The sequence below is a fragment of the Eschrichtius robustus genome, chromosome 3 (assembly GCF_028021215.1).
Source record: "Eschrichtius robustus isolate mEscRob2 chromosome 3, mEscRob2.pri, whole genome shotgun sequence".
In the NCBI taxonomy this organism is placed as follows: domain Eukaryota; kingdom Metazoa; phylum Chordata; class Mammalia; order Artiodactyla; family Eschrichtiidae; genus Eschrichtius; species Eschrichtius robustus.
Window position 1 is genome coordinate 69,975,563 of NC_090826.1, and position 72,089 is coordinate 70,047,651.

The window sequence follows — 72,089 nt, forward strand, 5'->3', positions numbered from 1 at the left end:
AAATTTTTTAAAAAACCTAGAAACAAATGACAATGAAAACACGATGACCCAAAACCTATGGGATGCAGCAAAAGCAGTTTTAAGAGGGAAGTTTATAGCAATACAATCCTACCTCAAGAAACAAGAAACATCTCCAATAAACCACCTAACCTTACACCTAAAGCAATTAGAGAAAGAAGAACAAAAATCCCCAAAGTTAGCAGAAGGAAAGAAGTCATAAAGATCAGATCAGAAATAAATGAAAAAGAAACGAAGGAAACAATAGCAAAGATCAGTAAAACTGATTCTTTGAGAAGATAAACAAAATTGATAAACCATTAGCCAGACTCATCAAGAAAAAAAGGGAGAAGTCTCAAATCAGTAGAATTAGAAATGAAAAAGGAGAAGTAACAACTGACACTGAAGAAATACAAAGGATCATGAGAGATTACTACAAGAAACTATATGCCAATAAATTGGACAACCTGGAGAAAATGGAAAAAATTCTTAGAAAAGCACAACTTTCTGAGACTGAACCAGGAAGCAATGGAAAAAATAACAGACCAATCACAAGCACTGAAATTGAGACTGTGATTAAAACTCTTCCAACAAATAAAAGCCCAGGACCAGATGGCTTCACAGGGGAATTCTATCAAACATTTAGAGAAAAGCTAACACCTATCCTTCTCAAACTCTTCCAAAATATAGCAGAGGGAAGAATGCTCCCAAACTCATTCTACAAGGCCACCATCACACTGATACCAAAAGTAAAACTGTCACTGTTTGCAGATGACATGATACTATACATAGAGAATCCTAAAGATGGTACCAGAAAACTTCTAGAGCTAATCAATGAATTTGGCATAGCAAGATACAAAATTAATGCACAGAAATCTCTTGCATTTCTATACACTTATGATGAAAAATATGAAAGAGAAATTAAGGAAACACTCCCATTTACCACTGCAACAAAAAGAATAAAATACCTAGGAGTAAACCTACGTAAGGAGACAAAAGACTTGTATGCAGAAAATATAAGACACTGATGAAAGAAATTAAAGATGATAGAAACAGATGGAGAGATATACCATGTTCTTGGATTAGAAGAATCAACATTGTGAAAATGACTATACTACCCAAAGCAATCTACAGATTCAATGCAATCACTATCAAGCTACCAATGGCATTTTTCACAGAACTAGAACAAAAAATTTCACAATTTGCATGGAAACACAAAAGACCCCGAATAGTCAAAGCAATCTTGAGATGAAAGACGAAGCTGGACGAATCAGTCTTCTTGACTTCTGACTATCATACAAAGCTACAGCAATCAAGACAGTATGGTAGTGGCACAGAAACAGAAATATAGATCAGTGGAACAGGATAGAAAGCCCAGAGATAAACCCAAAACATACGGTCACCTTATTTTTGGTAAAGGAGGCAAGAATACACAATGGAGAAAAGACAGCCTCTTCAATAAGTAGTGCTGGGTTAACTGTACAGCTACATGTAAAAGAATGAGATTAGAACACTCCCTAACACCATATACAAAAATGAACTTAAAATGGATTAAAGACCTAAATGTAAGGCCAGACACTATAAAGCTCTTAAAGGAAAACATAGGCAGAACACTCTATGACATAAATCACAGCAAGATCCTTTTTGACCCACCTCCTAGAGAAATGGAAATAAAAACAAAAGTAAACAAATGGAACCTGATGAAACTTAAAAGCTTTTGCACAGAAAAGAAAACAATAAACTAGATGAAAAGACAACCCTCAGAATGGGAGAAAATATTTGCAAATGAAGCAACTGACAAAGGATTAATCTCCAGAATATACAAGCAGCTCATGCAGCTCAATATCAAAAAAACAAACAACCCAATTCAAAAATGGGCAGAAGACCTAAATAGACATTTCTCCAAAGAAGATATACAGATTGTCAACAAACACATGAAAGGAGGTTGTACATCATTAATCATTAGAGAAATGTAAATCAAAACTACAATGGGGTATCCCCTCATACCAGTCACAATGGCCATCATCAAAATATCTACAAACAATAAAACCTGGGTGTGGAGAAAAGGGAACCCTTTTGTACTGTTGTGGGAATGTAAATTGATAGAGCCACTATGGAAAACAGTATGGGTGTTCCTCAAAAAACTAAAAATAGAACTACCATAGGATCCAGCAATCCCACTACTGGGCATATGCCTTTAGGAAACCATAAGTCAAAAAGACTCTTGTACCACAATGTTCATTGCAGCTCTGTTTACAATAGCCAGGACATGGAAGCAACCTAAGTGTCCATCGACAGATGAATGGATAAAGAAGATGTGGCACATATATACAATGGAATATTACTCAGCCATAAAAAGAAATGAAATTGAGTTATTTGTAGTGAGGTGGATGGATCTAGAGTCTGTCATACAGAGTGAAGTAAGTCAGAAAGGGAAAAACAGATACCGTATGCTAACACATATATATGGAATCTAAAAAAAAAAAAAAAATGGTGCTGAAGAACCTAAGGGCAGGACAGGAATAAAGGTGCAGATGTAGAGAATGGACTTGAGGACATGGGGAGGGGGAATGATAAGCTGGGAGGAAGTGAGAGAGTGGCATGGACATATATACACTACTAAATGTAAAATAGATAGCTAGTGGGAAGAAGCCACAGAGCACAGGGAGATCAGCTTGGTGCTTTGTGACCACCTAGAGGGGTGGGATAGGGAGGGTGGGAGGGAGACGCAAGAGAGAGGAGATATGGGGATATATGTATGTGTATATCTGACTCACTTTGTTATAAAGCAGAAGCTAACACACCACTGTAAATCAATTATACTCCAATAAAGGTGTTAAAAAAAGTCCTATGATAAACCATAATGGAAAAACATATGAAAAAGAATATATATATAACTGAATCACTTTGCTGTACAGCAGAAATTAACACAACATTGTAAATCAACTATACTTCAATAAAAAAATGCAAAAAAAAAAAAAAGGAAGCATGGTATTTGAAGAGCTTTGAAAGATTGGCTAGGGCTTTTACAGTAAGTGATAGAGATACAAGACATATAGGAAAGTAAGGAACCAAGCAGAGAGGGGAAATTTTACTGAGAATTTTGGAAAAATAAGAAATTCCTAATTTACCTGTATCATAGCTATATATGGGAAAGAAGATAAGTTACATCGAAAATATGCTGGATCATATTGTTGAAGGATTTAATTCTCACTGGAAATACTTACACTTAGTTGGATTTACATTCAACATAAACCTTGAAGATCTTTGAGCAGAGAGTTGTTGTGACTGGAACTTTGTTTTAAGAAATATCATTTGTCATCAATGAGTAAAATACATCAGGGGGACTGAGGTCAGAGGTAAGGAAACCTCCGAGGAAGTTATATTCTTTCTTAGGTAGTCTCGTTTTTGTGTGTAGTTAGATTGTAATATATCTTGGTGATGTACCTTCATGTCTTTGTGTGTACTACAAGACATAGAGTAGTATTTAAATAAATTCTTCTTATTAGATTAAATCAGAGCTCAAGGAGAAAAGCTATTAGGAAAAAAATGGTGGGATGTTACATCCAAAATTGATTAATTTCTTGTGTTTGACAGCAGGGCTTGAACCATTAAGAGTTTATTTTCCTCTTCTTTCTAAAACCCAGCTTCTGCTATTTATAATAAAAAAAATATATATGTGCACTCATTTAAGCATATACTTCATGCATATGGGAAATGCAACATAAGAAATAGAAAAATCCATATACTTAGGCATTTACTGTGGTTCAAGGGAAAGCAACACAAAGGACATATTTACTGAACTGCAAATTGGAATAATTTATAGTGCAATTGCATAGTTTAGTTAAGTAAATGAAGAAATAAGAGAAATATGATTTAATATAAGGAATAATATTGCAAAGAGAAAATAAGAGATTTTAAATTATAAACAGGTGAGTCTATTTATGTATTTATGTATCATCACCATTCAGCCAATAGCATTGATTTGGTTTCTTCATTAACCAGCCATTTGATTCATACACAATCTCTGTCCTCAAGAATCTCACTTGATTCAACTTTAACAGATCCCGTGGCTCAGAAATGTTTCACTTTCCACCCTGACCCAAACACTGCTAAGTCTTGCTGATAAACCATTACATTAACTGTAAAAATAAAACCATATTCTACAGTTTACTAGGCTATCCCTCCCAAAACATAGTCAGAAAGAGTACCTTACCTAGGAAAGAAGTTGCTATTTAAATAAAAGTTACAGTGCTAAAACTTTTAAACACAACCTTAGAATTTGTTTAAAGGAGACTGGATATTACTCATTAAATTGATATTTCGTATGTAAAACTGGATTACATCTAATCTCAATAATATTTGCTAAAAACAAAACAAGACAGTATACGATTTAACAATATTTTAAAAGAAAAAACACCTGAGAAAGGTAACTCTTTGCCTTTAAAAATACAGTCGACCCTTGAACAACTTGGGAGTTAGGGGCACTGACGCCTTGTGCAGAAAATCCAAGTGTAATTTATAGTTGGCCCTCTGCATCCATAGTTCCACGTCCGCAGATTCAACAATCAAGGACTGTATAGTATTGTAGTATTTACTATTTACTATTGAGAAAAATTCAGGTATAAGTGGACCCATGCAGTTCAAACCCATGTTGTTCAAGGGTCAACTGTATACAATTAAATGTAACACTATTACCAATGGTAGTGTGTCTCAGTACACATGGATATTTATAGTAGAAGACTCACACTAGATGTGCAGGTTATTGGAATGTCATTGGAAAACTACACATAACTACTACTTCCTCTACCTTAACTTGAAATTGACAACTCTCCTCTTCTTTTCTCCAGACTAAATCAAACCCCTTTCCTTTTACATCTTATATGCCTCACTCCTGTTTACCTACTGTTCTCTATTTCCTTATCATACAATTACCAAGTTGTTTGTTTTTTTTTTTTTTTTTTTTCTGTACTTCCTCAAGACAATTGATTGGCAAGACATAAATAAATCCATCTTCAAATGAAAACATGTCTTTGGTGCACCTGAAAATTAGCATATAAAGTTTCATGAAAATAAAAACCTGTTTTACCATTTTACAACTTTTATCCTGAATTCACACTATCCCACAGAGTTTGTGTATGAATCAAAATATTCAGGAAGCTAGATGTTCAGATTTTACCCAATGGCTGTCTTTCCTCTGGTTTTCTATTTCTAAAGATGAAAAGGAATCTCACGGGGGAGTAAAGCAAATTTAAAAAATAATAAATAAATAATCATCCTGTTTCTCTCTTTAGACATGGAGACTTCAATTTGAACAATGGGTATACAAAAATTTGAATTATATATAAGACCCATAGGTTACTAATTGACTATCAATTCCTAGTATTTTGGGAAGTTATATACTCTCTCAAATGATAGCATTTTTATCATTCAGGCTCATCTCTTTAACAAGTATACTCAAAACTTGTAGCTTACTGAATATCTTTTGTGCTAATAGTGTAAAATTACTAAGATAGCAGTTCTCTTCAAAATCACTAATTAGAAAGGTAGCAAATATTATGCACACATACACACATGAAAGAAATTACAGAGTACTGGTATTCTTTCGGAGTTTTATTTTCCTTTGGAGGGCTCATGCAAGCCACAAATTCATGTCTATTAGAGATTTAAGAGGAAAAAGGAAGAAAGTTCTGCATTGTTTCAAGAACAGGCCAGAACATACACTTCTAAACATATAGATAACCATAATCAACAAAGGTGTTGATTTCAAAATTGGAAAATTATATGAATATTTAGAGATAATAAATTCAATCGGGGAGAATTAATATATGTCAGTAAATTGATGATACTTTACGATGATTCTCCAGGCAAATGCTAAAGATCTCATAGTACATAGAGAAATACTGTAATACCAGTGTCATGCCACACACTTAAAGTAGCTCCTGATAGCATTATTAATGATTTCCACGTTCTTAGAGTGCTTCATCTCTTCACACATATTTTTTTATAATGCCAAATGCTCCAAATGCTGTTTCTGTCTTGTGACTAAGCAGATGATCATGGCTATTTTTATTCAGTAAGTCACTTCTTGAATTGTTCGGTGTTGCCATGGGTATAAAAAACATCATGTAAAACACAATTCTATTCGATAAACATTTACTCTTTTTTTTCCTTAAGAAAAACTGATTTGTAGAAAAGGACAGTAAACTAAGGACTCCACTCTTTAAGTGGAGTTATAGTTCCTAAATCACTACTTAGCTCTTGCACATATACCTCTCATATTCTGGTACAAAGCAGTAGTTCAATTAGTGAATTTATTATTGTTCTTGATTAGACTTCTCCTAAAAATGACATAATCACTTCAAGGTACTTTAACTGGTAGTCTCCCCAATTGAATTTATTATCTCTAAATATTCATATAATTTTCCAATTTTGAAATCAACACCTTTGTTGATTATGGTTATCTGTATGTTTAGAAGTGTATGTTATGGCCAAAAGGAAAAGAGGGTGTGCTCCACGAACAATACTCTGTACACTGACTATACAACCAAGTATACTTAGATTAGCATTTAAAGTCACACACCTGGCTTAGAAATGCAGCTTAGGCAAGACCTGGCTTTTTCAGTTACTAGCTGTGTAAACCATCAAACTTAAGACATTAGGTCATTATTACTTTTAAAATCTGGAAATATATTCTCATATCAACTTAGAAGTTAATATTTAGATTCAATTCATTCTGTGTTAACAAATAATTGTTGTGTGCCTATGACATGTCTGAGAATGTGTTAGGCTAAATTAAAAAAGAAAAATAGACCCATCCTCTTCCTTTGTAAAACCTATACACAAATCTATGGATGTATAATTATAGATTGCGCTAGTTCCTATGATTAAAAAATATGCAGTATCAACTGGATATATTGCTGGTAGGAATGTAAAATAGTGCAACAACTTTGCAAAAGAGTTTGGCTGTTTCTTAGAATATGAAAGTTACTTACATGACCCATCAGTCCTAACTTTCCCAAGAGAAATGAAAGCCTATGTCCACACAAAGATTTATGCATGAATATTCCTAGCACCTTTATTAGTAGTACACAAAAATTAGAAACAACATAAATGTTCCTCTATTGGTGCATGAACCCATGAATTGTGGTGTATCAATGAAAGGAATACTTCTCAGCATTATTAAGGAACAGATGGCTGATGCACACAGCAACATAGAGAAATTGCAAAAAATATTAAAGAAGCCAGACACAAAATACGAAATACTTTTATGAACTTCTAGAAGAGAAAATTCTAATCTATAGTAAATTCTAATAATTCTCATCTACCATAAAGCAAACATAATTTCAGTGGCATTCACTGAAAAAAAAAAAAAGACACAAGGAAACTTTCTGGGGTGATGAAATGTTCTATATGTTGATTCATTGGTGATTATACAGATGTATAAATCTGTCAGAATTCATAGAATTGTAGCCTTAAAATGGGTAAACTTTATTGATTTTAAGTTATATCTCAATGTCTGTTTTTAAATGTGCATGGTAGCATGAAAGGGAATAATAGCAGATATAGCTTGCCTTGGGAAGTCGGGGATGTCTTTCTGATGAGGCAGTATTAATGGAAATTGAATCTGGTGAATTAGGTAGTCAAACAGTATTGAGGGGAGGGGAGGAAGGGAGAAGGGCCTGCTATGGGAGAGGAACATGTCGCATGCAATTAGTGGGTAGTATACACTGAAGGAACTGAAAGAAAATTGCAGTTGGAATTCAATGACTGATGGAGAGAGATAGGTGAGAAAATTCTGGAGAAGCAAGGGTGTGCATATAGGGTGCATGTGCCATATTCAGGATTGGGCTACATCTGTAAGAAAGCTTGATTAGAAAACATAGAATAAACTCAGAACCACTCCCTATTGTTGGTTAGCTACCTTATGATAAGTAGTTATCTTCTGTATATTTTTTGCAAAGACCTGATTATCTAAACTTCTTGATTACCTTTGTAACTTTGGTGGTTTGCAGATTTCTGTCCTGTATTTGGTGTATTTTTGTTTTATTTTAAGATGTGTAAGTATAAGCTCCTTGATATTCATCTTGGCAATGACTATTTGGACTTGGCAACAAAAGTAAAGGCAACAAAAAAATAAGTGGGACTACCTCAAACTAAAAAGCTTCTGCACAACAAAGGAAACCTTCAACAATATGAAAAGGCAATCTACAGAATGGGAGAAAATATTTGCAAATCATATATGTAATAAGGGGTTAATACCCAAAGTATATATACAGAACTCATACAACTCAATGGGATAAAAACAAATAACCCAATTAAAAATGGGCTGAGGAGCTGAATAGATATTTTTCCAGAGAAGACATAGACAGACAAATGGCCAAAAGGTATATGAAAAGGTGCTCAACATCACTAATCATCAGGAAAATGCAAGTCAAAATCACAATGAGATATCACTTCACACCTGTTATAATGGCTATCTCAAAAAAAGACAAGAGATGACAAGTCCTAATGAGGATTTGGAGAAAAGGGAATCCTCATACACTGTTGGTGGAAATGTAAATTTGTGTAGCCACTATAGAAAATAGTATTGGAGGTTCCTCAAAAAATTAAAAATAGAACTACCATATGATACAGCAATCCCACTTCTGGTTGTATATTCAAAGGAAATGAAAACAGAATATTTAAGAGATATCTAAACTCTTATGTTCATTGCAGCATTATTCACTATAGCCAAGATAAGGGAATACCCTGTGACCATGTTAGCCAATGGAAGAAAAGATATAGGGTGTATAGGGTGTGTACATGTGTATATAATATTACTCAGCCATGAGAAAGAAGGAAATCTAACCATTTGCAGCAACATGGATGAAATGTGAGGGCATTATGTTAAGTGATATAAGTTAGATAGGGAAAGACATACTGTATGGTGTCACCTCTATATGGAATTTAAAAAATCAAATTCATAGGAACAGAGAGTAGTAAAGAGGTTGACAGGGGCTGGGGGTGGGAGAAATAGGGAGAGGTTGGTGAAAGGGTATAAACTTTCAGCTGCAAGATGAGCTACAAGATGACTAAGATCTGAGGATCCTTATACATGAAGATCGATGTACACTTTAAATAACTTACAATTTTATTCTCAATTATACCTCAAGAAAACTGAAGAAAAATCAATGGCAAGCTGATCTCATAACTATAAGAAGATTTATAAATATAAAGCAGCAATTTGAAAACTACCTTCTACATTTTTACAGAAATTGCTATGTAACAAAAAAGCCTATGCTATGTGCCACATAGATTCCATGTCTGCTTTATGCTTCTGGGGGTTCTCAACTGATATTATTAATTTGAATATAATTTTTTTAACATCTTTATTGGAGTATAATTGCTTTACAATGGTGTGTTAGTTTCTGCTTTATAACAAAGTCAATCAGCTATACATATACATATGTTCCCATATCTCCTCCCTCTTGCGTCTCCCTCCCTCCCACCCTCCCTATCCCACCCCTCTAGGTGGTCACAAAGCACCGAGCTGATCTCCCTGTGCTATGCGGCTGCTTCCCACTAGCTATCTATGTTACATTTGGTAGTGTATATATGTCCATGCCACTCTCTCACTTCGTCCCAGCTTACCCTTCCCCCTCCCCGTGTCCTCAAGTCCATTCTCTACGTCTGCATCTTTATTCCCGTCCTGCCCCTAGGTTCTTCAGAACCATTTTTTTTTTAGATTCCATATATATGTGTTAGCATACGGTATTTGCTTTTCTCTTTCTGACTTACTTCACTCTGTATGACAGACACCAGGTCCATCCACCTCACTACAAATATTGTTTTAAATTAAAAAAATTAAATAAATGAGAAAAAAAGAGAATCTTCTTGCTGTGTTCATTCTGCAACAAACCTTTAATGAGCACATATAGTATGCTGAACACTGTATTAAGAATAGTAACACAATAAGTAATCTTGTAATTAAGATTACTTAATAATAATTAAGTTTAGAACACTGAAATTTTATAACATTGCTTAGACTTTCAATATTAAAGGAAATACAAGACCTATGCATAAGTGGCATCTATGATAACCCTCACCCGAATCCCAACTGTTCTGTAATTGAGCATCTTGGCAATAAGTTATGTATTTTAGCATTCCCTAAAATTGTAATGAAAGTAATGTCCACATGAACTAAATCAAAATCTAAATTGCTTACCAGATCCAGAAAACTTGTGAAGTTATCGAAATATGTCAGGGTGAGGTACTATGGTAGGCAGAATAATGACTCCTGGAAAGATCCCTGGAATCTGTGAATATATTACCATACATGGTGAAAGGTACTCTGCAGATGTGATTAAGGTTAAGGACATTGATATGAGGAGAGTATCCTGGATTGTTTGGGTGCATCCAATGTAAGCACATGATTCCCTAAAAGTGGAAAGAGAGTAAATCAGAGAGATTCAAAATATGAGAGGGACTCGACCTGGACCGTGAGCCAAGGAATGTGAGTGGCCTCTATAAGCTGGAAATAAACCTCAGCCAACAAAAGGGAATTTCAGTCCTGCAACTGATAGAGATAGAGTAGGATAATTAATAGTCAGTTTAGAAATCCCTTTAGGGGATTAAGGAGAGAAAAGGGAATTTTAAAGGAGTTTGGGAGACTGTTGTAAACTAATAACCACTCAAGAAAAGAATCCAGTAACCTAACAACAATCAGCACTACCTTGAAGGAAGACCAGGTGCATCCAAGCACCAGACACATGCAAGCCACAAACTCTGATAGCTAAAACACAAGACAATAGATATGGGGTCAGAATCTTACATGAAATCAGAGAGTTAATAGTCCTTGAAGAGTAACATTTCTGCATGTAGCCAAGACAGAAATATAAGAGAAAGGGGAAAAAAAACTAGGTGAAAGGTGACTTTATACCAAAACCTGAGATGAATTACCACTTTTTAGTATATGTTACCACCCTTTTGCTAATATATGTATGATTTAAATAGTGCCATGACAGTCCCAGTTAAACCATAAAGGGCCAAAGGAGGAACTAATGATGTAAGGCTTGACATCTACCCAAGAATGAGGAAGAAGGTTTTCTCCCCTCCCCACTTTTTCTTTGATTATAAAAATGTAGCCCTCTTTTTTCTCAGGGCTGCTGCGCTCCCTTGCCAACCCGCTTGTATCCCTCACAAGCGTCTTATGCTAATAAACTCACTCTTTGCCTGCTGCTTTCCCTCACGCTGAATTCTTTCTGTGATGAGACAAAAGAACCTGAGCTTCAGTAAATCCTGACACCAGGTGAGCAGTTTTAATCAAAAGACAGTGGGTTCGTTCGAGTCCCCTCCTCATCAGGGATTGTGGGTTCAAGTCCCAATCTGAGTTTTGGCTGGATTTGAGTCCCACCCAAGGAGTGCAGTTTCACAACCACACAGAAGTGAGTTCTGTCAACAACCTAAATGAGCAGGGAAACAGAGTTTCCCTAAGAGTCTCCAGAAAGGAATTCAGCTCTACTGATACTAATTTTATCCTGGTGAGACCCATACTAGACTTCAGACCTATAAAACTGTAAAATAATAAATTTGTAGATTTTTAAACCCATATTTCTTAACTTTGTCACATTATAATATTTCCTAGATTTGATTCTCACAGAAAATAACTAACTTATGAAGACTGTTTTATTCTCCTAGTGTTTTTTGTCTTTTTTTTTCTGCTGTTTTGAGAGTAGAACTATCTGTATATATTAAAGTTAGTATTGGGTTAGCCGAAACATTCTTTTGGGTTTTTCTGTAACATCTTATGGAATACGTTTTAATCTCAATTCAACTGCATGTCATGTATCCCAAAAGTTTTGATAACCTCTTCTTACCAAACAGACTGAGATTTACAGCCTGGAATTCGGAGATGACGGTGTTAGGGCATCAGTCTACTTTTTCATATCATTTCTCATTATTCTATACAGAAAAACTGTGTCTTCCATTTATATCTGAACGTATTCCATAATTTCTTTCATATCTATTTCTAGGAACTGTATACTAGTCCTTGCCTTTCCTAACTTATCTTCTTTCCTATCCCTTCCTACTTTAATTTGTACCTTGAACTATCAGTCAGTTTTAAAGAACCATCCTAAACCATCCTTTCCTGGAATGATTCTGCAATGTATATCAAAGCCCTATTTCATTTTTTAAACATTTCCAGTAATGTTAGAAATTACTTATGGCAACATAATAAAGGTAGCAACACTTGACAGTCAGTATACACACACAATATTTACATTCATTTGGAAACATACAAATGCAGTCATATTCTAGTGCAACTTCAGTTATAAAATTCCACATAAAATATTAACAAATTTAATTCAGTAGTATATTATAAAAATAATATACTACCAGTTAGTGGGATTCAGCCTGGGAGTTCAAGTGTGGTCTAATATTAGGAAATCTATGTACATGATACCCCGTATTAAATGTTAAAGGAGAAAAATGCATGTATTTAGTTCAATTGATTAATGACATTGAAAAACCAAAACATCAATTATTGATTAAAAAGCATAGTGAGCTTTTAATACATGGAATATATTTATGTGTGCGCATATGTACACATACATATACATACACCTATACACAATCAATATATGTATAAAAATAATATGTATATACACACACAGACATACACATAAATAAACAATTATATGTATGTACATTTGAATAGGCCATTATATACTAATGTACTTATATATACATATACACTTAAACATATATAGACACACATATATACATATTTAGACACAGAAAATTATATATACATAGTGTATTGGTACATAATGTTCAATATGCGTGCATGTAGGTATATAAAATATAAATAATATGTTTATATACACACTACATTTACACACATAAAATATATGAATATATTTATGCGCACTCACCAATACATATCTCAGTTGAACAAGAAACCAGTAACAAACTTAATGGTAAAATTTTAAAAAAAATAAAATTTCAATTAAAACTTTATGAAACATATATTTATTGAGTGCCTGCTATATTCTAAGCATTCTTCCTGGCATTTGGGTTACATCACTGAACAAAACAGAGATGTCCATCCTTGTGGAAAATTATTCAACCTCTGGATTATATCTTGATATGAGATGTGACAGAAAATTCAGCCTTATTTTTCCCCTGAATGTCCCCCCAAAATATACATAAATCTTCAACTAAGTAAGAACTAGACCAGATGTTTACTATACCTTCCTACATTTTACAATGTTCTAGAAGTTCTATCCTATACAGATAATGGAAATAAATATTAGAAATCAGTAAGTGAAATTACTGTTTTTTTTTTTGTTTTTTTTTTTTTTTGCTTATATGATTGTATGTCCATAAAACCCAAGAGGAAAAGCTGAAAAACTGTAAGAAACAAAGAGACACTTCAACAAAAATCCTGGGGATTAGGTTGAAAATGTCTCCTCCAAAATTCACCTCTACCTGGAACCTCAGAATATGACCATACTTGGAAATAGGGTCTTTGCAGATGTAATTATTTAAGATGAATCATACTGGATTAGGATGGGCCATAAATCTCATAACTGCTATTTATATAAGACAATCATGTTAAGACCCAGAGAGATGGCCATGTGATAAGGGAGCCAGAGATTGGAGTGATGCAGCTGCAAGCCAAAGAATGCCAAGGATTGCCAGCAAACGCCAGAAGCTAGGAAAGAGGCAAGGAATAGATCTCCCTTAGAGCTTTCAGAAGGAAGCAACCAGGCTGACACCGTGATTTTGAACTTCTGGCCTCCTGAATTGAGAAAGAATACATTTCTATTGTTTTAAGCCACCAGTTTTGGTAATTTGTTACAAATTAATAGGAAAGTAACACATTTCTTTTAACGTGAAATACAAAAATTAATAGTTTTCCTATGTAGATACATAACTACCAAGGAGAAATATAGGTGGGAAAAGATATCATTTATAATAAAATACAAAAGGTAATATTTAATGTAATGAATTAAGAATTAATTAAGAATTAACCCTGCTTTGATATGTCCAATACATATTTGAATAAAATTTTTAAACTCTAATGAGGAAAATATACAACCTTTGAATAATCAGAAAGTTATAATCTGCTTTTGGTTAGAAGGTCATAATTAGACAATAATTCACTGTAAATTAATTTATCCATCTACTGTGATAGTAATAAAAATAGCAAATTAATATTTCAAATGTTTTAGAGAAATGAAAAAATAATACCGAAGCTTATGCAGATAACAAACATAAATGTACACAAGAAAATCTTGGAAAATAAGTTTTATAAATAAGAAAGAATAGCTCTTCTACATATTAAAACGTATTTTGAATCTACTAGATTTCATATCACTAAAAATTAAATTGAGACAGATTAGGGAGTTATAAATAGATCAAAATACATTTAATTTCTGACAAAAAGCATAATTTTAATTAATGGGAAAAATTCAGTAGATTTTTTTTGAAAGACAGACTACCCAACTGGAGAAAAAAAATTAAGCTGAATTTCCTATGTTATGCTTGATATCAACACACTTATTTGTTAATATAATGAATATTTTTCCCCAAGAACAATCACCTTTGTTTTGTTCAGTGATGTATCCCAAGCACCTAGAAGAGTACCTGCCATGTAAGTCAATAATTTTATGTTTCATAAAAATAAAATCTGTAGGAGAAAAAAATAAAATTTATATAACAAAATGTTTGTAGAGGATAACACTTACAAATATTGAAATGAAAAGCACAGGAAAAGCACAACTCACCAAGAATAAAATTGACAGTTAGCTAATTTCTTTAATTTACTATGGATTCATAAAAAGTAATGGGAAAAGTAGACTGTCAGAGCAACAGACAGGATGAATAAAAAATAATTACAAATACTCAGTAAGCATTAGAAAATATTTCCATCTCACTTATAATTTAAGGAATGCAAATAAAAATATTTTCTTTATTTTATTTTTTACCAGTTAAATACAGAAAATGCAAATGTTTGATAATATTCAGAGCTTGTGAAGAAGTGGAGAAATATACGGTTTCAAATACTGTAGATGCCAACTATTTGGAGGAAAATTTGGCAAAATCTATTAAAATTAAAAATGCATATGCCAGCTGACATAGATCACATTGCTAGAAATTTACTCTGCTAGAATTTACACAAATTATATAAATGTATTTACTATCAACAAGTAGTATTTATTAAACTCCTCTCTGAAACAGGAATATTCTTGAGACTGGTGCAAAAGAGGTCAATAAGGAAGATAAGGTCCTTTGACACAATATATGTAACTAGCTGAGGGGTTCACATCTTAGTTACAAGGTAATATGGTATCTGTACAGGATGGTCAACAAATAACAGTTTATAATAACAAAAGAAGCGTAAACCACATAAATTATACATCTATTTAGTACTTATGAATTTTGACATCTCCATGCAACAGAATATTATGTAGCCATTATAAAGCATCTTGTAGACATATATATGCTGGTAGAGAAAGACAGAAATAATATGCACTTAAATGAAAAAAAAAAAAAAAAAACAAGATGTGGAATAGTGCATCTAATATTATTCCTTTTATGTATATACAAAAATTCCAAAAAAATGAACATAGCTGTGTTGGTAACAGTATTACCTTTTTGAACTATATGGGGTAAGGAAGATAGTTGTCTTTTAAAATTTATTTTATTGAAGTATAGCTGATTTACAATGTTAATTTCTGCTGTACAGCGAAGTGGTTTACACACATATACATATATTCCTTTTCATATTTTATTCTTTTTATATCTGTCTGTAATGTCTGGATTTTTAAACCATGTCTAAGCAATGTCAAGAGAGATTTTTGGACAGCAGCTCTGTGTGCCATTTTGATTTCTGCTTTACACACATATAATTGTTTCTAAACATTAATAAATTTTGCAAAATAATTAAAAAACTATAGAGAAAAAATAAATTTGTCTTTTTGAGGCCACAATTAGGAGGAGGGAGAAAAACCCTTTCATTTTTGGTCTGAGGAATCATGCTTTCTCAAATTTATTATAAGTAGAGATTGCTTCATGTTTTCAATTTCCAAAAAAAGCTGACCATAAAAAGTATACTTTATTTGTTTCAGTCTGAGTTGTAATCTGAAATGAATCTTTATAATTCCATTCGTGTAATCAACAGAAGCATGAGTTGTGGAAGTGCTGACACCATGCAAACTCCAGTCTTGTGCTAAGAAAGGTGCTATAATGAGTTGGGCTCATTGTGTCTTTTCCAGGCATAAGCTTTTTGTTTATTTATTTTAAAAGTCTTATCATGTTGATGGCCTACATCATTTGCACTATATAAAACTTCATGATAAGATATTTTATCAGTTATCTGAGAAGAGGAAAAAGAGGATCGTTTTGTTCAATTAGCTTTTAGTTTGCCAAAGGCTTTAAAAAATGTGCAAATTTGTTTCTTACAAATAATTGAAGAAGAAAAAAAAATCTTTCAGGACTCTCCATCAAGGTGCTGGATGTTCATTTCATTTTTTTCCTAATGAGATGTTTTAGATAGATGCTTTCTCTGCTCTGAGGTTCACAGAGTGTAGATGTTATCTGCATTATTCATTATTGAAACGGTGGTATACCTTGGTTAGATTCTAAACTCAAAACAGTTCTTATGACTCACCCTATGTCTCCCATAAAAATTATGAATTATGTAATGTGCAAATCTTTTCACTATAACGTCATTGTTTCTGGCAAGCTAGTCAGTTATTTTTATTAAATGTTGCTCATCTGCCATATGGACTCCCATTTTCAAGGTAATTATGAAACAGAGATGAGGAGATATGAAATGTGTAAAGTATCTTTCCAATTAAAAATATTTTAGGAAACCACACATATAAAATGGTTTCTACACAACTCCACACATCAAGATCAAGCGTTCCTTTCCCTAATTATACTTAAAATGACACAAAATACTAAAATGTTTTATTCAGGTGGAAGTCACAAACTATGGACAATATACCATCACTTCAAACTAAAAAGAAAAAAAGTTGCTGCATTCTGCATTGTACAGATATACAGAGTCCACAGCACTTTTAATTGGCTGTCATCTTTATAATGATCATTTAAATTGTTGTTAAATATTTATAAGCTTGAAAATCTGTCATATTGTTGATTAAGACAGAATTGATGTGAACTACAGTCATTTTAATGAGTGTTAATAACTCATGATTAGTTCTCCTTGAAATCCTAGACATTGTATTTCTTTCTTCATCTCAAAGCTATCTCCTTTAACTGCATACATCCTCTGAACTAAGTGTCTTTATTTTAAATAACCTTTTTTCCAGTTTGTATCTAGAGTGCATTTCCTGAATTAGAACTCTTTTCTGCCTTACGGATTTTGTTTGACAGGAGAATGTTGATCTCTCTAGCCATGTAACCTCATGACAATCACCTTCCCTAAAGTGCCTGACTTTTCTGTTTATGCATAATTACTCAATTACTTATTAGATTGGTGGAGAAGAATACCATGCTATTTTTGCTAAGATAAGGGTAAAATCCTGGATCTGTTTCTTTCTTCCTCAGTTTACAGAAGTGTTAAACAGGGAACAACTTTTATATTTACTCATTTATTCTCCAATCGCTACCCATAAAAAAAGGATGAATTAAGCCAAAAAAAAGGAAAAACTGAAGCAAGGCTTTCTCAGTTCAGTTATGAGTTCTCAAGCTGATAGTTAACTAGAATGGCTACTATTATGATCATGGGTGCTGATTACTTTTCTTTCCAGGAACTGACATATTTATATTTAAGAAGAAGTAAATGGGTATATGTTGAGCACTAATAGGTTCTAATTATGACCAATTATATATTATAATCTTACTAATTCACACAAAAGCCCAAATAACTTCCCCATGTCACACGACAATGATCAATCAAATACATCTGATCCCAAAATCCATGCTGTGTGACCCTTCTAAAATACTTTGTTTCAAAAGCTAGAGCCATAATTATCAATATGATTGCTATTTTATTCTTCTTTCCAGCTTAAAAATCATCTTAAGAACTAGTATGTAATCTGTTATTTATAGGAACTCAGTGAGGCATAAGGGTCAGGGACTATTATCTCCATTTTACAGGCAAGGAAGTTAAAGAGTTAAGAGTTTAAGGAACATGCTGGATTATCACATTATATATGTCAATATAATTCTATTTGCTATAACATAGACCCTCAGATATTTGTTGTTTAACCCACAAAAAATGTATTGCTTAGTCAAGCCAGTCCAACCTTCATTTGTGCTGGTAGTTGAGACTCTGTTCACTGTAGTCCTTCAAGGCCCCAGGCTGACTTAAACTTGGAATTCTTCACCGCGTGGTTTCCAGGGTCATCCTGGACACCAACTCCTGGGAAACAAAAGAGAAAAGGTGTTGGATTACACGGAAATTTTTTTTTCTGGGTCAAGTCAGAGAATAGTTTTTAACATCTTCAATACACATTCCATTGGCCAGAACACAGTCATATAGCTAGAGTTATAACTGAATTATAAAGAAGTTGGGAGTGTAGTTGTTTTGGTTATCTATTCTTGCATAACAAACCACTCCAAATCTTAATGTCTTCAAAGGATTAACTGTTATCTCTCATGGTTCTGACATTTGACCAGGCTCAGATGGTTTTCATGTAGGGTCTCTTGTGATTGCATTTTAATGTTGGCTGGATCAGTAACCATAAGAAGGTGGCTTACTGTCAAGATAGCTCACTCATATGATTGACAATTGATATTGCCTATGGACTGGTAACTCAACTGAGGCTGTAAACCAGAACATCCTCAGGTATCCTTTTCATGTGATGTGGGATTCTTACAGCATGATATCTGAGTTCCTAGAGGAAGCATCGTAAGAGAAAGCATTCCAGAGAGCAGCAAAAGGAAACGCTGTTCAATTCAGAATTACGCTGGAATTGGCACAGTGCTGCCTCTGTCATATTCCTTTGGTCAGATGCCCCACCCTGTTTCAAAAGAGTAGGGAAATAGACATCGCTCCTTAAGCGAAAACGTGGCACAATCACATTGAATGAGAGCATGGGGGGGGGGGGGGGGTGGGAGATATTGTTGCCAACAACCTTACAAAGTACAATCTGCCACAGTAATCTAGCTATGTGCCCAGCAGAAAACAAATTTGGTTAGAAATAGCCAGCCTATTTCTGCCACATTCAGTTAATAAGATGTACACCAAGGACATAAAACCAATTATCTTGAATACCCAAGATAAATACTATATAATCAAGGTGGAATAAACTTTTATGATTATTTTGTTAGCTATTAATCTGTACTAAGGACTGATGAGTAATGAGTAATAACATTGGGCTAATCATCACTTGCAACGGATCAGCTGCTACCTTCTTACTAAATACTGGAACTCGACAGACAAATGGTAGGCAGGTTAATTTAATTTGACCCCTTCCATCATAGAGGGAATTTTTATTCCTCACTAAAAAAAGAAACTTATTCTGGATGTGTATTTGCCTTTTCTTCCTGCAAAGCTTCCGTAAGCACTAACATCTATAGACTTACTTCATCATACAATTTTACAAGAAAAATTCTGCTTCTGCTCAAGGAACTCATTTTAGAGCAAAATAAATAAACCAGTCATCTCACCCCATACGATGTACGGTTCTTAATGTTTACTCCATTACCCAGATGTCACTGGCTCTAGAGCAGGGGGCCCCAACCCCAGGGCAGTGGATCTGTTAGGAACCGGACCACACAGCAGGAGGTGAGTGGCAGGCAAGCGAGCGAAGCTTCATCTACCACTCCCCATCACTCACATTACCGCCTGAACCATCCCTCCCCTCCCCCCGTCCGTGGAAAAATTGTCTTCCACAAAACCGGTCCCTGGTGCCAAAAAGGTTGGGGACCGCTGCTCTGGAGAATATTGAAATAAACTTATTGAAGACTCAGTTACTGTCCTAATTGGGAGAAAAACTGAAAGTTCATAACAACCATCTACCATTATAAACATCTTTGAATGAGTAACCACCATATGGTGATCTTTCTCTTACAGCTAGACTGTATTTGGGAGTCAAAGAATGAAAGTCAGTATAGCTACAGACCATAACTCAGTAATATTTTGCTTACTGTCCCCAAAACTTTGGACTTCTCTGGATTTGAGTTTGTCATAATCATTGTACTTAATTGTAGTCATACAGCAAACGATCTCCAATATGTCAGTGGCTTAACTCTACAAAGGTTTATTTCTTGTTCATGTAAAGTTTAGTGGGGTCTCTCTTCTATCTTATGATGTGGGGAGATGGGTTCCAACCATTTTGTAGTTCTTCATTCTCAATACACAGCTTCCAAAATCTGGCTGATAAGGGAAAAGAGTGATGAAGAAAACATGCCATTTCTAAAGTGCCACAGACCAGCTGTGATACAAATCCACTCACATTTCCATTGGCAGAACTCAACCACATGACCTTAAGTCAACTTCGAGGAAGATAGGGAGTGTGTTAATATTTGTTGGCCCTAAGTTTTTCTGCCACAAAGATCACTGTCGCCAAGAGATGAATGATTCCACTAGAAGACACAACAATGCTTCTACTGAAGTAGAAATTGAAACTGTCACCTTTTAGGCTCCTTATGCCACTGAACCAACAGGCAAAGAAAAAAAAGATTACTGATTGAAGGGATTAATTCTTATTATCAAGGGAAGAAAAGATTGCTATTATACAATGGTAGCAGGAAGAACTCAGACAGGTATCAAAAGACTTCTCTAAGGATACCTCTGTTACCGTTCCCAAATGAAGAACATAAGTAAAGAGAGTTGAAGACTACAGTAGCCAGTGCAATCAAGAAAAACTGTATTAGCTTTTGCGATGTAACAATAAAACCATATCAACAACAACAAAACCTCAGAATTTCAGTGGCTAACAAAACAAACATTGTCACATTTAAATGTTTACTGGCCTATAAATCAGCTAAAGTTAGGCTTATCTAGACTAAACTCAACTGAACAAGCCTGGATCTTGTTTCTGGATTGGTTCAGGTCTTCTCCATGACTTTTCCGAAACTAGGCTGAAGAGATAACATGATCCTTCCCTGGAACATGCTCTTCTTCTGTCAGAACACAGAGAGCAAATCATATCTAAGACTCATGATCACATCACATCTGCTAACATGTTACAGGTCAAAACAAGTCATATGGCCAAGTCCAATATCTAAAGAGCAAGAAAATATACTTTGACTAGTGGGAATTAAAAAGTTACATGGCAAAGGGGGTAAATGCATAATTCTATAGCAGGATGGGAGTGAAGATTTGGAAGTAATATATTTAAATAATTTACTTGCATAATAATGCTACCTTCAATAATGAAAATTTCAATCTGTTACTGCACCAATAATGAGATTTTGGCTAAGGGTAAAAGGGATGCAGAATTGGAAGTAGAAGAGAACAGTAAAGGTTCACTGTCCAAAACATGAAAAGGGTTGATGTCATGGAAACTAGTTACCCTCCAATAATTAAAGCACTCAGTCTTGTTCAACTGAAGTACTTGAACTTCAGCTCCTCCCTTAGTTATATCAGAAAGGGGGCTAGTACTCACCCAATTATGATAAGATATGAGTAATGCCATTCATTCAACAAGTTTCATAACTGCAATCACAATTTCACATCTTCCTGAACCACAGAGGAAGGGTTGGTGTTTCCAATTCTACGTATACTGAGTTAAAAGGATGTGACTACAGCCAAGATTGTGACACATCATACTGCTGTTGTATCCCTGTCCCTGATTCTGCCACTGCTTTCCTAATCAGAAGTCTCTAATAAATTCCCCATAACTCAAGTTTCAGAGCTTGGTGTTTAAAATCTGATGTTTGACCCTGCTTGATTTCTGTATACTATACTTAGAATGTCATAGCAAGAGGGGCCTTGCCTATCTGCTACTGTTTTATCTCTGTGAGTTTTTACCAACAGGCCACTTGTATATGCTGTCTACCACTGGGCTTTGTTTGCTTAACTGCCCTCTACCTCCAATTTTCTGCAGGATTGCTGATATGGTTTAGGTTCTGCTAATATGAAATGTACTTATGAAGACACAAAGATGGGGTAAAAACATTCTTTTTTTTCTAAAAGAGGTGGAAGTTATCTGGACAGATGAGAGTTTTTAGTTTCTGACTAAATTTCTTTCCCTGAAGGTGATGCATGATTGAGCTGTTATGATGTCAGCACAATTTTCTGTAGGTTTCTAACAGTTAGGTGACAACTGCAACCTTCTATTTCCTTGGACCACAGCTGGACCTCCACTCAGAGCCCATCCAGATTTTTAGTTCCCCGGTCCTTCCCAAAATGTTTAAGCACATTATTTCCTGTATTAAGTCCCCTTTCTACTTGTAATAGATAGATTTCTTTTCTCCTGATTAACTCTTGAATGATGCTATATCACTCCCTTAATGTTTTGCACTTAACACCAACTTTTCCCTAAATAGGTGTTCCTGTTTTCATGGGTCAGAGTTAAAGGCTCATCTTCTGTTTTGTTTTGTTTTTTTCTTTTTGTATTTTAGACATATTGATCTCTCCCATGTCTTTTATTTTAAAATTACTTGGGATGCCTAACATAATCCTCTCATAACTCACCTTCTATTATTTAGGGTTGGATGTCAGGTGAGTTCACCCTGGTGTGCACACAATTGTCTGTTAGAGTTTAAGGGTGTGACTTGGCTTCGTTCCCAAAGTGAATCAACCATGTCAATCAACTTAACCAAAATAGTCACAGATTCTACCTGAAAATACAGGTCAGTAAAAACAAACATATAAAGCAAATTCAGAACATATTTGATTACTTAAACCATTCTGTCATCTCTCACTTTGTGTCAAAATGTTGTGTAATTGGAAGATCAAATTGTTTTGTAAATAAGCTGATTGTATGTGGGCATTTTCATAGTTACAAATCTATTTATTCCATTTTTGAGCTCAATGTAACTAGATAATACTTGCATAATCAGTTATTACTTGAAACCAAGGAAATAGATGTCAGATATCCATTAGAGGCAGATAGAAAAGACAGGAAAAGGAGGTACCATGTACACAGGAGAGTAGCAGTAAGAGGAGAATCAGATGTTGTTGAAAAAAAAAAAAAACTAAATTTTGTGAGTGTACAGGTGAATCATGTAGAAGTAGGACTAAGGAAGCAGTATGTTAGAAAGTTTTGAATTATTATGATGAAGAGCTTAAAAGTGTGTCTACATACGAAATTTTTAAAAATATTTCACAAACAAAACATTTTATAGGTGCTTGAAATGGAGAAAGATGGAAATGACATAGAATTCAAATCCTAATTCTGATGTTTTACTCTTACCTATCATAACTTTCTGAAATATCTTAATGACTATTCATGGTTTGCTTTTTTCTTCCTCCTAAATTGAATTCAATAAACATTTGTTAAGTTCTTACATGGAGATCACCATGTTAGTACTATAAGGAATACAAAATTGAGTTATACAATGTGTATTTAGTCCTAAAGAGCTTACAATCTAATGAAGAAGACAAGTACACCTGTTACTTTATTAAAAGCTAGATCTTTAAGTGCTAAGTGGAAGAGAAAAGTCCATTGTACTACTTGTGAATTTTAGTGAGGCAAGGATTCTGATTGTGGATATAGAGAACGGTACATATATGATATGAAATCTTAATTAGGTAGAATTGGGAAGGTAAAAATAATAAAATAATAAATTACTTTGAATAACATTTTAATATCAGGTAATTTATTCCTCATAATTTCATAATAAATGGAAAGTGATTTAAAAGTGATTTAGTAGGGGAAAATATATTCGGTTCACGTAAATGTGAATACGTTATTTTTTTCAAACTACTGTGGCGATCTATTAACGGACTGTGAAATCATTTAGTAGATCTCTATCAACATTAAAAAAATTAAAGAGAAGAGCAAAGAAAAGATCAGAGTGCATTGCCCGTATTTAGCATAAAAACAAGCATGAGCTATTTTTTTCAGTAGTGTGTATGTGTGCACATTTATGTGTCTATATAATGAGTTACTCTGTAAATTCCCCTTACTATTAGTTATGCTCAAAATGTATAATCTATATGTATACCATGTGTACCTACATGTATACTACTATCTGTATACCTACATTATAATCTCTCTATATACTGTAATCAATACATAAATCATAAGTTTTGGATAATACAGACTAATTCCATTAAGATATCTCAGGAGGAGGGGCAAGATGGTGGAAGAGTAAGACACAGAGATCACCTTCTTTCCCACAGATACAGTAGAAATACATCTACACGTGGAACTGCTCCTACAGAACACCCACTGAACGCTGGTAGAAGACGTCAGACCTCCCAAAAGGCAAGAAACTCCCCACGTACTTGGGTAGGGCAAAAGAAAAAAGAAATAACAGAGACAAAAGAATAGGGACGGGACCTGCACCAGTGGGAGGGAGCTGTGAAGGAGGAAAGGTTTCCACACACTAGGAAGCCCCTTCGTGGGCAGAGACTGCGGGTGGCAGAGGGGGGAAGCTTCGGAGCCATGGAGGAGAGCGCAGCCACAGTTGTGTGGAGGGCAAAGCAGAGAGATTCCCGCATGGAGGATCGGTGCTGAGTAGCACTCAGCAGCCCGAGAGGCTTGTCTGCTCCCCCGCCAGGGCAGGCGGGGACTGGGAGCTGAGGCTTGGGCTTCGGTGCTAGCCGGGAGGGAGTCCGGGAAAAAGTCTGCAGCTGCCGAAGAGGCAAGAGGCTTTTTCTTGCCTCTTTGTTTCGTGGCACGCAAGGAGAGGGGATTCAGAGCGCCGCCTAAACGAACTCCAGAGACCGGCGCGAGCTGTGGCTATCAGCGTGGATCCCAGAGGCGGGCACGAGCCGCGGCGATCAGCGCGGACCCCAGAGACGGGCGCGAGCCGCGGTTATCAGCGCGGACCCCAGAGACGGGCAGGAGACGCTAAGGCTGCTGCTGCCGCCACCAAGAAGCCTGTGTGCCAGCACAGGTCACTCTCCACACCGCCCCTCCCGGGAGCCAGTGCAGCTCACCACTGCCAGGGTCCCGTGATCCAGGGACAACTTCCCTGGGAGAATGCACTGCGCGCCTCAGGCTGCTGCAACGTCATGCCGGCCTCTGCCCCGCAGGCTCGCCCCGCCTCCTCTGTACCCCTCCCTCCCCCCGCCTGAGTGAGCCAGAGCCCCTGAAGCAGCTGCTCCTTTAACCCCGGTCTGTCTGGGAGGGGAACAGATGCCCTCAGGCGACCTACACGCAGAGGCGGGTCCAAATCCAAAGCTGAACCCCAGGAGCTGTACGAACAAAGAAGAGAAAGGGAAATCTCTCCCAGCAGCCTCAGAAGCAGTGGATTAAAGCTCCACAAACAACTTGATGTGCCTGCATCTGTTGAATACCTGAATAGACAACGAATCATCCCAAATTCAGGAGGTGGACTTTGGGAGCAGGATATATTAATTTTTAGCCTTTTCCTTTTTTTGTGAGTGTATATGTGTATGCTTCTGGGTGAGATTTTGTCCGTATAGCTTTGCTTTCAACATTAGTCCTAGGGTTAGGTCCCTCCGTGTGGTTTTTGTTTTGTTTTGTTTTGTTTTGTTATTTTTTTACTTAAAAAATTTTTTTTCCTAATAAATGTTTTTTTAAAAATTTTTTCCTTATTTTCTATTTTTAGAAATTAAAAAAATTTTTAATAAGTTTTTTCATATTTTTTATTTTAAAAAATTAAAAATTTTTTCTTAATAAATTTTTCCTTAATATTTTTTTTCTTATTTTTTACTATAAAAAATTAATAAATCTATTTTTAAAAATTAAAAAAAAAATTTTCTGAATACATTTATTCTTAAAAATTGTTTTTCTTATTTTTTATTATAATAGCTTTATTTTATTTTATCCTCTTTTTTTCTTTCTTTCTATTTTTTTCTTCCTTTTATTCTGAGCTGTGTGGATGAAAGGCTCTTGGTGCTCCAGCCAGGCATCAGGACTGTGCCTCTGAGGTGGGAGGGCCAACTTCAGGACACTGGTCCACAACAGACCTCCCAGCTCCACGTAATACCAAACGGCGAAAATCTCTCAGAGATCTCCATCTCAACATCAAGACACAGCTTCACTCAACGACCAGCAAGCTACAGTGCTGGACACCCTATGCCAAACAACTAGCAAGACAGGAACAGAGCCCCATCCATTAGCAGAGAGGCTGCCTAAAAACATAATAAGGCCACAGACACCCCAAAACACACCACCAGATGTGGACGTGCCCACCAGAAATACAAGATCCAACCTCATCCACCAGAACACAGGCACTAGTCCCCTCCACCAGGAAGCCTACACAACCCACTGAACCAACCTTAGCCACTGGGGACAGATACCAAAAACAATGGGAACAACGAACCTGCAGCCTGTGAAAAGGAAACCCCAAACACAGTAAGATAAGCAAAATGAGAAGACCAAAAACCACACAGCAGGTGAAGGAGCAGGGTCAAAACACACCAGACCTAACAAATGAAGAGGAAATAAGCAGTCTACCTGAAAAAGAATTCAGAATAATGATAGTAAAGATGATCCAATATCTTGGAAATAGAATAGACAAAATGCAAGAAACATTTAACAAGGATGTAGAAGAACTAAAGAGGAACGAAGCAATGATGAAAAACACAATAAATGAAATTAAAAATACTCTAGACGGGATCAATAGCAGAATCACCGAGGCAGAAGAAAGGATAAGTGACCTGGAAGACAGAATGGTGGAATTCACTGCTGCAGAACAGAATAAAGAAAAAAGAATGAAAAGAACTGAGGACAGTCTCAGAGACCTCTGGGACAAGATTAAACGCACCAACATTCGAATTATAGGGGTCCCAGAAGAAGAAGAGAAAAAGAAAGGGACTGAGAAAATATTGGAAGAGATTATAGTTGAAAACTTCCCTAATATGGGAAAGGAAATAGTTAATCCAGTCCTGGAAGCACAGAGAGTCCCATACAGGATAAATCCAAGGAGAAACATGCCAAGACACATATTAATCAAACTATCAAAAATTAAATATAAAGAAAACATATTAAAAGCAGCAAGGGAAAAACAACAAATAACACACAAGCGAATCCCCATAAGATTAACAGCTGATCTTTCAGCAGAAACTCTGCAAGCCAGAAGGGAGTGGCAGGATATACTTAAAGTCATGAAGGAGAAAAACCTACAACCAAGGTTACTCTACCCAGCAAGGATCTCATTCAGATTTGATGGAGAAGTTAAAACCTTTACAGACAAGCAAAAGCTGAGAGAGTTCAGCACCACCAAACCAGCTTTACAACAAATGCTAAAGGAACTTCTCTAGGCAAGAAACACAAGAGAAGGAAAACACCTACAATAACAAACCCAAAATATTTAAGAAAATGGGAATAGGAACATACATATCGATAATTACCTTAAATGTAAATGGATTAAATGCTCCCACCAAAAGACACAGACTGGCTGAATGGATACAAAAACAAGACCCATATATATGCTGTCTACAAGAGACCCACTTCAGACCTAGAGACACTTACAGACTGAAAGTGAGGGGATGGAAAAAGATATTCCATGCAAATGGAAATCAAAAGAAAGCTGGAGTAGCAATTCTCATATCAGACAAAATAGACTTTAAAATAAAGACTATTACAAGAGACAAAGAAGGACACTATATAATGATCAAGGGGTCGATCCAAGAGGAAGATATAACAATTGTAAATATTTATGCACCCCACATAGGAGCACCTCAATACATAAGGCAAATACTAACAGCCATAAAAGGGGAAATCAACAGTAACACAATCATAGTAGGGGACTTTAACACCCCACTTTCACCAATGGACAGATCATCCAAAATGAAAATAAATTAAAAAACACAAGCTTTAAATGATACATTAAACAAGATGGACTTAATTGATATTTATAGGACATTCCACCCAAAAACAACAGAATACACATTTTTTTCAAGTGCTTATGGAACATTCTCCAGGATAGATCATATCTTGGGTCACAAATCAAGCCTTGGTAAATTTAAGAAAATTGAAATCGTATCAAGTATCTTTTCCGACCACAACGCTATGAGACTAGATATCAATTACAGGAAAATATCTGTAAAAAATACAAACACATGGAGGCTACACAATACACTACTTAATAACGAAGTGATCACTGAAGAAATCAAAGGGGAAATCAAAAAATACCTAGAAACAAATGACAATGGAGACACGACGACCCGAAACCTAAGGGATGCAGCAAAAGCAGTGCTTAGAGGGAAGTTTATAGCAACACAAGCCTACATCAAGAAACAGGAAACATCTCGAATAAACAACCTAACCTTGCACCTAAAGCAATTAGAGAAAGAAGAGCAAAAAAACCCCAAAGCTAGCAGAAGGAAAGAAATCATAAAGATCAGATCAGAAATAAATGAAAAAGAAATGAAGGAAACAATAGCAAAAATCAATGAAACTAAAAGCTGGTTCTTCGAGAAGATAAACAAAATTAATAAACCATTAGCCAGACTCATCAAGAGAAAAAGGGAGAAGACTGAAATCAATAGAAATAGAAATGAAAAAGGAGAAGTAACCACTGACACTGCAGAAATACAAACGATCATGAGAGATTACCACAAGCAACTCTATGCCAATAAAATGGACAACCTGGAAGAAATGGACAGATTCTTAGAAATGCACAACCTGCCGAGACTGAACCAGGAAGAAATAGAAAATATGAACAGACCAATCACAAGCACTGAAATTGAAACTGTGATTAAAAATCTTCCAACAAACAAAAGCCCAGGACCAGATGGCTTCACAGGCGAATTCTATCAAACATTTAGAGATGAGCTAACACCTATCCTTCTCAAACTCTTCCAAAATATTGCAGAGGGAGGAACATTCTCCAGCTCATTCTACGAGGCCACCATCACCCTGATACCAAAACCAGACAAAGATGTCACAAAGAAAGAAAACTACAGGCCAATATCACTGATGAACATAGATGCAAAAATCCTCAACAAAATACTAGCAAACAGAATCCAACAGCACATTAAAAGGATCATACACCATGATCAAGTGGGGTTTATCCCAGGAATGCAAGGATTCTTCAATATACGCAAATCAATCAACATGATACATCATATTAACAAATTGAAGGAGAAAAACCATATGATCATCTCAATAGATGCACAGAAAGCTTTTGACAAAATTCAACACCCATTTATGATAAAAGCCCTGCAGAAAGTAGGCATAGAGGGAACTTTCCTCAACATAATAAAGGCTATATATGACAAACCCACAGCCAACATTGTCCTCAATGGTGAAAAACTAAAACCATTTCCACTAAGATCAGGAACAAGACAAGGTTGCCCACTCTCACCACTATTATTCAACATAGCTTTGCAAGTGTTAGCCACAGCAATCAGAGAAGAAAAAGAAATAAAAGGAATCCAAATCAGAAAAGAAGAAGTAAAGCTGTCACTGTTTGCAGATGACATGATACTATACATAGAGAATCCTAAAACTGCTACCAGAAAACTACTAGATTTAATCAATGAATTTGGTAAAGTAGCAGGATACAAAATTAATGCACAGAAATCTCTTGCATTTCTATACACTAATGATGAAAAATCTGAAAGTGAAATTAAGAAAACACTCCCATTTACCACTGCAACAAAAAGAATAAAATATCTAGGAATAAACCTACCTAAGGAGACAAAAAACCTGTATGCAGAAAATTATAGGACACTGATGAAAGAAATTAAAGATGATACAAATAGATGGAGAGATATACCATGTTCTTGGATTGGAAGAATCAACATTGTGAAAATGACTCTACTCCTCAAAGCAATCTACAGATTCAATGCAATCCCTATCAAACTACCACTGGCATTTTTCACAGAACTAGAACAAAAAATTTCACAATTTGTATGGAGACACAAAAGACCCCGAATAGCCAAAGCAATCTTGAGAACAAAAAATGGAGCTGGAGCAATCAGGTTCCCTGACTTCAGACTATATTACAAAGCTTCAGTAATCAAGACAGTTTGGTACTGGCACAAAAACAGAAATATAGATCAATGGAACAGGATAGAAAGCCCAGAGATAAACCCACGCACATATGGTCACCTTATCTTTGATAAAGGAGGCAAGCATATACAGTGGAGAAAAGACAGCCTCTTCAATAAGTGGTGCTGGGAAAACTGGACAGGTACATGTAAAAGTATGAAATTAGAACACTCCCTGACACCATACACAAAAATAAACTCAAAATGGATTAAAGACCTAAGTGTAAAGCCAGACACTATCAAACTCTTAGAGGAAAACATAGGCAGAACACTCTACGACATACATCACAGCAAGATCCTTTTTGACCCACCTCCTAGAGAAATGGACATAAAAACACAAATAAACAAATGGGACCTAATGAAACTTAAAAGCTTTTGCACAGCAAAGGAAACCATAAACAAGACCAAAAGACAACCCTCAGAATGGGAGAAAATATTTGCAAATGAAGCAACTGACAAAGGACTAATCTCCAAGATTTACAAGCAGCTCATGCAGCTCAATAACAAAAAAACCAACAACCCAATCCAAAAATGGGCAGAAGACCTAAACAGACATTTCTCCAAAGAAGATATACAGATGGCCAACAGACTCATGAAAGAATGCTCAACATCATTAATCATTAGAGAAATGCAAATCAAAACTACAATGAGGTATCATCTCACACCGGTCAGAATGGCCATCATCAAAAAATCTACAAACAATTAATGCTGGACAGGGTGTGGAGAAAATGGAACACTCTTGCACTGTTGGTGGGAATGTAAATTGATATAGCCACTATGGAGAGCAGTATGGAGGTTCCTTAAAAAACTAAAAATAGAACTACCATACGACCCAGCAATCCCACTACTGGGCACATACCCTGAGAAAAACATAATTCAAAAAGAGTCATGTACCAAAATGTTCATTGCAGCTCTATTTACAATAGCCAGGACATGGAAGCAACCTAAGTGTCCATCATTGGATGAATGGATAAAGAAGATGTGGCACATATATACAATGGAATATTACTCAGCCATAAAAAGAAACGAAATGGAGGTATTTGTAATGAGGTGGATGGAGTTAGAGTCTGTCATACAGAGTGAAGTAAGTCAGAAAGAGAAAAACAAATACAGTATGCTAACACATATATATGGAATCTAAGGGAAAATAAAAAAAGGTCATGAAGAACCTAGTGGCAAGATGGGAATAAAGACACAGACCTACTAAAGAATGGACTTGAGGATATGGGGAGGGGGAGAGTTGAGATGTGACAGGGTGAGAGAGTGTCATGGACATATATACACTACCAAATGTAAAATAGATAGCTAGTGGGAAGCAGCTGCATAGTACAGGGAGATCAGCTCGGTGCTTTGTGACCGCCTGGGGTGGTGGGATGGGGAGGGTGGGAGGGAGGGAGATGCGAGAGGGAGGAGATATGGGGATATATGTATATGTATAGCTGATTCACTTTATTATAAAGCAGAAACTAACACACCATTGTGAAGCAATTATACTTCAATAAAGATGTTTAAAAAAAAAAAAAGATATCTCAATAGTGAAGCTCATTATCTTTGTAGCTTTCTTTTGCTATGCTCCAACACTAGGGGGTAACATTATCTATTATTTTGGAACTTTGCTGTTATTTCAGGGGCTTAATTTGAGCATATGATGAGGTTGCTGAGTGAGTCATTCTATCTTAAGAGCTGTATTTATCTATTTTTCCTTCCTCTTGTTCTGTCTTCTCTAAGTTTTTTTCTGCTGTTTCTGTTGATGTTATTTATTCATCAGTAAGAAGGATGAAACAGAAAACATGAGAAGGAGCAAAGACTGAATACTCCCCAAACTCAGTAAGTGAGGACTGGCATTGATTTTGAAATTTTTGGGCCCTAGGCTGATTTATTTTTCTCTCCTGTTGTCACAATGTACTTGATTCTCTTATTATAACTTCTGTAGTCATCAGAAAACATAAAGCCTCATTAAGAAGACACTATTTTTATTTTTATTGAAGGTCTGAAAAGAAGGGAGAGGTTTCCACTTGCCAAATGTGCCTGGTATCTTCAAAACCTGTACTTTGCATTTGACCTAGCAGTTTTCAAAAGGTCATAACAATTTTGCAATATTTGATTGTGATAACAAAAACCTAAGAATCCAAGTTCTTCTCCCAGAGAACACACACATTTTCATCGGGTTGTCCTTCTTCAGAGTGTTCCCCTATGAATTTTCTAAAGAATCGAGATAAAAGCAGAGAAAGCCTTTGAGAGTTCTGAATTGAAGCTGGATCCTCTATCTCCTAACTCAAATGCAAAGACCTCATTATAGGGGTAGATCTTAGGCCAGAGACGACTACAGCCTAATAGGACAGATTCGAGGCTTGAAGACTGAGCCCATGGCTTGGCCTCCTTCCATAAGCAATTCCATTATATATTCACATGACAGTGTATATTTTAGTTACACTTATTTGTTCTCTAGATAAATCTTTAATTAGCTTTCTTCATACAGATTTTAAATGATGAACAAAAACAACAAAAAATCCATTGAAAAAAGTAGAATAACAAAATGTATAATCTGTAAGATATACTTTTTTGTGAGATGATAATATTCAAATATTTGAATTTACTTAAGAGGAAAACCATACATAATTTCATGTGAAAATGATTTAAATACTATCTATTACTTAGAACTCTGACAGTGACAAGGATTATATTTCAGATCTATTTTTTAATTATTATTATTAATTTTGTTATTATTATTATAGATAGGCAATTACATGAAAATTCTTTTCAACTTCAATGACTCCATGATGGGACCATCAATATATCTGGCAGTAGTTTAGAGTTTGTCTTAAATTCCAGTAAACTAACATTCTGGTTATAGAATGAAAAACAAAAATTTTATAGTGATTGTAGAAATATTACTAAGAAAACTATAAATCTCAAATACAGATTAAATTAATAGGTATGAACTCCTAATTCTTGCTTTATTAGTTAATGATAAAATAGTAGAGAGATTTGTGAATTTGTAGAACTTGCTATTAAGATCTGTCTCAAATAACTTTACCAGACCTGGCCTTACTTTACTCACCCACCCATGTAATTTTTAAAAAATCAAACTTAGTAGTCTTTTATTAAATATGGTTATTTTAATAATATATAAAATGTGTTTGTTACTGAATCATTCAACTTCATTCTTCCCTTTGTATTGAAATCATATCCACTAAAGATGATATGAAAACTCTTGATATTCTTCAGTCTTAATGTAGACACTATAATGAGGTAATGTATTATGTTTATATAATATTTATTTCCACACTTTTTTTAAAAGCAAATATCAAAGGGAAATCCAGATTTTAAGAACTATATAGATTCAGTTTTGGATAGCACATGTTTTTTAAAAATTGTGATAAAATACATATGACATAAAATCACCATCTTAACCATTTACTGTACAATCCAGTAGTATTAAGTATACATATTCACATAATTGTGCAATCAATCTCCAGAAATTTTTCATCTTATAAAACTGAACTTTATACCCATTAAACAACAGTTACCCATTTCTCCCTCCTTTCAACACCAGGCAACCTCCATTCTACTTTCCAGTTCTTTGAATTTGACTATTTTTAAATATCTCACATAAGTGCAATTATATGGTATTTATCTTCTTGTGACTGGCTTATTTCACTTAGAATAATGCCCTCAAGTTTCATCCACACCATAGCATGTGTCAGAATCTCCTTCCCTTTTTAAGGCTGAAAAATATCCCATTGTATGTATATATCATTTTCTTTTAACATTTTTAAAAATGTATTTATGTTTATTTATTTATTTATTTATTTTGGCTGTGTTGGGTCTTCATTTCTGTGCAAGGGCCTTCTCCAGTTGTGGCAAGTGGGGGCCACTCTTCATCACGGTTCGTGGGCCTCTCAGTGTCACGGTCTCTCTTGTTGCGGAGCACAGGCTCCAGACACACAGGCTCAGTATTTGTGACTCACGGGCCCAGTTGCTCTGCAGCATGCGGGATCCTCCCAGACCAGGGCTCGAACCCATGTCCCCCGCATTAGCGGGCAGATTCCCAACTACTGCGCCACCAGGGAAGCCCTATATCATTTTGTTTATCCATGCATCTGTCAATGGACACTTATGTAGCATCTACCTTTCGGCTCTTGTCAATAATGCTGCTATGAACATGTGTGTACAAATAGCTCTTTGAGTTCCTGCTTTCTTTTGAGAATAAACCCAGAAGTGGAATTGTTGGATCATACGTTATATTTTTAATATTTTAGGAATTGCCATACTCTTTTCCACAGTGGCTGTGGACAGCACACTTTTTGAAAATTGAGTTATCCTCTATTTATTCATCCTTTCATCTTCCCAGTTAGATTGTGATATCCATGGTTCAGATAGGGCTTAGTTATGTAACTCTGTAACAATCACAAATATATTGACTTAAATAAGCTTAGGGAACAATTAATAAATACTGATTTTATCACTAATCTATCAGTAAATATTTAGTGAACATTTCCTATGTGTTAGAAATATTTTTAGAGGTTAAGTTTATTTTGAAGTAAGCCAGTCACAAAATCTTCACCTTCCTTTACTGTGGGAGACAAATATTAAACAAATATAAAATATATTGTCAGATAAATTATACAGAAATAAATAAACACAATATGGGAATAGAGAGTGAATGAAGATGGAGTTTTGATGGGATGGACAGGCAAAGTCTCTATGGATAGGTGACATTTGAGTAGACAGCCTATAAAGTTGATTAACTGGAAGGGTCACAAGTCTCTAGAGATGGGATAAGAAATGGATATATGAGTAGCTTATTCTTTCTCAATGATGTGTTTGTTTTTATAAGACTACTTTTTGCTATATATGTGAAGTTCATTCTAAATACTGTGCAAGACTTAGAATTGGATTAGCAACATAAACCCTACAAAATTTGGATTTTATGTTTTATTTTCATTTTCTGTTACGTTGAACATGTAGCTACTCAGTAACAGTTTGCTCTGAAAAATATTGTGAATTCCATAGTTTTGTATGTCTATGATAATGTTAGACATCTCATTAAATTTCCTCATTTCTTCTTTGACATGTAACTAAACAACTTTTTACTAACTTTAGTCATTAGGTAATAAACTTTAATATAATTTTCAAACATTTAATATTCAAAATGTATTGCAAAAATGAATTGGCCTTCAGCTACTAAATATTTTTTTTATATTTAACACTGCTTTCTTTCTTATACATAGACTCTCTGTCTCTATCTATAGTGTGTGTGTGTCTGTGTATAATGTATTAGCATATATTATTACTAGTAGTTTGCTAGAGCAGCCATAACAAAATACTACAAACAGGGTGGCTTAACTGAAATTTTTTGCTCACAGATCTGGTGGCTGGAAGTCCAAGATTAAGGTGTTGGCAGGTTTAGTTTCTTCTGAGGCCTTTCTTCTTCATTTGTAGATGTGGATTTCTTGCTATGTCCTCATCTTCTGTGTGTGTTCATCTCAGTGTTTCTTTGTATGTCCAAGTTTCCTCTTCTAATAAGGACACTAGTCATATTGGATTAGGGTCCACCCTAACAGCTTCACTGTAACTTAATCACCCCTTTGAAGGCCCAATCTCCCAAAGCAGTCACATTTTGAGGTAATAGGGGTTAGAACTCAACATATGAATTTTGGGGGTAGAGAATTCATATATATGTAAATATGTGTGTATATATATATATATATATATTATATATAAACCTACAAAGTATTTGACTTCCTTGTCCTAATGATAATAGGTGAAATAACAAAGTCCTCAGACAGAAAACAGGAAAGTGAATTTTTGTGTTAATACATTCCTCTCTGAAATAGCTCCTAAAATGTTTAGATATGAATTAAATATTTTAATACTAACACAGACTCCCAATATATAATATGATCTAAAAATAAAACAATTTTTGCAAAAAGAAGTTGAAAGTTAAAGAGAAAATAATTAACAATTTTAGTAAAACTATGCATTTTTTAAATATGAAAGTAAAACCCAGTGCACTTCTGTAGGACAATTCTGAAATGTTAAAAGGGACTTTGTAGTTCTAAAATGTAACCTCTAATATTGTAGGTTAAAATTGTATAAGTTCCATCAATTTATGCTTTGTGGTTTTACTTATGGCTGGTTATGATTACTTATTTGTGGGTCATAAAAACCCAGTGTGTTTTCCAAGCAGTCAAATTGCCTGTCAGCTGCTAAAAGGGCAGAATTAATGAGAAACTTACTTTATAGTCTAAAGAGTAGCAGCTGGGGTCTGTTTTAACAAGTCCCAGGAAACATACATGGAGGGGAATTCTTTGCAGCTAGACTTATATCCTGCCTCATCTCTAAAAAATTCTACTCACTGAGTTGAACAGTCAGACAGACAAAAATCAAGGACATAGCAATAGCTTTGCAAATCATTGATTACTAGTAAGAGACTAGAGGACCATTTTCTACTTATTTTCCACTGTGGCAGAGAGTGTGATGTGTTCACCAAAGTCCGTTTCCTTTTCCTCCTGGTATATAGCTGGACCACATTTCTCAGCCTTCCTTGCATTTAGATGTATCCATGTAAATTAATTCTTGCCAGTGGAATATGGAAACAAGGCAAATGTGCTACTTCCAGACCTGAATCATCTCCATTATGAGTATCTTTTTTTTTTTTTTTTCCCCCTTAATTCATCCACTAGAGAGTACTCAGAGTAGCTCAGAAGACCTGGAAGGAGACAGAACAATAAAACAAAAGTAGCCTGGATCTTGTAATTATTATATAGATCACCAGCCAATCACTAGTATTACTATGTAAATAAGAAAAATTGTATTGTGTTAAGTATCAGATATTTTTAGATTCACTGTTAATCATAGGTAGCTTATCCAGAATAATACATCCACTGAAGATGAGAATTAGCTTCTTAGGAAAGCTACCTGATACTCTAACATAGTGGTCTCCCTAGGGATGAACAGAGGAATCAATTGCGGCGGTATGAAAATTTTCAAAATTTTCTAAACATTTTATTAATTTGAAAGGAAGAAAACTTTCCTGCCATTTTACATATTCCTTACTGGTAGTATATGTTTCTTAAATAAATTTATGTATTTTGTTTGTGATAAAAGTCAAAAAGAATTTGATAGTGGGGCATGATTAAAATGATTCAGATATCTCTGATCAATGACCCAGCTCTAGGTGTAAAGTTTAGAAAAAAATTTGAATAATGTAGCATTTCAACATTATGCCACCTCAAGAAGCCTGGGGCTTCCCTGGTGGCGCAGTGGTTGAGAATCTGCCTGCCAATGCAGGGGACACGGGTTCGAGCCCTGGTCTGGGAAGATCCCACATGCCGCAGAGCAACTGGGCCCGTGAGCCACAACTACTGAGCCTGCGTGTCTGGAGCCTGTGCTCCGCAACAAGAGAGGCCGCCACAGTGAGAGGCCCGCACACTGCGATAAAAAGTAGCCCCCACTCGCCGCAACTAGAGAAAGCCCTTGCACAGAAACGAAGACCCAACACAGCCAAAAATAATAAATAAATAAATAAATAAAATTAAAAAAAAAAGAAGCCTGAAAAATTATAAAACATAAAGACATTTGATAGACTTAGTTTATCAAAATCAGCTAGTTTATATCAGTACATTAATACAAGAGAACATCACTGTTCATTCTCCACCTCTTGCATCTAGAATGGCCTTATAACTTGCTTTGACCAATAAAATGTACTGGAAATATCACTGTGTGAATTCTGATCTGAGGTCTCAGAGTGTCTTGAATTTTCTGCACTTGTCTTTTTAGAACACGGCTGCCTGGAGCACAAGTCTAGCCTAGACTCCTTGAGGAGGAGAGACTATAACAGAGAAGAACAAACCTGACTCCATATTGGATCTATTCCTTTAGCTCTAACCTTTGTGCTCTATTGCCTGTGCTTAGTCATGCTGGCTCTGCACATTTGTAAAGGAATGTTGCCTGTATCCTGAAATATACATAATAGTTCCTTCTCAAGGCTCTGCCTCCCAAGCTTGACCTTTCATTTATACAGAGATAAAAAGTTGCAGAAGAGAAAATAACGTTTGTCTTGTTGAAGGTTCATAGAACATCATGACCAGACCTATCTGGACAGGTATAAGAACAAAGGATCATCACATCCCCTCTGGGGTCTGGAGGGCACCAAGAAGTTTGCAAAAGCCAGCCACATGCCTTTCCTTTTTGAATTCTAACCCAGGTAAGATGGTTCTCTGGGACACTAGTATGCCATCTTCTTGATCTGCTGGCTTCCTGAATAAGGTCACTATTCCTTGCCCCAACACCTTGTCTCTCGATTTATTGGCCTGTCGTGCTGCAAGCAGTATGAACTTAGAACTTAGACTCGGTAACAAGATCATGTGGAGAAAATGATCCAGACTTCCTAAACTCCTCAGCTATCCCAATGGTCCTACAGGGGCAAGATATTCTAGCTGAGCACAGCCCAAATGGTTGACCTGCAAAATAGTAAGCAAATAAAAAATTGTTGGTTTAAGCCATTAATTTTGGGATGATTTGTTACATTGCAAAAAATAACTGATACAAATGTTATTATAGAAGGCAAATATTCCATAGATAAAAGACGCAGTGTAGTAAGAAGCACAAAGTTGATTTTAGTTAAAATTAAGGTTTTTAAAGAACTACTGTAATTATAAAAATTATATGTAATGTTAATATAGAATTGAAATAAATATGGTATCTCTTATAATTCCCAAATAAACTACCTCTAAAAGGTAATATTGTTCACCAAGAATCTGATCATTGGAGTTAATGATTCCACTCAATTTTATGCTTCCTGGGAGAGTGGTATATACATCCTCACCTTTGCCATAGCAACATTGTAGTTGAAGTGAATGTCCCCACTCCATGACTTTGGGTTTGGCCATGTTACTCACAATGGACAATGGGATGTTAGCAGAACTGAAGGGAACAGATGCTTAAAAAGTGTTTGTGTGGTTGGCTTATCCTCTTATACTTTTATGCTTTATCCTTCTTATGCTTCATGAGAGCAACATAACCTGTGCTGTCAGACTGAATCCTAAAATGAGACATGTGAAGATTTATCCTAGTCTATCCACTTATCAGCATCCTGAAGCAGATCTGCCCAGGTTGAGACCATCCTAAATCACTTGCAACCCATAAACATTAGAATAAATGTAAGCCACTTTATTTGGAGATGTTTATTATTGAATATTATAATGATAGTTTGCTGCTAATAGAAAGTCCAATAGATGTATCTATATTCAAAAGTAAACTTAAGTGCATAAAAACATATAAAATTCTGAAAAATAGGAAAAAAAATAGACTTCCCTTGTCTATTAGTGTACTGTGCTTATTTTGTATATATAACAAGTCTACTGATTACTTAAGAATCTGATCTAGAAAATAGTCATAAGAAATAAATTAACCCTATCAACCACTATAATATTCATATTTTTCAGAATCAGTACCTGATTATTTATCAAACAATCATATTTTCATGATACCACTCTTTAAAACTGCATGCTCGGGCTTCCCTGGTGGCGCAGTGGTTGAGAATCTGCCTGCCAATGCAGGGGACACGGGTTCGAGCCCTGGTCTGGGAAGATCCCACATGCCGCGGAGCAGCTGGGCCCGTGAGCCACAGCTACTGAGCCTGCGCGTCTGGAGCCTGTGCTCCGCAACAAGAGAGGCCGCGACAGTGAGAGGCCCGCGCACCGCGATGAAGAGTGTCCCCCGCTCGCCGCAACTAGAGAAAGCCCTCGCACAGAAACGAAGACCCAACACAGCCATAAATAAATAAATAAAAATTAAAAGAAAAAAAAAACAAAAACAAAAAAAAAAAACTGCATGCTCTCCTGGACAGAGAAAACCATTTTAAATTCATAAAAACAAAAATGTTTCTAATATGAATATGTAGTCTTCCATTTTGTTCTCATGCAGTAAGTAGAAATGATATTCTATTTATTCACTCATATAACATGTGGTTCAATTCTCAATTCCTTTCAATTAAATTTTCAGTTTTAAGTTGATACGAAAGTCATTGATGGTAGTAATCATCAATATATTTCTATATACTTAAAGAACACATAACTTATTGTCCTGCAATGAATTATCTGTAAATCAGTGATTTTTAAATTATTGTCTGTGAACTGATGCAATCAAGATCACCTGGGATGATGCCAGAGCCCCCTTCCAGATCTACTGAATCAGGACCTCTGGGTTGTATCCTGGCATCTGAGTATTTAACAAGTTCTCCAAGTAAATTGTAAGCACAGTAAAGTTTCAGAGTCATTGCCCTTAATATTTCTCAGTGATTCACTTGACATACTTTGCCTCTTTATCCTAAACACTGTCTTTTCCTACTCTTCCGGAACACATGTATTTTGCATATCAATACTTCCATATCCATCTTCCACTTTGATAACAGCTCTAACCTTATAAAATGGATATATGAATGTGGTTCTCTATTGTCAAGTATCAATATTCTTGTAGGGAGAATGTCTCACAAAATTATAATTATTTGATGGTTTCATTTATTCAATATTATATAAAGTAAAAGACCCTTATTTTACCATTTTTAATTGAAATTTTTATTGAGGTCTCTGTGGATTCACATGCAGCTGTAAAAATAATACATAGAATACAGATCCTATGAACGTTTTGCTCAGTTTCCCCCAACGTTAACATTTAAAACTATGGTGCTATGTCACAACCAAGATATTGGCATTGATATAATCCACCAATTTTATTTACATTTTCTCAGTTTTACACATACTCATGTATGTTTCTGTGGGGCAATGTGAGTGTGTAAATGTAATTCTACACAACTTTATCATATGTGTAGGTCTATGTTTCCACCATCACAGTCAAGATACTGACCAGTTCAATCACTACAAGGATCTCTCATGTTGCTCTTTTATTAATGCAGCTTCCTCCTCCTTACCCTGTCCACCTCCCTAAGCCCTGGCAAAGACCAATTTCTCAACATTTTGGAACGCTGTCGTTTGAAAATGTTATATAAATAGAATTAATGGTATTATTGATTTATGGGATTGGCTATTTTCACTCAGCATAATTCTCTGTTGTGCATATCAGTACTCATTTCTTTTTATTGCTAAGTAGTATTCCATGTGTTTAGGTACCAGATTTTGTTTCACTATTCATCAGTTGAAGGATGTCTGGACTGTTTGCAATTCTTGTCTACCATGAAAAAAAGCTACTATGAGCATTTGCATACAGGTTTTTGTGTGAACGTAAGTTTCCATTTCTCTGGGATAAATGTACAAGAGTGCAACTGCGGGGTCATTACATGTTTAACTTTTAAAAAACCTGCCAAACTATTTTCCAGAATGGCTGTACCATTTTCATTACCAACAGTGATGTGTGAATTATCCAGTTTCTCTACATCCTCACAGGCATTTGGTATTGTCTCTATTTTGGCCATTCTAGTGGGTATGATATTTCATTGTGGTTTTAATTTTTATTTCCGTGATGAATGCGTTTTCATGTGCTAATTTAACATCTATAGGAAGGAGGAGCTTCAAGATGGTGGAAGAGTAAGACGTAGAGATCACCTTCCTCCCCACAAATACATCAGAAATACATCTACAACTCCTACAGAACACCTACAGAATGCTGGCAAAAGATCTCAGATTTCCCAAAAGGCAAGAAACTCCCCAGGTGCCTGGGTAGGGCAAAAGAAAAAGAAAAAACACAGGCAAAAGAATAGGGATGGGACCTGCACCAGTGGGAGGGAGCTGTGAAGGAGGAAAGGTTTCCACACACTGGAAGCCCCTTCGTGGGCGGAGACTGCGAGTGGCGGGGGTGGGGAAGCTTCGGAGCCACAGAGGAGAGCGCAGCCACAGGGGTGCGGAGGGCAAAGCGGAGAGATTCCCCGCATGGAGGATCAGTGCCGACCAGCACTCACCTTCCCGAGAGGCTTGTCTGCTCCCCCGCCGGGGCGGGCGGGGGCTGGGAGCTGAGGCTCGGGCTTCGGTCGGATCGCAGGGAGAGGACTGGGGTTGGCAGCGTGAACACAGCCTGAAGGGGCTAGTGCACCACAGCTAGCCGGGAGGGAGTCCGGGAAGAGGTCTGGAGCTGCTGAAGATGCAAGAGACCATTGTTTCGGGGTGTGCGAGGAGACGGGGTTCAGAGCACCGCCTAAACGAGCTCCAGAGACGGGCACGAGCTGCGGCTATCAGCGCGGACCCCAGAGATGGGCATGAGATGCTAAGGCTGCTGCTGCCGCCACCAAGAAGCCTGTGTGCAAGCACAGGTCACTCTCCACACCTACCCTCCCGGGAACCTGTGCAGCCCGCCACTGCCAGGGTCCCGTGATCCAGGGACAACTTCCCCGGGAGAATGCATGGCGCGCCTCAGGCTGCTGCAACGTCATGCCGGCCTCTGCCGCCGCAGGCTCGCCCCGCATCCGTACCCCTCCCTCCCCCCGGCCTGAGTGAGCCAGAGCCCCCAAAGCAGCTGCTCCTTTAACCCGGTCCTGTCTGAGCAAGAAACAGATGCCCACAGGCGACCTACATGCAGAGGCGGGTCCAAATCCAAAGCTGAACGCCGGGAGCTGTGCGAACAAAGAAGAGAAAAGGAAGTCTCTCCCAGCAGCCTCAGGAGCAATGGATTAAATCTCCACAGTCAACTTGATGTACCCTGCATCTGTGGAATACCTGAATAGACAACGAATCATCCCAAATTATGAGGGGGACTTTGGGAGCAATGATGTATATATATATATTTCCTTTTTCTCTTTTTGTGACTGTGTATGTGTATGCTTCTGTGTGTGGTATTGTCTCTATAGCTTTGCTTTTACCATTTGTCCTAAGGTTCTGTCTTTCCGCATTTTTTTTTTTTTTTGTATAGTTTTTAGCGCTTGTTATCATTGGTGGAGTTGTTTTTTGCTTTGGTTGCTCTCTTCTTTTCTGCTTTCATTCTTTTTTCTTTTTTATTATGTAAAATTTTTTTAAAATAATTTTTTATTTTAATAACTTTATTTTATTTTATTTATATATATTTTCCTTTCTTTCCTTCTTTCTTTCTTTCTTTCTTTCTTTCTTTCTTTCTTTCTTTCTTTCTTTCTTTCTTTCTTTCTTTCTTCCTCATTTTTATTTTGAGCCGTGTGGATGACAGGGTCTTGGTGCTCTGGCCAGGTGTCAGGCCTGTGCCTCTGAGGTGGGAGAGCCGAGTTCAGGACGTTGGTCCAACAGAGACCTCCCAGCTCCACGTAATATCAAACGGCGAAAATCTCCCAGAGATCTCCATCTCAATGCCAAGACCCAGCTCCACTCAATGACCAGCAAGCTACAGTGCCGGCCACCCTATGCCAAACAACTAGCAAGGCAGGAACACAACCCAACTCATTAGCAGAGAGGCTGCCTAACATCATAATAAGGCCACAGACACCCCAAAACACACCACTGGATGCAGTCTGCCAACCAGAACGACATTTTCCAGCCTCATCCTCCAGAACACAGGCACCAGTCCCCTCCACCAGGAAGCCTACACAACCCACTGAACCACCCTTAGCCACTGGGGACAGACACCAAAAACAATGGGAACTACGAACCTGCAGCCTGTGAAAAGGAGACCCCAAACACAGTAAGATAAGCAAAATGAGAAGACAGAGAAACACACAGCAGATGAAGGAGAAAGGCAAAAACCCACCAGACCTAACAAATGAAGAGGAAATAGGCAGTCTACCTGAAAAAGAATTCAGAATAATGATAGTAAAGATGATCCAAAACCCTGGAAATAGAATGGAGAAAATACAAGAAACGTTTAACAAGGACCTAGAAGAACTAAAGAGCAAACAAAAAATGATGAACAAAACAATAACTGGAATTAAAAATTCTCTAGAAGAAATCAATAGCAGAATAAATGAGGCAGAAGAATGGATAAGGGACCTGGAAGATAAAATAATGGAAATAACTATTGCAGAGCAGAATAAAGAAAAAAGAATCAAAAGAATTGAGGACAGTCTCAGAGACTTCTGGAACAACATTAAACACACAAACATTTGAATTATAGGGGTTCCAGAAGAAGAAGAAGAGAAAAAGAAAGGGACTGAGAAGATATTTGAAGAGATTATAGTTGAACACTTCCCTAATATGAGAAAGGAAAAAGTTAATCAAGTCCAGGAAATGCAGAGAGTCCCATACAGGATAAATCCAAAAAGAAACCTGCCAAGAGACATATTAAACAAACTATCAAAAATTAAAAACAAAGAAAAAATATTAGAAGCAGCAAAGGAAAAACAACAAATAACATACAAGGGAATCCCCATAAGATTAACAGCTGATTTTTCAGCAGAAACTCTGCAAGCCAGAAGGGAGTGACAGGACATATTTAAAGGGATGAAAGGGAAAAACCTACAACCAAGATTCCTCTACCCAGCAAGGATCTCATTCAGATTCAATGGAGAAATGAAAACCTTTAGAGACAAGCAAAAGCTAAGAGAATTCAGCCCGCCAAACCAGCTTTACAACAAATGCTAAAGGAACTTCTCTAGGCAGGAAACACAAGAGAAGGAAAAGACTTACAATAACCAAAACAATTAAGAAAATGGTAATAGGAATATACATATGTTAGCTTAAATTATGTTATGATAATTACCTTAAATGTAAATGGATTCAATGCCCCCACCAAAAGACATAGACTGGTTAAATGGATACAAAAACAAGCCCCATATATATGCTGTCTACAAGAGACCCACTTCAGAACTAGGGACACATACAGCCTGAAAGTGAGGGGATGGAAAAAGATATTCCATGCAAATGGAAATCAAAAGAAAGCTGGAGTAGTAATTCTCATATAAGACAAAATAGACTTTAAAACAAAGACTATTACAAGAGACAAAAAAGGACACGACATAATGATCAACGGATCAATCCAAGAAGAAGATATAACAATTGTAAACATTTATGCACCCAACATAGGAGCACCTCAATACATAAGTCAAACACTAACAGCCATAAAAGGGGAAATCGACAGTAACACAATCATCATAGGGGACTTTAACACCCACTTTCACCAATGGACAGATCATCCAAAATGAAAATAAATAAGGAAACACAAGCTTTAAATGATACATTAAACAAGATGGACTTACTTGATATTTATAAGACATTCCATCCAAAAACAACAGAATACACTTTCTTCTCAAGTGCTCATGGAACATTCTGCAGGATAGATCATATCTTGGGTCACAAATCAAGCCTTGGTAAATTTAAGAAAATTGAAATCGTATCAAGTATCTTTTCTGACCACAACACTATAAGACTAGATATCAATTACAGGAAAAAATCTGTAAAACATACAAACACATGGAGACTAAACAATACACTACTTAATAACCAAGAGATCACTGAAGAAATCAAAGAGGAAATAAAAAAATACCTAGAAACAAATGAAAATGAAAACAAAACCAAAAACCTATGGGATGCAGCAAAAGCAGTTCTAAGATGGAGGTGTATAGCAATACAATCCTACGTCAAGAAACAAGAAATATCTCAAATAAACCACCTAACCTTACACCTGAAGCAATTTGAGAAACAAGAACAAAAAACCCCAAAGTTAGCAGAAGGAAAGAAATCATAAAGATCAAATCAGAAACAAATGAAAAAGAAATGAAATTTACAGGCAGCTCATGCAGCTCCATATCTAAAAAACAAACAACCCACTCCAAAAGTGGGCAGAAGACCTAAATAGACATTTCTCCAAAGAAGATATACAGATTACCAACAAACACATGAAAGCATGCTCAACATCATTAATCATTAGATAAATGCAAATCAAAACTACAATGAGATATCACCTCACACCAGTCAGAATGGCCATCATCAAAAACTCTACAAACAATAAATGCTGGAGAGGGTGTGGAGAAAAGGGGACCCTCTTGCACTGTTGATGGGAATATAAGTTGATACAGCTACTATGGAGAACACTGTAGAGGTTCCTTAAAAAACTAAAAATAGAACTACCATACGACCCAGCAATCCCACTACTGGGCATATACCCTGAGAAAACTATAATTCAAAAAGAGTCATGTAACAAAATGTTCATTGCAGCTCTATTTACAATAGCCAGGACATGGAAGCGACCTAAGTGTCCATCGACAGATGAATGGATAAAGAAGATGTGGCACATATATACAATTGAATATTACTCAGCCATAAAAAGAAACAAAATTGATTTATTTGTAGTGAGGTGGATGGACCTAGAGTCTGTCATACAGAGTGAAGTAAGTCAGAAAGAGAAAAACAAATACAGTATGCTAACACATATATGTGGAATCTAAAAAAAAAAAAAAAAAAAAAAAAAGGTCATGAAGAACCTAGGCGCAGGATGGGAATAAAGACGCAGACCTAGTAGAGAATGGACTTGAGGACATGGGGAGGGGGAAGGGTAAGCTGGGACAAAGTGAGAGAGTGGCATGGACATATATACACTACCAAATGTGTAAAACCGATAGCTAGTGGGAAGCAGCCGCATAGCACAGGGAGATCAGCTCGGTGCTCTGTGACTACCTAGAGGGGTGGGATAGGGAGGGTGGGAGGGAGGGAGATGCAAGAGGGAAGAGATATGGGGATATATATATATATATATGTATAGCTTATTCACTTTGTTATAAAGCAGAAAGTAACACACCATTGTAAAGCAATTATACTCCAATAAAGATGTTAAAAAAAAAAAAACCAATATATCTTCTTCAGTGAAGTGTCTGTTTATTTCCTTTGCCCGTGTTATAACTGTATTGTTTGCTTTTCACTGACTGTTGAGAGTCTTATCATGTTCTAGATAATATTCCTTTGTCATATGTGCAGTTTGCAAATATTTTCTCCTAATTTATTATTTTTTAGAAAATGGATATAAAGTATTTATCTTGCTCTCTAAAATTATGGTTGAGAGAAAATAAAATTTTTGAATTTTACTTTAAAAATAAAATTAATTACATAATAGAGAAAAAAGAGAAGATAAATAAACAAAAGAATAAAAAAGACAAAAAATGCCAGAAATATAAAGATAACCTGCAATAAGGAAGAAAAATAAAATTTTCTTTTGCAATTTAATGGTCTCCTAGAATATTACCTCTAGAGAAGCGGTCCCCAACATTTTTTGTACCAGGGACAGGTTTCGTGGAAGACAATTTTTCCATGGCCGGGGTGAGGTGTCGTTTTGGGATGATTCAAGTGCATTAAATTTATTGTGCACTTTATTTCTATTATTATTACATAATATATAATGAAATAATTATACAACTCACCATAAAGCAGAATCAGTGGGAGCCCTGAACAACTTCCTGCAACTAGATAATCCCATCTGGGGGTGATGTGAGACAGTGACACCCGAAGTGTGTTGCTATATCCAGTCTATTCCGTAATCTCGCTTTGGTTGCTGTCACTGCAGAAAACCCTGCTTCACAAAGATAGGATGCTGCAAATGGAAACAGGCTTTTTAGTGCTTTTGTGGCAATCTCAGGATACTCTGTCTTGACTTTGATCTAGAATGTATGGAGATTTGAAGTTGTCTTAAACATACTTTTAAGGCCACCGTCATTTGCGACCTCAAGCAGTTGATCCTCTTCTAGCACGGACAAAGTTGATTCACCTGGCTTATTCACAAATGGGTCGCAGATCCATTCCTTCCCAGTTCGGGGTTTTTTTGTGGTTGGGAAGTAATGCTCAAACTCTTCTGAAAGCTGAGATCGGTGATCGTGCATCAGCTGGGAGAAAGAGGGCCCTGGCTCAGCCTCTTTCAAAAATCTCTGCTAATGTTTGAATCGTCAAAAATCCGAATGTTCACTCACGGCCCCCATAATTCCAGTTTGGCTTTGAATGCATCCACTTTATATGCCGACTTGAACACACTTGTTGTTCTCCCCTGAAGTGACAGATTGAGTTCATTGAGCAGGTTGAATTTGTCACACAAGTAAGCAAGTTTTGCGACCCATTCTGTGTCACTGAAATGTGCTGCCAGTAGTGACTGTTTTTCTAAAAGAAATCTCTGGAGCAGCTCTCATAACTCAAAAAGTCTGGCCAATGATCTGCCTTTAGAAAGCCATCTCACTTCTGTGTGTAAGAGAAGACGTGTGTGCTCTGCGTTCGTCTCCTCACAGAGCTGCATGACAGATGCGCGTTAAGGGCATGTACTTTAATGTGGTTGGTAATTTTAATCACGTCCCGTAAAACGTTGTTAAGTTCAGGTGACTTTTTCCGGCTAGCCAGCATTTCTCTATGGGTGACACAGTGCATAGACTCACATTCAGAAGAGACCTCTTTGACCCGAGTAGTGAAACCAGAAAACCGTCCAGCCGTGGCAGCCACTCCATCCGTGCATATACTGACACAAAATGACCAGTTCAGTTTTCCTGATATGTAATCATTCAAACACTTGAATAGTTCTACAGCTGTGGTGTTGGTTGGTAACAAAAGTGCACATAACATATCCTCATGCACATCCTCCCGAAAAATATATCGCACAAAAACAAGCATTATTGCCTTGTCGACATTGGTAGATTTGTCAACCTGGATTGCGTACAACAGCAACTCATTAATCCTCTCTAACAACTGTGCCTCAATATCCTCTGCTATTTCATCAATTCACCTAGTTATGGTGCTAGACGATAGAGAAACACGTGCCACTTTTTGAACTGCAACCTCTCCTAAAAGTTCACGACAAATGTCCTTAACAGCAGGCAGGATCAACTCTTCAATAGTAAAGGGCTTCTTAGCTTTAGTTATGTGGTTAACCACTAAGAATGATGCTCTCAGTGCAGACACATTTGATGAAATGGTGGCCTTCAATAATTGCTTCTGTTCTTCGTGTTCACATTTTTCTCTTTTGAAAAACTCCAAAGCCTTGTTGTTTAATGCAGGGTGCTTGGTCTCCATGTGGGGAAGCGGTTTTGAAGGTTTCATGGCTTCATTGGATAATCAATCACCACATATTATACAAAGCGGGCTTGGAGAATGTGAATCACCTGTTGCAATGAACCTGTAGTTTAAGTAGGACTCTTGGTATTTTCTTTTAAATTCAGCTTTCTTTTTATTGACAATCTTAGAGCGTTCTGCTGTCTCGTCATTGGGTCTTTCCCCCTTTTCAAAGAAGCTCTCCAACGACGTTTGTTTTTTATTCATTTGGCTAGCATTAGCTTGTGAACTTACCAAAACTGTGACTGAGACAAGTACGCAGTGCGGGAAAGAGGCGCAGACGGACGTGGTAAATAAAATAATGCACGGGCCATGCACGGACTAAAATAAATGTTGGATTCTGACCTAAAGCCTGCCACCAGATGCAGCTTAATTTTCACTTGCCACTCACTGATAGGGTTTTTATATGAGTCTGCAAGCAATTGATTTATTATGGTCTTTGCAGTCAAACCTCTCTGCTGATGATAATCTGTATTTGCAGCCGCTCCCCAGCGCTAGCATCACAGCCTCAGCTCCACCTCAGATCATCAGGCATTAGATTCTCATAAGGAGCACGCAACCTAGATCCCTCGCATGCGCAGTTCACAGTAGGGGTTTGAACTCCTATGAGAATCAGATGCCGCCACTGATCTGACAGGAGGTGGAGCTCAGGCAGTAATGAGAGCTATGCGAAGCGGCTGTAGATACAGATGAAGCTTCACTTGCTCCCCCACTGCTCACCTCCCGCTGTGAGGCCCAGTTCCTAACAGGCGGTTCCTGCCCACAGACTGGTACAGGTTTGTGGTCTGGGGGTTGGGGACCCCTACTCTAGAGTACGGAAGTTAACATTTTTATAAGTGTCAAAGGGAAATCAAGTAAATATTTTTAAATAAAATTGAAAAGAGAATTAGAGAAGTTTGATAATCTCCTTCATGTGGTTCTTTCACAATGTTCTATTCCAAAATTTAATGACAGTTATGGACGCATGAAATGTCCAGAGTCAGGAAAAGGAAGAGTAATTGAATTTGATATATAATTCATGAATAATACACAGAATTTGGGGAGAAAATTTTTTGTTTAATTTTTATTTTAGAGATGCCTATGAATTTCAATAGAACTCAGAAAATTAGAAAATTTCATCCTAATTACTGCCTTTTAGTTTTTCTAAAATATTATTTAATTGACAAATACTCTTAAAATTGAAAACATTCATTTTATTATCCCAGTGTTCTTATAATGCTCCAGGATTTTTTTTTCTGAAAATATTATTAAATTTATGATTAACTTTATAATCAGTGGTATCTAAGAAACAAAAAAAAAATTAGTAAGTTTGTGGTAGTTTATAAGATGTCCCAAACACTCTTATTTATTTTTTATATTGTATTTATCACTAGTTTGAAATTACTTTAATCCAGCTAAGGAAAGAAGTGCATTTACATCTTATTCCGTCACTCTGTGCTTAAGTTTCAGGAAACAAAAAGAAGCACAAAATATATGAAGCATTTCAGAAATGCATCAGTGTTACTAAACAAAATAAGTGATTTTTTTAGATGAAAAAAATAGCATGCTAGTGAAGGTGAAATGAATGAATACCATTTAGGAAGTCAGCAGATTTATTGTAATTATGAGCAAGGGTTTTATTGAGAGAAAAAAAGAAACAAAACAAAACAGATATGAATCCTAGCTATGTTACTTTGGGCAATCTTTTTAATCTCCCCGTGTTTCAGTTTCTCATCTATAAAATGGTATAACACATTTTAAACAAATGGGAGATTTTATTATTATAGGTAATAATATGGGTTATAGAGGATGGTTAAGGAGGGGTACTCTGAGACGTTTTCAATTAAATAGGGAGAAAGTGAGCTAGGCTTTGAGAGATGGAATTAAGATGAAGATACAATAGTCATGGAATTCTTTTATAGAAAAAGTGGGGAATGAGCTGTATCCTAAAAACTCAGGTAAGAATTTTAGAAAAGAGGAGAATCTATGTAGGTGTTTTAGAGAGCAGATGCCCTAAAGTCAAGCTACAAAGAAATATTGACAGTTAAGGGCAGACGATGGAGGCCCTCTAGTGCCAGGCAGTGGACTTGGATGCACTGGGTAGAGATGGCGTTCAGGACATGACACCCCAAAATAGGTACCATGGCATATTGACTATTTTAAACTGACGTAGTTTGAAAAAGTGGCAGAAACAGGAAGGTCACTCTAACCTTCCCTCTCCACACCCTTTTTCTCTGAAAGAGGTCATAAAACCCTCATGTGAGAGTTGCCCTCCCTGCATCCAGAGGAAAGGAGCATCTTTATCTCCAGAGACAGAAGGATGCCAGAAAAAATCTGAAGGAACAAAGAGGCCTTGCTAATTTTCCCCCAGTTTACTACACTTACTTCATATCCTTTGACCTCACACTCTTTTTTTGACTTCATGCTTTTCATATTATATCATATTTCTCCATGGCTGTGTACTCTTCATCAAAACTAGCATTAAAAATATTCTAATTTAACCATTTTATCTGAAGAAGAATATATGTATAACTGAATCACTGTGCTGTTCACCTGAACCTAACATGATATTATAAATCAACTATACTTTAATAAAAAAACAAACAAAAGCGAAACAAAACAATACTGTTTCCAGTTTAACAATTTCTTCAGGTCTTGATTTCTTTATGAGGGCTCCCATGTCATGAAAAACTTATATTAAATAAATTCATATGTTTTTATCTTGTTAATTTTTCTCTATCAGCTTAGTTTTCAGGCAGCCAGGGACCCTAAGAGGTTTGAGGATAACTTCCCCCACCCCTCCACAGTAGCAAATCCCCTCTGAAAGTTTTTGTATGGGTTGGCACGGAGATAAATGCAATGGTTTGGCAGTGGTGCCAATAATGGACTAAGAAAGGATCCATTTTAAGAAATCATCAGAAAATCCAAAAACATATGCTTAAATTCCAGGTCAAGAAAAAAAAGTATCCTCTAGCAAAGGGAAAGTTCCTGCCAAGTACCTTAATGATCTTAAATATTCAACAACTGAGCATCCATGAGCACAAAAAATTGACTGCTTGATGATATGTACTTTTTATGTCAATATTTAATGCTCAGTTTAGTTGACAGGGTCCAGCTCTTTAATAAATAGTAAAACTAGTTCTACAGGATGAGGTGTATTTCCAGAAAATAGACTTATCTTGAAAAACGAAAAGTTGGCAGTCAGAGTAGCCTCTGCAAGGACATACCATTACACTATGAGAATTTCAATGGAAAATGGAAAGGAAAATCCTCTGAAAGATGTTTATCAGCAAATGACCTGATCAGCTATGATCCATCACAGGCAGATCATGGCTCTGTAAATCAGAACATCCCAGGAAGCTAGTTTAAATTGATTTGAGATTACTGACACTTTTTATTAAAGGTCTCTCATAACTCAGGAAAGGAAAATATAATGCCCAAATGTTGCACCTTCTAAAACTTCCTAGGTTATCTTATTTAAAACAGAAAACTTTCTTATTTTAGTCTCCTTTATAAACATCTTAAGCCACTAAGGTTTAAAAGTAGAGCTGACAATTTTTAAAGACTTTTAGAGGTTGTATACCATTTTTAGAGCACTGAATGCTTCCTATCGCGGACTTGATCAGTCCAAGGCAGCTCACTTGATAGCCTCCTCAGCTACAAGACAGAACGATACAAAACACCGTCTCAAGACAAGAAGCCATCAATGAGAACAGCAGCCCCAAGTGCACTAAAAATACTTAGGGGCCTCTTACTTTAACACTGGGGAAAACAGACATTTGTTTTTACAGAGTCATCGGCTTGGAAGCCTTTGTCTTTAGGCAAAGCACTTTGAAAATGATCCCTGATTTGGGAGAAATACCCTGGTGGAGTCAGATTTCCTAATTTGCAAACCTTGGTTGACCCCAGTTCTTTGAATGACCTTAAATGTGAATCTTGAACACATCGTTTTCATTTGTACTAATTAGTTTTACATACTTAAGCAGTATATGCAAATTTATGTAAATCAGTATTCTCTTTTTTTAATGTAAAGTCAAATAAATATGCGTGCCCTATGCCCTAGATTCTTTGAAAGGAGCACAGTTTCAAGTTTCTTTATTTTAGAGGACCTTTCACTTTGGTCTTCCAATAATAGTGGGAAATAATCACTTCTGATATTTTTATGTAACCTTATAACAATAAATTCTAAGCCCTCTAATTAACTTTCATTGAAGGCATGTTTCAGTCTTTGTTTCCTCAATTTTCAGATAGAATCTGATGCTCTGTTTTCATTAACTGGCTTTGATAGCCTTCCTTGCTAGATTTCCAACAGACAGGATAAAGATATCGGAAAGGTCAACTAAGATCATGAAATGTTAAGACACTAATATTTCCTTATTATCAGGGATGTCCAGGGTTCTTTCTATCTTTTTCCATAGAGTCAATCAACCTTTATTTCTATTATAGTCTATTAAACAAAATCTCTTCAAGTAATTAAGACAAAATGAGTTCAGTAAAAATGTACAAGGAAGTACTCACTAGGCTAATTCTGATTTAAGCCTAATATTTGAAAATAGTGGTTTGTGAAAATTATGGGAAATTTTTTAACAAATGTTTTACATTTATATGACATATGGCACACCAAGAATATTATGTTTTTTAGTTCATTATTTTGTTTATTCGGAACTCACAGTGGTCACCTAAATCTTGATTGTAATTGGAATTAGAGTTTATCCAGCCTTATCTATTACTGAAGAGACATAATGTTCTGATTACAGCAGAAAAAAAATGTATAGAGAGTGCACACACACACACAAACACAAAGCATGGAATACCTTGTAGGAATTTCCTACACAATCAGTTCCAACATGAAAATATATAAACTAAAAATAATATATAGAATAGATTCAATAACACAACAATCCTTATTCATCAGGAATAATCAGCCACATGTAGCTAAAGGCAATCTCTCTCCTGGTCTTACCTGAAAAATTTATCTTTTCCTGTTACATCCCTGTCAGCATTTGTATGAATATTTTCTAATATCAGGGCTTATATTCCAACTGCAAAGAATTTTGATTCTCTTTTTCTGCAATTAATAACATTTTTCATAATGTTATCTCTTCACCGTCTGTATTTGGATAGTTCTATTACAGTTATTCCAGAAATTACTCACATTTCCCCAATATGTGATTAAAAAAATATCTGTTTCTACCACTGTTCTTAACAGTGGGGTGTCTTTTCTTACTGTTTTTCTTTACTTCATAAAGAAAAAGTCATACAATGCTTGAAAATAAGCACAAAAAGGGCATGGTGTGTACTTTTAATATTACGCTAGTTTATTGTTTTGCAATCATACCCAAGGACTGTTTAATTCTCCAGGAGAATATACCTGGGTTTGGTTTTGCTATTTAACTAGAGTTACATGTTAATCTGTAGATTTCTAATCAGTAGAAAACATAATTCCAAAGTTATGGTTTTAATGCCTTGTGGAATATTAATCAGTTTTGTATGTAATTTAAAAACCTTATTTTAATATCCATATTTAAAAGTATATCCTTTCTGATGGCTATATAATCTTCAATCCTCAAAGTCTTTTGAAATCAGCTTTATTGCTGTATTGGTTTTTCCATTAATTAATGAGTTCGGTAAAATATCTGACTTGTGTGCATTCTATATTTGTATGAGTCATGTTTTTAACCCTTGAAAATACAATTTGACAATTCAGTGTTCTATTCTCTTCCAAACTATGAATGCCTCATTCACATACAAAAGAATTCTCCATTTAAAGAAATTGAAATATTCTAGATAAGCCTAAATCTAAAGCCTAAATCCTCTCTCCCCTCTTCTCTAAACCTGCCTTATTCTACTAAATCAGATGACTCCCCAGATGTAACTGCTGTTACTAGTTTGGTGTTTATCCACTGTGATATTTTCCATGCATTTACACATATCCATATGTGCTTATGTTAATTTAAATAGTAGTAAACTTGTGATAGACTTAGCCAATAGACTGGTTAGACAGTTAACCTCATCAGTAAATACTGAAAATAAATAGACTATTTTGCCAAACTATTCAATGGGATAGTTCAATGGAGAAACATTGTTTTCAGGAGTTAAATTCTAAAGTCATCAAGGAAGAGGAAAATAGTGTATATAAAAAAAAAATTACCTCTGAAAATATGTTTGGTTTACACATGCAACGCTGTACAAATTTTTATCAGTTTCTCTAAGTTATACTTAATCTGTTTTAAATATTGTTTAACTCTCTCATTTAATTCTTAATGGGAAATCAAGGACAGCACATTTTTTTAGTTTCGTTTTTCTTTCTTACATTAAACTTTGTCAGCATTATTGTATCTCTTGCCCGAGACGTAAGCTCATTGAGCTAAGTGATAGATCTTAAATCTTCTAGTCTTCTATTTTATATAAACAATTCTGAGAAAATTGTGTGGAGTTTTTATAAGTTAAAATTGTGTTTTATGAGATTCTCCACTGCAGCAGATTGATCTTTTTGAAATGTAAATCAGATCACATTTCTCCAATCTTTTACCATGACATTTTTCATCTCTCTGTACAATTTAGGATCCCCAAGGAGAGAACAGTGTCTGGCACATAGAACACACTTGGTAAATATCTGTCAAGTGAATGGATTGTTGTTCATTGCAAATAATCAACATATGGTTAGTTTATCAATGTTCTATTGATGCATTTCAGAAATTGTGAAATCTCTCTTTGTTTTGAAATAATACATATCCACTTATTAGTATAGACTACTCAAATGTTGTATTGAAATATTTGGTATGCTTAATTATTTTTTAATCTATTTGATCTGTTGCTTTCTGAGAAAGATAATAAAATAACTCACTGAAGTTTTGGATTTGTCATTTTAGCAGTTGTCACTTCTTGAAATTTAAAGTAATTTAAAAAATAATTTAGGTGCATGAAGATTTGTGACTGTTACATTGCTTTGGTATACTGCTATTTATATTGATATGAATTATGTCTCTTTATAACATTTAGGGCATTTTGCCTTGAATTTGATTTTGGATTTTTTGTTTTGTTCTGTTTTTATTTAATCTGAGCAGTTTTGGTTTTAAACCATTAGAAATGTTAATGAGAACTGATTTGTGTCTTTATCTCAACTGATACCGACTTTGTGTTTTATATTTGCCATACCTTATTGTTATTGTCTTAGTTTCCTTCCTATCTTTTGTTGAGTGTTGAGTGCTCTTTGTATTGATTTTCCATTCTATTCATTTGAGTGGTATGATCTCTTACTATATATCCCTAAATATATGACATGCTTACATACATTTGTATTTTTCAAATATTAAATGTTAATGAGTGTCCGTAGCTGTCTCCTACCAAGATAAGATTTGTGGAATGCTTTTACTTCCTCTGTTTCCCCTACCCGACCCACAAACCATTGTGGATATTATCGAGGAATTTCATTTTATATTGTTAGAATTTTTGGTTTATAATCAACAATGATTTACCTCACATCTCTGGGCCTTAATTTTCTATGACACTTTTCCAGGCCTATTGTGTTCACAGCTTATGGTGTTAATTCACTGAGCTAAATTATAGGCATTTATGTCATCTTCTCTACTGCTTTTTTATAAATATATTTCTGCGGACTTTTTTAAAGTTAACTTTGGACTTGATGAGTTCTCACCTTTTCAAACCTAGAGAAAATAAGACTTAAATGATTATGTAAAAACTTATCAAAAAAGGAACAGCTAGAGATATGGGACAGAAAACTACTGAATTGCAAACTCAACAGTTGAGCATCACAATCTCTATTTAAGACAGTTCTAAATTGGATTTTTAGTTCAGTTGCTAGGAAAACTAGATTTTTTTCCCCCAACACATGTCCCAACTTTTCTACATGCATGTCTTTGTTTGTTTTTCTCTTTATCATTAAGGGTTCTAAATACCAAAACAGAAATCTGCTTAGGTATTTCAAGAAGAAAGAGAACTGGGGTTTTTACAAAATTGTTGGAAGGAACAAAAAGGTGGAGTGGCAGTATCTGTAGGAAGCCGGGAGTGCTGCTGCCTACTTTGCATTCCTCTGGGGCTACCATTCCAGGAGCCTGCTTTTGGCAGTTATAAGAACCTACATTGGTCTGCTGTTATGGCTTTAAGAATCTAATCTGGATTTGCCTACTGCAGCCACTGTTATGGAAGCAAAAAAGAAAATATATATATATATATATATATTATATATATTATATATATATATATATATAATATATATATATATAATATATATAATATATATATATACCTTCTGCCTGCTAATTGCATGTGGAGGTCTCCCACTGATAGAAGCTAAACCAGAAGTTTGGTGGCAAAGAGGTCTGAGAAATTCATTGTCTCAGAATCTGAACTACAGAAGTGTAGAAAATGTCAGAAATGATGCTAAGACGACAAAAGAAAATTAGGCTTACCCAAACGATAAGAAATAGTTTTTTTTCTTATCTCCTCCAGCCCATACTTTATTTCTGGGTTTCATCCATATTGAAAGCCACTCCTTCTATGAAGTTGAATCTCATATCTCTCATACAATGCAAACTCAATGTTTTTTAAACTCCCTATACCCATGTACATCTCTTCCTATACTTAAGATCTTCTTTGTATGTAGTAGATTTTGTAGCACCTTATCTCTTCTCACTAGTCTGTAGCTTTCTGGAAGGGAGAGAAATCTTATAATCCATTAACATTGGGGATTAAATATATGTTTTCAATATTAGATGGGAATCAGCATTCCTATGCAGACCTTGTCTTTATCCTGTATTATGATATTGACTTAGTTTATAGTAGAGCTCCCTCTTAGTAATCCAGGGCCAGGGTGACTTGGTATGAAAAATCTTACTCTAGACCTAGTATATGGTCTCAAGTGAAGATAAAAATATGGATTCAAACTCTGTTTTCTACTGATTTGAAATCCATTTACATGAACTCATTGATGAATGCTCAGCTGGAGGAAAATGACTGTGATATTTTCTCTATTTCCAAACACAATCGAGCTGTTCTACTGACAGATACATCAAGTGAAATAGATCTACCAGGCTTCAGTGTCTCAAATCATGACATTTTGCCATGGTGTATATTATGGATAAAGTCTGTAAATAAGAAATAAACCAGAAGACTTCCTTCAAATGAAAATAATTTAGTAGGACACACACTTTTTGGAGTAGTTCATGAAGGAAAGTATTACATTGGAAGGGTATAATGATATGTTTTGAACTCAGAGAAACAAATTACCTACCATCAAACTCAGTAGTTCATCATAGAGCTCTGAGATCTTTTTTCCATCTAAAATAAGAAAAACAATTAATTGAGAATTAAATGAAATAATATTCATGATGGCATTTTGCAAATTGTCTCACACTGTTTGATGCTGTAATTTACTACTATAACAATTATTCATTTCTTCTTAAGTGCCAGTCACAGACAGAAGCATTTTACCATCAACTCATTTAGTTCTTATAACAAAACCCTATAATCTAAGTTTTATAAAGATTCCTATTTTTTTTAGATAAAGAAACAAAAGTTTCACAAAGTTCCACAGGACCTTGGTGATAGAGCAATGGTACAGCCACAACTCTCCTTGGAGCAGACATGCTTAATCATTATCACATACATTGAAGTAAAACTGCTTTATCTTATAGTAGCAAGGAGAGTAAATATTAAATTAACTGAAACATGAGTTAAAATGGAAAATCATAATATATTTAGCATTCTTAAGCAAAAAAATATAATGTTTATTTTGTCAATCTTTTCATTAGAATTATGAATCATTTTCTTGTCTAAAACACTAAGATATTATTCATCTACAATTTTCAGTTTTTATCTCTTTAATTAGAGTAAGGAATTAAACAAGTACAGATTTATCCCGGGGTAGAATTTCACTTTGGTGCTGTCCAATAGAACGTGGGGGATGATGGAAATGTTCTATATTTGTGCTGTTCAATTTGGTAAACACAAGCCGCATGTGGCTATTGAACACAGAGCAACTGAAGAACTGAATTTTTAATTTTATTCCATTCTAATGAATTTGGATTTTAATATGAAGAGCTGTATGTGGCTAGTGGCTATTGTATTGTTTTATATGTTCCTGACTCACACCCCCTACCACTCACTACCAGAGTTTACAATTTCTTGGTTCACATCTAAATTCAAGAGCATTTGGGAGAGTTGCATGAATTACCAGGCTATTTTAAAGCACTGAAGTTTTTTATGGGCAAAAATACCAAGTATTTTTACACTCTTTTTTTTTCTTTTTTAGTTTATGCAGTAATTAATATGTTTGCCTAATTACAATAGAAATTTCCAATCATATAAAACGTTGTGGAACAGTGCTTCTGACTCTTGGAAAGCATACAACTCAACTGGTAGAAGCACAAGTGTACAGACATACTAGACTCAGAGCAATGGCTACAGATATTTAGTGTGTTGTGAGCATCTGTAAGTACGTATGCTTTTCAGGAGGAAAGAAGTCTGCCTGACACTGGGTGAACAGATTAAGAGGAGGTGAGGTAAAACCAGCCCTATTGCCCATGAGTGCTTTTGTTGATTGCACACCCTTCACAAAAATCAAATAAATAAATAGATAGATGAAATAATATAAAAAAACATGGTAGTAGAAAAGTTATTTACACACAGAAAAAACCAACATGCAAATTCACATATGACAAAGTTAATTAAAAAGGGTAAAACAAAGTCAAGATAATGCAAAAAAATAATTTCAAGTATTCTTTTAAAATATCTGTTCTCCTAGTTATAGATGTCTCATTTGAAAAGCATGTTATGTGAGGCATTCTCATTCTAAGTGAAGCCACACTGATAAGAAAGAGAAAAATCCTACTGATTTGCTTCATGAGAAATTCCTCAAAACTGCCTGCTAGGATGCTGTGAGCAAATGACTGGCTCACAATGAATCCCAGGTAGCCCTTCTCCTCCATCCTGAAAGTGCTCTCTTTCAGCTACTACACCTGCAGAAATAGGTGTGGCCAGGTTATAAAAGGCAGCTTGATTGGTTATGTGCCAGATCAAAGTACAATGTATATTTGAAAATAGAAAAATGTCTGGAAAACAGGAGACTTAAATGAATGTGGCCCTCGGGGCAGTAACAACAGATGTGCTGACAATTTATGACTATTTTACTGTAAATGCTCTCTTGTTCTCCTATTAAATAAGGAATTGTGTCGTGCCAGACACCATGCCACGATGCCTGATGCTTCCTTAGAATAACTTGAAAAAACTGGAATTCTCTGAAAAATAAGACTCAGGAATGTGTGCAATTGACTTCAGTTCATTTCAATAAGTAACGTTGATGTGTCACAGGCAGGGATATGCACATCCACAACACAGATATATTTAAACAGGAAATACTTAATACAACTCATTCACAGTGAATGCACACCCACACCCAGTTACAGAGTGGGGAGATTGTTTTTGGTGGTCATTGCCTCTATTTTTTACTATTTGATACATTTGATTTAAGAGTGAGTTTCACAACTCTTGAGAGAGGTTGCTAACATTTGCTTGGGGCAGAGCACAGGGGGTTCATCTTTAAGTTTCTCCAAACAGCTGAGCTAATTAGGGTGAGCTTTACATTTAGAACTGCATACAAACAGGCCATAATGAGAGGGAGTCCTACAGTGCTTCCATATCTAATAGTGGGGTCGATTTATTCTTCCCTTCTCCAATGATACAAATCAAACCCAAAAAATGAAATTTGTATTACCCAGGAGTGTTATTTTATGAAAATAAAGCTATAGAATATAGTGTTCAGATTTGTCTAACATAGGTGTTTGCTGGGCTGATTCCAAAGAATGGAAGATCAAAAAGTAGTCTTTCCAAAACACTGGTGCAATAAGTCATAATGGATTTGGAGAAACTATCATGGACCACCACATTCTCAAAATTAACAGCCTCACCGAAGCATTCTAGATGACTATGAGGGGACCTTTGGATATTACATGAGCTTTAATAATTAGAACGTGATTCAAGCAGAAGAATAATATATTTAGTAAAAAGCCTTCCAAACCCACAAAATATTTTCATGAAATGCTAGTCCATTTGTGCTTTTCTTGAAAGAGAGAAAAGATTGAATTGTTGAGAAGTGAGGAGCCAATTCCCCAAAGCTGATAATATCCAATCAACACTTCATCAAGAATAATAGCTTTCTATTTTGATTATTATTTGGAGAAATGAGGAAATTCATGAAGAAAGAGCAATATTTTTATATTAAAGCTAGGGTTAGAATTAAAAAACAAACAAACCAACAAACCAAGTTTGAAACTCCATGCTCACACTGCAGTGACATGATCCAACTTTAAATAGTCTACCATTGTTGGTTTAAGTCATTTTATTGGAGGTTTTTAAAGAATTGTGATTATCTAGCCAAAAGACAGACTATGCAGCAGAGAGGGAAAAAACACCATCAAGGAAATACTTGGTGTGGCAAACATTAATATATGCTGCAGAAAAATAATCGTTTCAAAATTGTTAGCTAAATTTCCTTCTACTTCAAATCCTATGCCAAACCAGTCTCAGCACTCTGGAGGATTAATTTTAGAGGTTTATGAGAAATATTAGTACATTTAAAGGATTTACCAAAATAAATACATGGTCAAAGCTGATTTTCTCTACACTTAATGAAAATATTGCAAATATATATTTCCATTTACTGCTTTTCAATTATTGAAAAAAAAATCTATTATGTACATGTCAGCTTTATAATTTGTAACAATGACAATGACAAAAACACCTCAATTCATATTTTGTTCAGAGGAACTTCCCCAAGACTGTAGTCATATTATTCACTTATTTTTGGGTTTTTTTCTATATTTTTGTCTTTTTTATAATAGTAGAAGTCTCACAGCTTGATAAATTACATGTCAAAATAAGTTCCTGCTTATTGTTCAGGGGCTTAAGAGTTTATTTTTAAAATGTTTTCTTTTAGATTATTTTTATGGTCACTTGGATATGCTGACAGAAAAGCAAACACATAGAAGAATTTTGGTCAATTTATGATATCTGTATTATGTCATTATTTAAAAATCTAATAGTGCTTCCTAGATTAGTATATATTACTATACAATGGTACCAAAGAAACATCTGTTAATCTTGCCTTTAAAGGATAAAACTGATTTTCCATTAGAAATCATTTTCTCTGTACTACAAATCACAAATATGCATAGTCCAGAAGGTAAATATTATTTAGGTAAACAAACAAGCTTAAAGTCAAGCAAAGAATGTCACTCAAAAGTCAACACTAAAAAAAAAAAAAAGTCAACACTAAGCTTTACTCTTTTGGTTTTTATCTTTTAAATCAATTAAGCATGCTACATTGCTAACATTTTTAACTTTTTCTTTCAGTATTGGCTTTTACAATATAATCAATAAATATATCAAAGTGTATCATAGCTATGTGTTTGAGGGCGAGGGGGGCACATTATGTAGGAACTTTGTGCTGACATTTCTCCAGGAATAATGAACCCATAAATAAAGGATTTACTAATCTTGGAGGTAAACAAAACAAAACAATGCAAAACAACATTTTTTAAAAAGGAAGCTTGTTTGAAAAGAAACATTTGTCTTATGTAAAATATATTAATTATTTATAGGAATGTCTTGAACTTGTATAATTTTTGTAGAGAAAGACCATCATCATTATGATAACAACTACCACTAAAGTAGTGGAAAATATGGATATGAGTGATTTAGCAGGAAACAAACTCATTTATAGCCAAACTGAAATGAAACTAATAAAGTTTTGATGGTTATTATTGAAATCCAGGCCATTTATGAAATTACAGAAATGTGTTTCAGAATCTACACAGCATAATTCTTCTTCTAGCCACATATATAATGATCCCACTTTTTCCTCTATAGCTTTCATTTTGAAGCCCTAAGGGAAAGTGACAGAGTAGGAGCCAGATGCTTCATTGATATTATAGAGTAGGCAAATGGCAGCTTGCAGCAATAGTTATGGTTGGGCTTATGCAATTGTCATTTTAATTCAACAAAGAGTAGTTTGTGTTTTTTAAGTGCCCAGAACTGTGCAGGACACATTCAATTAGAATGGAAAGGGAAACTCCATAAATAACATGTATACATACAAACGCTGGACTGTCGTTTGGGCACAAAGTTTAATTTTTAGTTAGGATTTTTTTCTTCATAAAAGAGGTCGTTTTGGCTTCTATTACTGTTTGTTCACAGTGGTTAGGTTTGAAATAACTAGAAATACTGACAGTTTATTTCAAGGTGCTTCATAGACACAGTCTGCCTTTCAAGGTGTTGACTAATAGTAGATTGACATTTTTATTTTTATAACTATATCTGCTATTATTAGTTCAAACATCCATTCAACAAATATTTATCTTGACTGTGTGAGAGAGACCACACTGGGCACTGAGGTTGAGTTTTGAATGAGATGGACAGGTATATCTGAGAACTATATATTTGTGATTTGATGGCATCCACTATTAAAAAAAAAAAAAAACTCCTTAGTAATTAAATTTGTATCACTTTAAAATTCCATGTTCATTTTAAAATATAAGCTATAGGTAAGAAAGTTTGAGTCAGAAGACTTTTCAATTCTAAGATAATTAAGGTCCAAATTTTATATTATTCAACCCAACTCATTTGAGCACATTAATATATGGAACGCATGTATTAGATGTTGTGGAGAACACAATAATAAAATAATTCTTCTCAGCTTACAAAGCTTCATTTAATCCTAGTAACAATTTGAGGTTTGTAGATGTAAATATTGAGTCTAATAACAATTTGAATTAAACCTCTAATTGTCATGTATAGAGGAACTTGGGAAAGTTTGTTTCCCTTTCTTTTCTTTTCTGTGTCTTTCTTTTTTAATGTTAGCCTCCAATCAACTTTAGATGCCTCTTTCAGCAGCTGCTTTCTTTCAACCAGTCCCCAATATTGAGGCCCAATATGCTTGGCCTTGCTGGAATGGAGGAGAGTGTGCTTGCTTTGAGGCTTTTTTTGTCCATTAGTCAGTGGTAGTCTTCAAGCACCTCTTGGCTTATTGCTCTATGTGCTCCTCTTTAACTGAACTTAAATGTTACAATACTAATGTGAAGTCCTGGAATAAGAACTTATTCCTGTCCTATGAAGGGAAATTGAACATAGGAAAGAAACAGATTTACCCATCCCCCTTTTAGTTCTTCTCTGGGTTTTCATATTTCAGTAATGTTCAGGTCTGCGCTAGTGACCCACCCCAGGATGAGAATTGGTCTCCAGTCTCCCCAGTAGACATAGTACCTATGTTTGCTAGAGATATAAAGGATTCCTTGTGTGTTCCTTGTATATTTGAATATTTTTTACATTAAAAAATATACATTATACCATACTTTGTACTCCCTTTAAAATGGATTACAGTATCTATTGTTCAATGACTTGGCCAAATAGCTATCCAGCCTTCATGTTCACTCTACTTTCTGCTATGCAAACAAAAAATGTCTGAAATAGGATTTTTTTCCAGATGAAATCTTTACTGCCAGTGACATATGTTTAAAAGAAATAACTACTCCAGTTTTCTAACTCAAGTACATGAAATTTAGATTGTTTACCAAGATTTAGAGAAATAAGAAGAGCTGCAACACAGAAATGTTACATGTGGGAAAACATCTGCTTAGAAAAGATAAACATTGGATGGTAATATTGTGACAATGTTAACTAGGTCTTACTGAAATGCTTGAGAAAAATTTCAGTAAGTAGCAAAATATTCATTTATGCCCTCAAAACGTATTTACTCCTTCTATTTGTCAAGAACTAAGTATACTTAGAGTTGGGGATATCGAGATGAACATATTCGAGCTCCTGCCCTCTGAGAGCTCACAGTCTAGTGTGAGAACATGTTATATATTTAGTGTTTTATGTATACTTGCTTATAAAGGGGCTCTGAGAACACTGATTTGGGTCTGCTCTCTTAGCCTGGAGCCTTTAGTTAATGAGTCATCATCTATTGTCTGTACTTGCATAGCATCCCTTTTCCCTTCTTTTAAGAACACTGTATCAACTTTCTATTGAGTAATTCCCTTCACCCACTGTGTGTGGTCTATGGGAATATCTATCAAATTTATATGCTTGTTTGGTCAAATGTATATATTAGGCAAACATCTGGCAGAAAAAAACCATAGAAATGATACATTATGCAAGTGTTTTTATAAATAAATAAAGCATCTTTGGAAAGTATTCTAAGTATCTTCTATCAGTGATTGCTTCAAGAGGAAGCTTCACAGCTGCATAGCACAGGGAGATCAGCTCCGTGCTTTGTGACCACCTGGAGGGATGGGATAAGGAGGACTGGAGAGAGACTAAGAGGGAGGAGATAAGGGGATATATGTCTATGTATAGCTGATTCACTTTGTTACAAAGCAGAAACTAACACACCATTGTAAAGCAATTATATTCCAAAAAAGATGTTAAAAAAAAAAAAAAGAGGAAGCTTCAAGAGGAGGAAACTAAGTCACTAGAGAACAGTGATAAACGAGGGACCTAATTTTTTCCTGTATAGTGTTTTGAATCTTTTAAAATTTTTCTAAAATATGTTTGCATAACCTACTCAAAATGAAAACATTTTAAATACATATCAAAGCCAAAACAAAAGGCAAAATCAAAGCATCATGAAGCCTTGATATTTCAGGGCTCTGTAAGAATTAGATAGAACCATATGGAATTGCTGATACTTGACAATTTCCTCTTCAAAACTCTGCAGTTTCATGTGGCTCAACCAAAAACTACTTTTACTTGAACAGCAGATGCAAGTGGATAGGCAAGGAAAGAGAATATAAGCAAACCAATAATCGCTACATATTCTTACCAATTACTTATAGCCTGCCATTATTTTGTTTTGTTTTTTGTTATAGTGTTTTGTATTTTATTGAACTCCATCTCTGTTTAACTATCTGGGTCTCCTGCTTTCAGTCTGAAAGTAAATGAAGATGGTTGGTCACCCTGAGTAATACAACTAGTAAGTGGCAGAACCAGATTTGAGACCAGAATATTTCTGATTTTTAAAGCCCATACTTGTTCAATTAGGCCACCCTGTCTTAGTACCAAGAGTGGAATGACAGATGATTGGATTTCAGACCTTATAACCTGATTTGCCCTTACTGATCTTTGACAAGTCACTTAATCTGATGTGTGTTTCAGTTTCCTTAGCCTTAAAATGTAAATAGTATTCCTTACTCTGCCCACCTCATGGTGGTTATAACACTCATATAAGAACATGTATGTGGAAAGACTATATAAACTGTAAAGCTTACCTAAATGCATGCAATTATTACAGGTTGTCAGCACTGTGATACAGACTGTGCAAACAGCAGCAACCTATGAGCAGGAACAACAGGTGAAGATAACGGAAGAATAAGAAACTAAGTTAGAATGTGAATGATACATATTATTTTTTACAGACTATAATAAATACCTGGGAAGAAATACATCAAAGATGTACCATTTATTCCCAAATAAACTAGCCAATAATTATTCTGAGGTATTTAAAGAAATTCAGGAATAATATTTGGTCAATCCAAAACAACTCGCCTTTATTTTATGAAAAGCATTGAATAAAAATGAACATTCTGAGTGTAATCAAAGGCTTCACGAGTTTTGCAAAGTTAATTTGGTAGAAAGAGATTTCAATGAAAGAACGTTAACAAACAGGCTTTTCGATTTTTCCCTACTCCTCATTTGGAATGATGAAAACGTTAAAATATAAGCATAACTGTTTTAAGATGAAATAAGACTTCTGTCAGCAAAAGAAATGTCTAGTCATTATACTTCCTCCCAGACTCTTTCAAGTACAGTGCCAAAAGGACCAGCGAGCACTAGGCCTGAAGGCCAGGAGTCTGGGAGCTGACCTGGAACAGGAGCAGGCCCAGCTGCAGCCATCCCTTCAGGTTGGAAGGCCCAGGAGTTAGCTGTAATGTTTGCAGCTGCAATACTTGAGGCTATAGACTCAGCTACAAAACCCTTGGGAGAAGCTTGCCTCTGTCTGGCCTTGGGCTCAAAAGTAGCTTTTTCCGTGTTAATCACCCAGGAAGACAAAGCAGCAGCAGCGGTAGAAGATAAGGTGGCAGCAGCAAGGAAGAGCTACCAGCCCTAAACTATGACTCAAACGGGTAATTTTACCAATGACAACCTCTGTGACAACCTCTGTCTACTGTACCCATCATTATTGAAATGACATCAGCTGCTAATTAGAATTCCTTCTCTGGAATATAGTGGAAGTTTCTCCTAAATTTGGGTGATAATTCCAGTTATCCAGTGCTCCATTTGAATTCACTAAATCATTAGTACCAATGTAATGCAAACAAACTTCCTGATTTTACAGAATAAGTGTTTGGGTGTTGTAATGATAATAGCAAGCATTCTTTGAGCACTTTCTATATACCAGCCCCTGTTCTAAACCCTCTGCAAGCATGATTCATTTAACCATAAGACACCTCCATAAAGTAGTATATCACTATTCCCATTTTTCATATGAGGAAACTGAATGAGGCACAGGGAGATTCAATCAATTTACCCAAGGTCATAGAGCTAGTAAATTGAGGAACAAAGTTTTAAATCTTTTTCATCTTCCTATAGAGCTTGCAGCCTTAACCACTATACCCTAGTGCCACTCTTTATAATTAATATCTGGCTAATAGTAAGAAAATCACACCTGAAATATTGACAGTGGAGGAATGGCTTCTTAATGGGAAAAATATTACATGGATGTCTCTTCATGTTGTTCACTCTATACTATTCCTTATTGAAGGCTTACTGAGCAGGTTGGCTAAGTACTTGCTAAGGGCATGTGCCAAAAATAGGTAACAAAGCATACATTTTTGAAAGAATGTGTTATTTGATATACGTGTGTGTATAAATATATAGAGAGATATAGATATAGATGTAGATATATGTATCAAGTTGTCACCTTGGAAAACCTCAGAACTTTGTTGGACATTTTCACGTATATCTTAATGTATGACAATCTTTCTATTTTGAATTATATAAGATGGGTACCATAATTTGTTCAGTATATATAGAGCCTAAATGTCTTAAATAAGATATAACCAAGCTGAAGTTTCTGGTGATTTTTAAGAAGCTGCAGGCATAATTGTCTTTTTTCTTCTTTAAATGCTATCATGTCAGTTTCAAAAGGCTACTAGTTTCCTTTCCTATGCTTTGTAATTATTAGGAAAGAAATTTCTATTGTGTATCATTTGTTAATTTCAAGGACAAAATAACATGAAGTGAAAGATTAACTCTGTATTATTATATCCTTACTGTTTGTGATTTTTTCCCAAATATGGAAACTTTATTAAGTAAAAATAATGAACATGGAGGGCAATTTCAGGGTTATAATGAATGCTTGTAAAAAGTTGAGGTTTTACAAAATCTGAGTCCAGTAAAGCTGTAGCAGTCAATAATCCCCAGGAAATGTCCTTCACTGAAGTCATTGCTGCTATTCAGAAAAAAAAAATGCATGCTTTTGGATTTTAATTCAAAATTATAGATTTGTTTTTATTGCTGATGTCATTTTAATTTCTACTGCAGAATATTTGTAGAGAATGAATGTCAAATACATTGGCCAATCACATTGATCAAATTGTCTTCCAAATTCCTTTTTGACTTATAATCACTTACTAGAATTCGTCATTAAAATTCCAAAGAAGGCAAAGAGTAATTTGATACGCTATTTGTTAACATTCAACCCTCAAAGAATCTATAATTTTCTGTTGGAAGAACAGAGTCCATTTATTTGAATACTACATTCCATTGACTTAAAACTACTGGAAAGAATTTTAAGTTTTTTTTTTTTTTCCAATTTGCCCTATTTTTAAAAACCTAATATAGACAGTTGAAAATTTGTTGTAAGAACTTGGAAATCTCTTTCAAGTATCTGCCATGTTAAAAATTTTAAATGGTCCTTTAATTTTTATGAATCTTTTTAATACTATTTTCTGTCAGTTATTGATCTATTTGCTAAAACATGTATTAAAAGTATACTGGATGGTAACAATCATTAGGTAACAGAACAATGCATACTCTCATTAAGAATCCAAGTTATTCTTTAAGAATCATTTGGAATAGAACACCAGTACCCTACTCACACTTTCTCTGAATGCCCCAATCTATGACACTCACTGCCTTATTATTCACATGACAATTTTCACATATGCCTAGATTTTTTAAGCTTTTGGGTTGGTACGTCTGTTTGTGAAATGAAAGATAAAGGTTGTTTATCATTTGTTTATTTTTTAATGTGGACTTAGTACCCAATACCATTTCTTGTATATAGTATACCTTCAAAATATATATATATATATATATATATATATATATATATATATATATATATATTTTAAAGTGAAGAAAACTTTCTTACTTTTACCATATCTATGGCAAGAAAATGTTATTTTCTTTTCAGAGTGCTCTTTAGATTTGGGATAGACTCTTAAAATAAGTTGACAAGGCCTTGAAAAATTTTGTTGTATTTTGTCAGAGCTTCCTCTACCTCTCAGGTTAAAATAGTATTTCTGTGTTTGATGCAGCCCCTCAGCCCCTACTAGACCATGCAGGAAAGACCAATAGCAGATGTTTTTGTCTAAGTCTGGATCAGTCACTGTGAGCATTAATGTATAGACATTGGTGATCCTCTACACCTGGCACCTGTGGAACTAAAATTTTCTACTCAACAGGACCCTAAAATTTTTATGCCCTTGTTGAATTTACATTCATCCCTAGAGGAAATGTCATGCACATTAGGAAAAAGAAGGAGGAATTTGCCAAAAATAGAATGTGCCTCCTTAAAATTTCAGAAACCCATTCAAGAAAATCTTAAAAGGAAAAAGTCAAATTATACTATGTTTGAGTGTCTTAAAGAGAGAATGGATTACGTGATGAAATGCTTTAAGTGTTTTTAAGAAGCCTGATTTGAGAGGCATTTTATAGTTTCCTAATACATGCATTGGGTTTTTCCCACATTAATAATTTTTATGTATACAGAAAAGAGGATTTAGGGTCAGCTGGGATAAAAAGGGCAACCAGGGAATGAATGAAGAAGAAAACTGAAGTGTGAGAAACAGCTGGAATGTTCATTATGCTGGACTAGCTCTTTGACGGAATCATTTGGCAAGAACTACAAACCTCCCAAGAGGGAGAAAACAGTTTGAATGTATGTAGAAAATATATAGCTCATTTGTCTCCAATCTAGCTATGCCTTTGGCCATGTATATCCATATATGTGACATAAAATTAGGTGTATCCCAATGGTTAAGAAGAGATTTAATTATAGTTTTGTCTACAAATTAACTTATTTAAAAATTTTTTACATAAAGGAAGAATATCTCTATGAATGTATGTAAATTGCATTATAACTCTCTTTCTAGAATATTTTGATATATTTATATTGAATGTATAGATATTTAATCTATTATTTTTAATTTATTTCTAGAAACCAAAAAAAAAACAATTATGAAATAATATATGATATGTGAATAAAACCAAGTCTCATGCAAAATTTATTGAATGCAATCTTACTAATCTTACCAAAAGTAGGAGATAGAGGAAAAAAGAAAGAGGGAGTGAGGCGGGCAAAGGAGGAAGCTTTTTATGATAGCACTCCACCCTGGTTTTTAAACATTGATCTTAATTATTATATCTTAATCATAAGCAAATTTTAAGTAGTCTATGTTACTATTCTTTTATTAATTATTACTTGGATATTTGACATAGTCAGTATTTGCTCTTAAGACTTTGTAATTCATAATGCTATGCCCTCTATTTTTTTCTCAATTAAATGACTTTATGTAGAGTTATAGGGAAGCCTAGACATATATTGTCTATAGGAGCAACAATAATATAGTCAGTCATCACTAATGTATTAACTATCCGTGTGATTCTTTTGAAGATGAATACATGGATATAATCTATTATTTAGCCATAGTAATATACCATGCCCAATATCTAATACAATTTCTGGCGTCTTGAATACACCCAAATATGTTTTTTTTCACACGGAATGAAAAAATGAGTTCAAATGTATTGGATTTATTAACCAACTCTATTGACTTTATGACATTACTGCTTCAGCTCTGGGGCTCACATCTCTTCCTATGCTTTGAAATACAAAGTTAAAAAATCACCTGGAAGATATTCTGGAGTCATGAAATGAATTCATAAATGTCAGCATAATAATAGGAAAAGATTTTACTAATGAGAGCTGCTGTCAAAAATTTTTGAGTGATTATCCTTATGTGACCCATCAACCCTCCAAGCTAATTTTCAAAGGAATGGGTATCAACCCTCAGTAGATTTTGCTTTAGCAGTACTGAGAGTTGCTTTCATGAATGAAAAGAGACCATGTTCTTAAAATGACCTTTTTTGTCCAGAGTCTTTGTTTATCTAGCTCTGTCTTAAAGTTGCATCTTTGTTGGGTTCCTGCTGGTTGTGGTCTTAGAATTTTCTACTTTAGTCAAAGGAGATCCCACAATAAAAAATGCTATTTCTTTAAGACTACACAATCAGAACTCTTCAACTGGTTGGTGTCAGTAAGCCAAGCCCCTCTGACAGCTGCCATTCAGGAATCCATTTTCTACAAATGGGAAATGTGGAACTTAAGAGATAATACAGCCTTTATTATTTTCATTTAATCATGCTCTGGTGGGAAATAATGGCTGTAGATCCCTTCCCTTTAACGGCCAATTTTAAGCATTTTGTAGTATACAACCTCCTCAAATTGGCTTCCTGACAAAGTCCAATTTTGCTGCCTCAGAGTAAATGTTCAATTTTCCTAATATTAATTTAGACAGTTGCAGTCTCCCATTTAAATAATTAGTCTCTATATGAAACTTGAGTAATAAAGTTTAAAATAAATAATGAATGAATCTCTTAAGTCAATAATATTGATCTAGCACTCTCCTAAAATCAAATTGTGAAACAGCAATTTCTTTTGATTGGAATTATAGCATACTGCTAGAAAACATGATTGACATTTTATTTTCTGGCCAGTTATTGAATATAAAACTAATTTTAAGTCTCTGAGTATTTCCTAGATTTGCTTTAAATATATTTAAAGACCATATAAAATGTGTACCCAATTACACATTCCAGCAAATGCACAAGGTGAATGT